The sequence below is a fragment of the Meriones unguiculatus genome, chromosome X (genome assembly GCF_030254825.1).
Source record: "Meriones unguiculatus strain TT.TT164.6M chromosome X, Bangor_MerUng_6.1, whole genome shotgun sequence".
NCBI classification, from domain to species: Eukaryota; Metazoa; Chordata; class Mammalia; order Rodentia; family Muridae; genus Meriones; species Meriones unguiculatus.
In genome coordinates, this window is record NC_083369.1 from 136,245,002 (window position 1) to 136,317,090 (window position 72,089).

A 72,089-nucleotide genomic window follows, 5' to 3' on the forward strand; every position below is an offset into this window, starting at 1 on the left:
TAAAAGGGTATCAATGAAATGAGAATGTAAATGAGGGAGAAATGCAATTCTTGGTTGCCCCAGAAGCAAGATAGTAAGGCAGATGATGATATGGAAGCTTGATCAGAAGGGCTTGGCTCTCATGCAAAAGGCACTATTTCTTTGCTACCTTTGTATTATATAAATGCAAAAATATTAAATAGCTTCAAATAACTTAGCCTGATTTTTATAAATGGTGACCCAGCTTTACCATGATACTATCAACTCTATTAAGTACAAACTCACTCTAACATTATACTGGTCTCCATATAATATGTTGAACGTGTGAACTTATTTAATATAGTTTTAATCAGTCTTCGGGTATATGGTACTGTTATATCCAATAATGATATGCTTTTGCTTCCTAACCTGTCAGTGTATACAATCTGAGCACAAATCTTTTGAAATGATTTTATAATTCCTTGGTCCAAGATGACAACTTTGTTGATTGAAAGAAAGCCAGAAATAATAGACACCAAAGCACACAGAACACCAGAGGAGAGTACAAATCTAATAAGTATTTATTGAGGTCTGCTTTGTGTTCACCATTGCTCAGACCCTGTGAGAGAATACAAACAATTTCAGAGACTGGGCACCCATTTCACAGGGTCCACATTCAACTGGAATTTTCCTTCTTTCCACAGTTAGAGAATAATGGAAGCAAGTTTCTATCAGGCATGTTCTGGGTTCATCGAGTTTCCTGTGCTAGTTGTATATTATTAGGAATTTTGACCAAGCAGTTTGAGAGAGAAAAGTTGGTGTTCTCTACATGACGCTTCTTTACCCTTTGAAGCTGTAATGCTAAAGAAGGGACAGTCCATTTCAAGTATTACTGTGAACAAAATACTTGAAATTACATTTCAAGTATTACTATGAAGTGGGTTAATGCAGAAGTCACAGAACATGATGCAGGCCATCTGTCACACATGGAATAAATTGAACAGCGAGCACCATTCTCAGCCTCAGCAGTTCTATCAGCTGACACCACAGATGTCATACCAAATCCAACCCTTGCTTCCAAGATACATCGTTTCATCTTCCAGCTACCCAACGCTTTCTCCATTTACATTATCTCTGGACAGACTGTGAGGCCAAAGGCACATTTCCCTCTTTGACTCTAAGATGAACATCTCTATTAATAAACAAAAGAGATATCAAGTACCAAGGCAGAAATAAATACTGAAAGCAATGTCAGTGAAGATGCCCACTCAAGTCAGATGCTCTTTGGACAACTTTTACTGAATAGATCATAGTTTTGATAATCTAATGACATGTATATAATCTTATATTTTGAGTAGTATAAAGTTAACATTTGCATAAAGTAAAATGACAAGTGTTTTTCTAAAACGATGTCTGAATATCATCACTGTTTTGGAATCCTGCATTACTTTCTCCTTTACCAATGTCCACGGAGTCATAAGGATTCTCTTCTCTTTTTGTTTCATTTTTCCTGTTAAGTAAAGCAAAGTTACCTTAATAAAGTGATGTTAGAAAGACACTCACACTAACCCAATAGATGACTATCAAAAAGTTTGATGGCATCCTGTGTGAAGGATGCTGAGCTGAGAAAAAAAATGGGAACCTTCAAAAATGAGTGCTATGTGTATACGTTCATTTTGTCCCAATGAGAACAATTTAGAAGTGTCGATTAAAATTAGAAGTCATGTGGATTTTGACCTAGCCTTTCACTGTTTGGCATTTATCTTGCATCTATATTAGCATGCACAGGAAATTGCCTGGATGAAATCATTGTTATTTTTTTTTTTTAAATAGACACAAGCATTTGTTAACCATGGAGAACATTGCTACTAAATGGAAAACTACATTACCAGGAAAAAAGGAAGTGCTTTGTGCAGCCAATCAGGAAGGATCTCTAAAACATATTGAGTGGGAAGCAAAAAAGTCTGGAAATACCTCCAAAACATACTAGGCAGGAAATAAAAGTATGTAGTATATAGTTCATAAACATTAAAAACTGATAACTTTGGATGAAAGGAAACTCAAAAACAAAGAATGGCAAAGGAATCCTATGACTCCTTTATATTTTGAAAATTTTAACCATGTGACTGCACCACCTAGAAAATGTTTCCTGTGCATCTGCATATGTGTGTATATGTTCATGTATGTAAGTGTGGGTGCATGTGTGCTACTGTGCACATGTGGAGATCAGACAACAATCTCTAGTGTTGACTCTCAACCCCAACTGTGATTGAGATGGGGTCTCTGTTGTTTCTCTGCTGTGTACGCCAGGCTAACCGGCCTGCCAACTTCTAGGGCTTTTTCTGCCTCTGCCTTGAATCAACCTTGAGGAATGCTGCAATTACAGATACTAGCATTCCTGCCCCTGGTTTTCATATTTGCTATGCGGATTCAAACTCAGGTCCTCATGCTTGTGTGGTGGGTGATTTTACCTATCCTCACGGCCTTACTTTTTAAAAGTAAGTTATTTGGTAGAATTGAAAAAAAATCTCTATGCTAAAAAAATTAAATAAAATCGACTAATTCATGTAAAGATTCATCTGAGAGTATTTTAGTATGAACTAAAATGATAAGGATTTTTAGTCACCCAAAAAGGAAGCCCATCTTAGGACTCATTCTTAGGTGACAATAGAGTTCAAACTCCTCATCAGCTCTTCCTCTGTGTTTGGAGCAAGGCTCATCAGTGAGGACAATCCCTCACAGAGTTTGCAGTCCCAATGTGACACTGTGGATACAATGCAGGCTGCACATCTAGTATGTGAGCTTAGGAGGGTTAAGAACTGATAAAATTTGGCTTGTTACGAAGAGATACATTAGAATACTTAGGCAGATAATTGTCCACATAAGTAATTGGCCTATGTATATACAGTGCTATTTGTTGCCACCTTTTCCAATTCATGCTTTCTAAAAGACAGATACATCAAGGAAAGGACACTTACTTCTTTCGATCTTTGATCCCAGAGATGATCAGGATAAAAATGCCAACCACTATAATTCCCATCACAACGCCAAAAACAATCAGCCATATGGTGACAGGAGGCTGGTAAGGTGGTTCAAGTGTTGGGTGAATCCCCAGAAACTCCAAGCTGTTATCATCCAGCCTGAAAATATCATTGATGCGGCCCCGAGACATTCTATTTGCAAAAGAAAAATGTATTAAAGAGGATGCTTAGACCAAATAAAATTCTGCTTAGTTATTTCCTCCTTAATACCAGGGTTCCCAAAAAGATTTAATAACACTTATCATAAGAATGTACAGCTAGAACTTTGTGCAGTGGTCCATGTCTGTAAAGCCAGTACTCTCGGGGCAAAGGAGAAAGGATTACACAAATCTGAGGTTAACTAGCTCTGCATAGCAAGCTCTAGGACAGCCAGGGGAACATATCAATACAGTGTCTTTTAAAAAAAAAGCCACAAAAATATACATCTAAAATAACAATAAAATTGATGTAGATAGGGCCAATGGAAAGATGCATTTTTAACAGTTATGACCCTTTCATACCTGGTAATCTGAATTAGGTCTATCAACAACCTTATTCGAAGTTTGAGTTAGAAATTTAGAAATGGGGTGGGGTGGAGAAATGGCTCAATGGTTAAGAGATTGGTATTGCTCTTCCAAAAGACCTAGGTTTGGTCCCTAATATCCACATTGGGCAGCTCACGAGTGCCTATAACTCCAGTTCCAAGGGATCTGACACCCTGTTCTTGCCTCCACAGGCACTGCATACATGTAATACACATGCAAACATGCAGGCACATACACTGAAATGTTCAGAAAATAAAGTTATACAAATTAATAGGCTTCATTGTAAAAAGAAAGAATTTTAGAATGAACAAATGGCTAGTATTTATCATGTATGAGTATTGCATTTTAAAGGAACAGTTAAGATATTTGGCAAGAATTTCTAAGTTTTCAGTGTGTATCTAAAATGACCTTACAGATAGCCAGGTGGCAGCAGTGGCACACACCTTTATTCCCAGCACTCAGGAGGCTGAGGTAGGTGGATCTCTATGAGTTTGAGGCCAACCTGATCGACAGAGCAAGTTCCAGGTCAGGTAAGGCTACAGAGAGAGACTCTGTCTTTAAAAGCCAATTAATTAAAATTAATTTACAGAAAAGCATAACTGAATTCCCTTTTTTTTCCTGTCCATAGACTACAGTGTCTGGCACCACAGCCTCCTTTCTATGGGTGTAGCTCAGGTGAGAAGGTCAAATGCCATCGGAAAACAACCGGCCTACTTAGACTTAGTCATAGCCCCTGTCAACCTGAAGAGTTTCTTTCATGACGATCCCAGCGTTTTGTCTAAGGCTGAGTCTAGCCTGTTTGGAGGAGGACAATGAATCTCTGGGCATGATTTCATACACCTAAAACCGGCCACACGCTTTCGAAGCACACCCAGCAGGTCTGAGATCTGGTCTCAAGGATAAATGGGGTTTCTGGTGTAGCTCAATAGTGCCACCTAGTGAGATGCCAGGTAGCCAGGTTTCTCTCTCTCTCTCTCTCTCTCTCTCTCTCTCTCTCTCTCTCTCTCTCTCTCTCTCTCTCTCTCTCTCTCTCTCTCTCTCTCTCTCTCTCCTCTATTCCTCCCCCTCTCTCTCCCTCTCCATCTCCCTCCCAGTCTCTGTCTCTGTCTCTCTTCCTCTCCCTTCCTCCCTTCCCCTTCCCTCCTCCCTCCCTTCCTTTCCAATGACAAAGAGAAACAATCTTTGTTTGGAACAATCTTGGAATGGAAGAAACCATCTTCCATTCCTGCTATCTTGTGTAAAACAGCAGAGGCAAACTGGACAAGGCATTTCTTGTGACTAATCCCTACTCCATAGTAAATTCTTCTCTTAGTGTGGGAGACAACCAATGTGAAAGGAACCTGATGTTTGCCTGCCTTATTTCCTGCTTTGGGCAGTTCAATAACATGCCTGTAACAAATGGCGGCAGTGTGTGCCCATTTCCCTTCTGCACTTTCCAAACATGCTAGCCAAGCTTTCTTTCATGAGAAATTTCTTCCCTTTGCCTGAGACCATTGTCAAGCTAGAGAGACCAGGGGATGAGTGTGACCTGGAAACAGCTCTCAGACAATGACCAGTGAGAAGTAGTGACTATCCCAGCTCCCCCGGCCCTCAGCTGAGACAACTCAGGTGCACATTTGCCCATTTACAAGAGTTGCAAGGCAGGATTGGGTTCTAGTTTTTGACAATGGTGACTTGCTTTTAGCTTGGAATCCGTCACCTCTCCCCACTTCTTGATAAGTGCCTTTTGGCACTGCCTCCCAAATAAACGGCTTAGGTCTAAATCTCTGTCTAAGAGCCTGCAATCCTGGGACAGTCCCCAATCCAAACATGTCTCCTGCTATTTGAGTCTCATAAAATTAAAACCCAATCTCTTCCTTTCTTTGTGTGGCCAAAGAGATGGTTCAGCCAGCAAAATGGCCGCTGCGTAAGCATGAAGAGCTGAGTGTTGATCCCCATCACCTACATAAAAAGCTAGGCAGTAGCCAGTATACGTCCACTCCAATGCTGAGGGATGGGGGAGATGGGGGAGAGGCTCATTTGCCAGTCTAGCTGAGTTGATTGATACTGGGTTTAGCAAGACGCTGTGTTTCAAAGAACAAGGTGGTGACAGGTCAGAAAAGACATCTAATGGCAACCTCTGGCTTTCACATGTGCAACCGTGTCACATGTACACACCCATACACAAATTCATCCATATACCACAGAACAACGGTAATAACCACAACCCATGTTTCGAGACGAAGTAAAACATGTAAAAGACTTTGAATGATGTTCGGCAACACAAAAACATTGCACCAAATGTCAACTATTGCTGCGTTAGCTAACCCCTTCTCCTTTAAATGGTTTATTTGAAAGTAAAACATCACCTGATGGCGTCTTCAACTTCACTTCTAGGAATGATGTTAGACACATTTTGGGGTGAAGTGACAAAGAACTTGAAGGAGACTCTTGGTTTCAGATCACTCACCCATACATTTTCCTCCCTTTGGAAACAAAACAAAACAAAACAAAAGAAACATGTTTTCTTCTTTTCTAATGCAAGAATGCATTAAAGAAAGGAAGTCTTCCCCCTTATGATAAAAAAAAAGGAGATTAGAGGAAGGCTCCTGTATGAGGAGGTACAGGGTAGGCCAAATTGTGGAAAGAAAGAATTGACCAAAGTGTTTTACACTATCCAAAGCACATGAAATCAATTGCATAAAAGTTGTAATGCCCCACAATCTAAATTGGTGGTGCAAGACTCCAGTCCAAGCACTTAGGAAGCAAAGGCAAGCAGGTATCTGTGAGTTCAAGACCAGCCTGATCTACAAATCAAGTTCCAGGACAGCCAAGGCCGTTAAACAAAGAAACTCTGTCTTGAAAACACACACCCACAGAGAGAGAAACAGACAAGACAGACAGAGACGAAGAGAGACAGAGAGAATAGAGACAGAGAGAGACAAAGAGACAGACACACACAGAGAGAGACAAAGAGAACGAGAGAGAGATCACAAATCATTGGTGACCTAAGAGTATGAGAAGCAACATGGTAGACAGTGTTGTCTTAGTGTCACAGACAGAGACACAGTGTTAACATTCTCTAGCTTGGCCTCATCCAGCAAAGCATTGTGTAGAGTCTATGGAGGAAGGTGAAATTAGGGATTACTACACAATGTGACAAGGCCATGCTCGCATAGCTACCAGTGTGGTCCCAGTAAACAGTAAAATCATTGAGGATGTCTATAGTCCTTGAATGACTACTTGACATTTCCAAATGCCAAAGTCCATGGAATGGCCTTGAGGCCCAAATGAACTTACTTGGATCATTTTCACCCCCCTACCCTGCCCCAACACTACCCTTAGCATAATACCTATTTGCCCTAGAGTAGATGCTTCCCCACCTACAACAGCCTTCTTGTTTTTCCTCTGGCAGTCAATGGGTATTACTTCATTGAACTTTGCGCCTGTTGTTCTCTTGGCTGAACACTTTCTCCCATTGTCTGCACTGATGGCCTTTCTGCTTCTCTCCCTGCTTCTTAATATTAGTGATGGCCTTTCCAACCAACTCAGTTAAAACAGAACATTCCCTGGCTATATCTTACTGTATTTTTCTCCATAGCACACATTTACCTATCTCTCTCTCTCTCTCTCTCTCTCTCTCTCCCCTCCCTCCCTCCTTCTATCTCTATCCTGATAAAACACAAGGCAGGAATTTCTGGGTTTTTTTCTTATTTTTAATACTAAGGGTGGGGTGAGTGTGTGTGGAACACACACACACACACACTCAGAGAGAGAGAGAGAGAAACAGAGAGAGAGAGAGATTTAATAACAGCAATGTTTGTGGAATCTACAAGTTAAACCAAAAGCATCCTAAAAGGAAGTGACACAAATTCCAGAATGCCAAATAAAATTTTAGACTATGCTTATGCAAGCAACCCTAGTTAAGTTCAGTGTACCCTAAATAAACAAAACAACAATTTAAAAAAAGGTACAAGGGTAGGAGGAAGAAGAAAGGACTCAGTGGGAGTCAGATGAGAGAAATACAAAATACAGTATTTACATATATTAAATTGCCAAAGAATTCAAAAATGTAAAGAATAAAGTCCACTTGGATATTCTCCTTGATTTCACTTGAAGAAAGTTTAAGTATGACTTCTCAGGCTCTAGAGTAGTGGAGAGGGGTTATCTATAGAACCTAGCAAATCAACTCACCCAAAAGGAACTGTCTGGTTTTTGACCTCTGAGAAGTACTTTCTCATGGCATATGCAACAGATGATTGGAACAGGTACATTTCATTGTCAGTCCATTCATACTGAAAATTCAGAAGAAAGACATCAATCACTTGGTGGGTGGGGGGGGGGCATAGAACAGAGGAAAACGAGAGCGTCCTTGTCACTATTCCAAGGATTCGGCCATCAAGTCTGTGCCCTCCAATGAGAGCATGAATCAGCATTCGGCATTGGAATAGTTTAACCTCACTAGTGATTCTACCTGAAGAGTTTCTGATTTAGAAAGTCTGGAATAAGACCCAAGGATTTGCATATCTACCCCAGTGCTAATATTGCTGGTCAGGCAACCATTCCTGCTTCAGGGACAATGGGGCCCACCAGTTCTTTCACTTTGGTTTAATATGGATTAAAACAAGATATGAATTAAAACTCTAAAAATAGGTTTTAAAGATGGGAGACAGCCCAAAACTTTGTATTCACTGTCTGTATTTTGTAGGCAATTAAAGCTAGCTTTTACTGTTTTGATAGAAACTTCTCGGCTATTTGAGCCATTCGTGGTAGTGCACACTTTAATGGCAGCTTTAGAGAGGTAGGGGCAAGATAATCAAGACATCAAGGGAAGCCTTGGCTACATGACAACTTCAAGGCCAGGTTGAGATATAAGGAATCTTAAAACAAACAAACAAAAACCCAGCTTGTTTGTGTGTTTGCAGTCTGGTAGAAGGTTAGAAAGTAGAAAGTTTGAATTCACTATTTCCTCCACTAGCTGGCAGTAGAGAGCAATAAATGGCACCGGAGTTTACTTTGTCCTTTCCCTTTCAGAGAAAAAGCAACACAGAAACTTACAAAAGAATGTTCGCTTAAGCCTGGTTTTACCCAGAAATGCGAAGCATGAGTTTTTAAATAATGATATATCAGTGCTATCTCTAGTCATTTTCTGGCTAGTACTTCTATAATTTAAAACATTTAAAAGCTAAATTCGTAACATGATGCCATAATTCCAGTTGATGTCCATCATGAACTGACTTGAAATGGGCAGATACTTCAGCCCTGCTGCACATGGATACTGAAAATACATCTCACTCAGTGATCAGCTTCTGAACGTCACACCATCAAATGTGCATGGAGACCGAACATGGGAGCAAATAGCCAGACATGATATTTGAGAAGTTTCCTGATCTGCCAGGAGTAATTTCAATTTATTAGGCCAATGAAGAACTAATAAAGATAAATACCCTCTTGAGCCCACAATGCACATTAAGAAATAGCGATGCAGCCAGGTGTGGTGGTGCGTGCCTGTAATCCCAGCACTCTGGCAGAGGCAGGCGGTTCTCTGTGAGTTCTGGGCCAGCCCGGTCTATAAGGCAAATCCAGGACAGCCAAGGCTACACAGAGAAACCCTGTCTAGAAAAACATAGAGAGAGAAAGAAAGAAAGAAAGAAAGAAAGAAAGAAAGAAAGAAAGAAAGGAAAAAAGAAAGAGAGAGAAAGAAAAAGAAAGAGAAAGAGAAAGAGAGAGAGAAAGAAAAAAGAAAGAGAGAAACTAACAATGCAAAATCAGAGTTGAGAAGGAATGGACTTGAGTTTCTACAATTTCTTTCTGATAGCCTGCTCTTTTCTAATAAGAGCCAGAAAGGGAGTGGGTCCTGATGGGAGAAACTGAGAGGAGTAGAGGGAGGGGAAACTGCACTGAGAATGTAGTATATGAGAACAACCTATTTTCAATAAAAAAGAAAATTGCTTTCTTCTGTTTCCATTTGTTAACGATTGTATTATTTATATTTTGGTGTCTTATTTATAAAATTATAGCAAAACTCTGTTTCAAGTCTTGGGAAATCTTTCACTTATCAGGAAATGGGGATGTAGAAATGGAATCTTTGGCTCTATACAATGACACAATAATTTTCTGCTGCACATTGGACTGTTTTATCTCATTGTACCAGGTTGACTTCTAAACCTGCAAAGCTTTCAAGTTTCCAGGACACACCTAAGCTGCTGATCTCATCGACCTGAGACAGCATGTCCTCTCCTCTTTCTTAATCAACGCTATTACTGAAAATGAGACTATTGGGAAATAGGAAGGGGAAGAGTAGAGGTGTGGTTGGGGAAGATAGGGAGTGAATGAAGGGGTGAATTATCGTCAAAGTAAATTATGTAAATATATGTAAATCTCACAATGAAATTCATTTTGTACAACTACTACATACTAATAAAATTGTCTTTTCTTTTTAAAGCTTGTATTTCCCAGGGCTAGTTCTTAGGGACGAGTAATAACTAAAGGTATAAGATTTTCTATAAAATATTTTGTTATCTTAAAGTGCATCTCTAAGTCAGTAATTCTCAAACATGGCTGTACTTAAAACTTCTGAGAGATTTAAAAAGCCTTTAAAATTTTTAAATGTACTTATTTTCTGTGTGTTAGTGTTCTGCCTGTACCATGTTTGTGCCTGTTACCTATGGAGATTAAAATAGGACACACGAACCCCTGGAGTTGGGGTTATGAATAGTTGTAAGCTACCATAGGACTGCAGGGAACCAAACCTGGATTCTCGGCAAAAAGCATAAGTGTTTTTAACTGCCAAGCTAACACCCAAACTCCAGGTTTAAAATGAGGCTGGGCATGGTGGTGCATGCCTTTAATCTAAGTATACAGGAGGCTCCCTGTGAGTTCAAGGCCAGCCATAAACCTTGGTGTCACACTCGAGAGCAATTAAACCAGCGTCTTTCCAGGGGCAGCTCATGTACTCATATTTTGAAGACTTCCCGTGCAGTTCTATTGTTGAGCCAAGTTTCAGAATCAGAGTTTCCCAGTCGTTGCGATGTATACAAGCCATACAGATGGCTTACAAAAATGAGAGTCATGATTAAGTAGGTTAAGGGCTGGGTCCTGAGATGCTACACTTTTAACAAGCTTCCAGATTTGACTATTTTCTTTTTGGTTGTTGTTTTTCTTTGTTTGTTTGTTTTGCCCACAAACCATACTGTTAATAAAACTAGGATGTAAATAATTAAGAAAGCAAAACCAACCAAAAACCTAAGAAAAGAAACAACCCCTCATCATATAACCATACGACCACGACCTTCAGTATAAGTCATAGTGGTAAGTCAATTGGCAAAGTGGGTGTTTGATACAGCAGTTTCTGCACAATCTTCATAACACATTCAAGGTCACAAATGAAAAGCAGACATTACCTATCCAATAGGAGATGGATTACAAGGAAAAAGGAAAAAAGGAAGGGAGGGGATGGGAAAAGGAGTCAGTTGAAGGCAAGAGATGGGGTTTTTAATTTCAGAGACCCATGTGGTCTCCCCTTATTTAAACCATGCTGAAATGAGATTTCAAGGGAAGAGAATGTACTAAAGAAAAATAGAATTACCATTTAGAATATACTCACTGCATTGTTTCCAAGAGCTGACTTTAGGCTTATCCTCACTTTAATGCTCTGGTCGGCATCTGATTAAAGAGAAATTTCACGCACTTGGTTTAGGTAACAGTGTAACAGACTAACCGAACATTTTTTTTTTCCCATTCCAAGACTGCATCACGGTGACAGTAAGAGGATTTCTTTCAAAGGTAAAGATACAGCTTTTACAGAATGATAAATGATGAGAAACTTGTAACTGCTCTCTAGGAGGACTCTAAATCATTGCTTGATGTGGACACAGAAAAGATTACAGGCCAAAGGAGAGAGAATGCTAGAGAAAGCTTAGAATTTGGATACAGCTAAGGTGGGAAGAAAGTAGGAAATGATACTGAGCTTGTGGCTAAGCCACTTTGGAAAGGGCAGGGTTTTACAGACTGTTATCACTCAGACAGCCAATTGGAACTTGTTCTCCACCAGAACAAGAAGCAAACCTGGAAGGAAAATATGGAACCCAGCATATGGGATTCAACCCAGAAGAACCAGGAGATGATTATGAAGGACAATTATGGTCCATGTGAAGATGGAGTATGTAAGACTCCGAGGGGAAGTTCCTAGGCAGGAAAATGGAGGCGGTAAAGAGTAGATGTTTTCTACTAGTTGGTAATAAAGAACTGCTCTGTTTGATGGTGAACTGTGTATGCCAAAAACTGAAGTGAGTAGAAACTGATACAGACAAGCCACTTAAAAAAGGATATGGCATAATGTGCTATGTGGCTGTGCAGGTGGCCAGATATAAATTTTAACAACAGCTTTACTAAAAAAAGAATACGTTAGGGGAGCAGCCTTACCAGGCCACAGAAGATGACAATGCAGCCACTCCTGATGAGATCTGATAGACTAAGATCAGAAGGAAGGAGAGGAAGACCTCCCCTATCAGTGGACTTGGGGAGGGGCATGCATGCAGAAAGGTAAGGGAGGTTGGGATCGGGAGGAGAGGGGGGCTTATGGGGGGATACAAAGTGAATAAAGTGTAATTAATAAAAGTTAAAAAAAACTTTACTGAGATAGTGAACAATGGAAGTGTAAGAGTAGGTAGGAGAGGAGTTCTAAGATTGACTGATAATAAGATAGCAAAGGAAACAGGGTTCCAGAGAGATGAATGTGTCTGTCAAAAACACACGGTCTAGCTGATGACAGTGTTTTCCTTAGGAGAATGTCCTGGTTAGGACATTTTTGTTTTGTTTTGTTTCTTTGTTCATTCAACTTGACACAGCTAGTGTCATCTGGGAAGATGAACTTTAATTAAAAAAAGTCTCCATCTGATTGGCTAACGATTGGCATGTGAAGTCCCAGCACACTGTGGGCAATGCCACTCCTGAGCAGGGAGTCCTGAAAAAAAAATCAAGCTGAGCAAACCATGGAGAACAAACCAGTAAAGAGTTTTCCTCTATAGCCCTTCTTCAGCTCCAACCTCCAGATTACTGCTTTGAGTTTCTCACTATGGACTTGAAGCTGTAAGCTGAAAAAACCCTTTCCTCTCCAGTTTACTTTTGGTCAAGGTTCTTATCACAGCAACAGGGAGCAAATGAGGTCAAGGGCAGTAGGAAAGTGCTATACTGAGGACTTGAGACTAATAAGAACATTTAACAGCTTGTGACATAGTCTAAAAGAGAGTGAACACAGAGTCAGCTGTGCTACAGTCCCTTCAAGGCTGTAGCTAAAGGACACTAAGAGAAGCAAACAAGGAACAATGTACAATGTGGGTACAGTCAGTGAACTCACATGGACTCCAGTCAGTGCTCCACCCCACAAAAGAATTTCTGTTCTGCTCTTTCAGCCAGTTAAGCAAGGGGTGAAAGTAATTCAGCAGAGGTCTTACATCCATATTCCTTGCTCCTACCACATTTTCCAATGCTAGGGTCCAGGGTTCTGATTTTCCAAGAGACAGCATATTGCTACACGAAAAATGACAGAATGCGGGTCAGTTTTGAAGGGTTTCAGATGAGCATACCTTTGCACCTACACTCTGTATACTTCTTTTCTTAGAACTGGCTAAATTATCTTCTGGCAGTTTGAAAAATGAGGCATGTTTTCAGATGGAAAGGAAATTTCATATTAAAGCCTCAATCTCTCCATCCTTTCAGTTGCTTAAAAGAGAGCCCTATCGTTGTCACATAGAGACAGGAGGTAGCCCATGCAGGCATCTCATGACCTAGATTCCTGTCTCATCCCAAACAACATTTATTTCATGGATGTTTGGAGATATTCTGAAGTCCTAATTTTTGGCGGGGAAGGGTAGACAAAACAAATTAAATTAAATCATAGGCATGGGAATTAATAATATGGGGTGCTAAAAAAGATTCAGTATTTTGAGCATTTCTTACAGCAACTTCTGCCCAGCTTCAGTGGAATTGGAGATGTCACATTTGTGCAGTGGGCCATCATGTTTAGCTGCTTGACAAAGGGCTTCTTGAAACTGGAATTGATAAATGGTCCTTGTGTAATATCTGTACAAATAACAAAGGAACAAACAAAAGAAAGCTCATGTTTTACTGTTATAGTAGAGTAGAGATCCAAGTGAATATTTACATCCCTGGCCCAAGTAATCCCAGAGGTATTGGCTTAAAAGTCTTCCTGTAACAGTATTCTGCCATGAACTCTTGAGATGCACACCACACTGTTTGCAGTGCATACATTTGATGATAGAGCTGTGTTGCTACTCTGTCACAGGTTAGTTCACATTTGCATTGCTAACAGACTTATAGCCCTTTCCTAGAAAATGGTGTCAAGCTGGTCCATATGCCTTATAAGTAATATTCCCATTCTTACAAATACACAAAGTAAGGCCTGCACATGCCTGCATCCCAGCATTCAGTTGGTCAAGGCCAGCCTGGAACACAATAAGTCTCTGTCTCAAACAAAAGACAAAATAACAATAGTAGAATACTCTTTTGATGTATAGTAAACTCTGCTAGTGATAAGAAAATGAACTAAAAGTATTTTTTTCTGCTTCACTAACTGGTCCTGATGTGCTGGTTGGTTGTTTTGTTTTGTTTGTCAACTTGACCTGAACTGGAGTCATCTAGGAAGATGGAACCTCAACTGAGAAAACACTTCATTTAGATTGGCCTCTCAGCATGTCTAGGGAGTATTTTCTGGATCCATAATTGGTGTGGAGGGGGTACTACCCATGGGCAGGTGGTCTTGTGAGGTACAAGAAGGCAAGCTAAGCCAGCCATGGAGAGCAAGCCAGTAAGCAGTGTTCCTCCACAGCCTCTGCTTCAGTTCCTGCCTCCAGGTTCTCCAGCATTGCTTGAGTTTGTGCCTTGTCCTCCCTCAGTGATAGATTGGGACTGGGACAAAACCAACACTTTCCTCTCCAGGTTGCTTTCGATCACAGCGTTTACTAAAGCAATACAAAGCAAAGTGGGACAATCCTTAACAATGGGCCAAAGATCTCTTAACAGTTTCTTTAACCTGATAAAACATGTCCCATTAAATTGAATTGAAACTGATCACCTACATTAAGCTTAGGGTAGGAGATAGATGGAAAGGCCTTGTAACTATCACCTCTTTAAGACCCTGTTTATGTTTTTCGTCAAGAGCCACTGCTATCCTTTTCAACCCTAGACAGTAAACAGAGAGGAAAAAGCTGCCATTTACCGGATGAATGAGAAATCATTAGAGACATGGAATAAGGATGCAGGGTCACAGTATGTTTCATCATGAGGCAGAGGCTCTACCACACCAACAATCTCTCGCCTTGGGAAGAAAAAGGAAGAATACGTTAGTTGGGGGTGGACAATCACAAGAAGTGAGATCAGAGCTCAACTAGAGCAGTTTCACCCGGCAGTCCTATTTATACTGGAACTGACTTTCAATTGAAATAAAAAGCACTGTAAGAATCAGAAAGCAAAGTCTCTTGTGTGCTTTTCTCATATTGCCTTCCTTCAACCAAAATACACCATTGAAAAAAGACCTATCTCTTCAAAAGTCCATAAATTACATTTCATAGCTGTAAATATTCTGTGAAAACCCTATAAATTCCTACCAGAAGTCACACATTATGTGCTCCCGTTGGACACAATTGTGTGAAATTGAAATCTTACTCTTCAAAGCTAATTCAAATGCTTCTTTTATTCTGTGAATCCTGTCAGCTCCTTCCAATGCAGTTAATCTCTTAAGCCCCCCCCTCAAGAGTCTGGGTCCTCTTTTAGGAATGCTTTAGTGGTAGTTGTTAATTATATCAACTAATGGTTCTCATACCTGTATGGAATATACTCTTACCTTCAACCCCTTATTATCATAGTCTGACACCCCTTTTCACTGCTCTCCTTCCTCTGCCTCTCAACTCTCCTACTTGCATGCATTATCTCTATTGCTTTCTTTAATTCTTTGCCATTTCTCTCCCTGTGCTGTGGTTTTTCACATGAAAACTCCCCCTTGCCACTGAGATGTGAGCTCTGAGAGGATGAAGCTGTGTCTTAGCTACCTTTCTAGTTCTAGTGCTAAATACTGTGCAGGAACACTAAGGAGAAACTTCACTTCCAATTGACAAATGACCAAGTGAGCAGTCAATACATTGATTGATTACTTTAAAGGTCTCATTCCATGTTCATTTAAAATAAATTAGCAAGAATTCAAAAGTTAGCCCAGTCAAAAAAAAAAAAGTAGGAAAGCCATGTAGCCTTTATTTTGGGACATTATTTAAAAAGAAAATAGTTTTGTCCTTTATTATTGAGATTTTCTTTTTTTTAGGCAATTTGGATCTTTGTGGACAGCTTCACTTATACACAACTATTAGAAAGACCCCTAATTAATTACACATTTCTTGTTTTACCTGTTGGAAAAAGACTCTTGAAACAATATCCTGAGAAATGGTTTCAGGAAAAATGACCAAAGGGGTGAGAATGACAACAGGACTCCTCCCAAACGGATGTGTTATCAAGCATATCAGTAATATAAGTAATGTGAGCTGGTTCCCCCCTAAGGAAGTCTGGGACTCTGTGGACAGTACTCATCACAAAAGCTAGTCCACAGGAAAGCAGAGGAGCTAAGGTAGTTATCCAACCAGCCCATCTGACATTGGTTGAGGACTGATGGGGACGAACTTAGTCTTTCAGAACCTCTTGCCATTTGTGGGTTCAGGTGACCTCATAAACCCTCTCCTTGGGTGATGAAATAAAGATACATGTGTGTGTGCGCGTGCGTTTGTGTATGTGTGTGTGTGCGTTTGTGTATGTGTGTGTGTGGTGTGTTGTGTCTGTTCATGTGTCTGTTTGTGTTTAGGTAGAGGCTAGCAAATGCTTTTAATTAAACAGTAAACCCATGAGAAAACATTTTGCTGATTGTGAATTCGTTAACTTACTTCATCTCCCACCACTTTTTCATCCACTGCTCTTTGGGAATTTCACCCTTAAAGACCATCCACCTCCACTTCTCTAACATGTAAGTGAATGGTAGCGTTCCAACAATTGTCAGTGCTTGTTTGAGTAGAAAGTTTATTTCTGTTTCTGGAAGTAAAATGGAAAAGACCAAACATTAAGAAAGAAATGAAAGCAGAAGTTTTGTAAGAGAACTTTCCTAATCTCAAGTTATTATTCCTCCTCAAAATGGACTTACTATAAGATAATTACATAAGAAATATTGGCAGTGGACATTAACAGTGTGTATTACGTATGTATTGTCCCAGGTGATGGATTTGGAGTAGGATAAAGCCCTGAAATAGAACAGGAAAGTAAAAATCCACAAGCTAACTAACCCTTACTTTTTGCTAGTTTCAATTGCCTTCTTTAAATATCCCCTTATCAGAGTTAATTAGGGCAATTACACATATTTTCCCAGTCATACTGTTTATTCTTGTGAGCTCCATGCAGGCAGTGACTGTTAATGTCTCATTCAAGACTATATGCCCAGTTCAGTGTCTGCTTTGTAATGCCCTCTGTGAGTCCTTAGTAAATAAGCAAACATTAGATAGATGTGGGGAAACCTTGTAAACTAGGGTGGGGAAAATTCTTTAAATATTGTTCTTTTGCACAATAGGCTGGCTACATAAGTGACAATAATGTCTTGTACATTTTAGAAAGAGGTCTATCAGTGACAGAGTGTTTGCCTAACATGTTTAAGACCCGCAGTTTCATTTCCAGCACTAAAAAAGAAAAAAGAAAAAGAAACTAGAGAGGAGGAACCTCAAAAATGTCAAGATTGGACAATGATGTCTGTAGATATAGATATGTTTGCTATAATGTAAACATCACATGATATATACATATATCATAACATCATGTTACTCCATTAACATATACAATACTTATGTTTTTATATATTTGCTAAAAATAAATGTAAACCAAAAAATAGACATAACTAGAGAGTATCATCCACTGGATAATCAAAAGTACAGTGTTCTTTAAATGGACTGATTTCTTCCTTTGCAAGAATAATAAATCTTTATAAGTTATTAAGAATATTAAATCATTACAAGTTCATTAGTCTAAAAAGGAAGGAGAGCTGACCTCCAGAACAGCACAGAAGATTGCTCAAATGTAAATACAAGGGTTATTATCTACTCTGTGCATCACTATATTTCTAGGGGAAAATGTCTCACATATTGTAAGTGCTAAATATATTTGTTTAGAAAAATAAAGAAGCAGGCACAGGGGTTCATGCCTAGAATCCTAAAACTTGAGAGGCTGGGGTAGAAAGTCTGCTGTGAATTCCAGAACATTCCTAAGTACAGAGTAAGACCCTGTCTTCAAATTACAAAACATACACACTACACACTCCAAAAATGAAAAAAAAAAAAAAAGAAAAAAGAAGGTCAAGATGAAGGGAGGGAGGAAAAGAAAGAAGGAAACTATTGGTTTAACATAATTTACAAATCAAGGCCAGAGCCAAGCTAGTGCTTTTACTGTGTAACATACATCAGAAGAAACATGATTTAACAATCTTTGCCTATTCTCAAGGCACATGTGAAAAAACCCACAACACAAATCATTGTTCATTGGCATGAATGAATCATATTTTAAAATTAGGAAGCAGGTATGGTTACCATAAACTGCCTTTCCCATGTTGCTTTCTTCATCAGAAAGCACCACTACCGGTTTATAAACTGGTTTATACGGGTTAATACTGACTATTTCAGACATGATGATGGCCCTCCACTAGCCTACTCCCAGGCCGCAAGACAACATGAATTGTGCACACAATGATGTAACCCATGACCTTGACTTCATTGACTAGCTGTTTCATACCTGAGAGCCAAGGCTTAGATCAAATGGTAACTAAGTGCAGTGGGCTACAAAGAAACAAAAAGACATGAAAATAGGAAGGAGATTTGTTAGAAAGCATGGGTTTGGAGAGAGGGGAAGGGAATAAGAAAGGAAATGATAGAGAAGAGGATTGAAGTACACTTTCATAGATGCATGTATATATAAGATGAAAAAATAAGTCAAATAAAATGAATTAATTACAGAACTTAAAAAATTATTGAAAAGATGGATGAGTGACCCATTAAAGAAGTGAGGGTATTAGACTGTTTTTTCCTTTTGCAAAAGTCATGGCAACCTCACTGGAAAATCAGGCTCCCTGAAAAGTTGCAGTGTTTCATCAAGTGCAATTCCCTCCAAAAAGTGGGTTGCCTCAGGCATTGATGTGGAGGGACAGCATGGGTCTTTTACTCACACTCCTTCTTTGAAAAATAGTTTGAGAATGACCTGTTCCCACTCTAACATTCTAGGGAGGTTGTTTATTTGTTTGTTTGTTTTGAACTTAAAATGACAGCCAACTAATTAAAAATCCAGACACTGATTACCTTCAAGACCTGGGACAACCATTTAGTTCTGAGGGTTATTTCAGCATCTTCAGAAAGTCCACCAAGCTTCTATTAGATCATTCTTAGATCATTTATTCAGTTATCCCAATTTCTTGTTTAAATATACAACTAAAAATTGGCATAATCTAATCCATACTTAAAATAATTTTTTAACAGTAGCAATCCCATAAGCAGTTTTTAACCTAGGTGGCATAAAGCAAAACAAGTATTTTCCCATAGATGATAATAAATACATTTCCACATATCAAATTACCCCAGAAACAAACGAATGAAAAATGTACCACTGTCTTCCTGAAAACTGGATGGCAGAAGACCAATGGATTTCAGATGCTCAGGGGTAGCTGCAGAAAGTGACATGATTTCCCCAACAGCTTCATGGAACCCTTCATTGGCTCCATTTCTTAGCAGGAAAGGTTGTATGGCATACGCCATGTCGTATTGGATATGTCCCATCTCATGATGGGCTGTCAGGAAGTTGTCCATTGTGACCTTTGTACACATCTTGATTCTGCATAAAAATGGACAAGGTTAACACGAATCTTACTTCGTTTACTTTAATCACTATAGCAGAATTTTGTAGGGGATTGGGCAACATGAAGATTTATTCACCACTGACTTTTTACAATTTGCTTCTTATGAGCCAGTTACAATATAAAGTGAGGGATAGGGCTAAATCCTATTCTTGCGCTCATACACTAATAGAATGATAAACAGCTCTCTGCTACATAATTCTGAGGCGAGTCGTGTGTAAGTGATTGATAAAGGTGACCTACTGCACAACAGTAAGTGAATACAGGCACTGTCTTCTAGAAGCACCATGTATTGCCAGGACAGAGTAGGGGCTAGGCATTTAGAGTTGGGTATAAAGTATAAGTCGTGAAGGTAGACATGATGACCCAAGAAGCAGGAGCAGGGTAGCAAGAAAGAGGGCCAAAGACAAAGCTGTAGGAGGTCCAAGTACCCAAGATTTTGGAAAATATAGACTTGGGATACATAGAGGAAGTGCCATCAGAGACATCATGGAAGTCTGGAAGACCATCACCACATAAAAGTCAATGAGAAATGGTGTTTAAAGACAAGAGGTAAATTGTCTAACTGTGCTGTGATCCAGTGAGAACAGAACTACATTTGGTAAACATGGGGTAGTCCTTCTCCAGTTAATATGCTTATGCCCATTCAGATATGTGAGTGCTATATTTCAAAAGATTTCCAAATGGATTTTCTTATCATTCTGCTGTGTGACCCTTGCACCCTGATAAACAATTATTAAGAACTCACCACTGTTTAAAATGAGGTCAACTTCCTTTATCCATCCTAATACGACCACAAGTTGCTTTCCTAACTTATTTCTCTATATTCTTTTTTTCCAACAATTATAATAACTGTTATGAATTTACTATCTACTGTGTAGATAAGTCTAGACTAGGAAACTTATGAATATGTTCTTATTTTTAAGCCTTAATGGAGGATTTTGACTGATCACCTACGGCCTGCTGCCTATAAAGCTTAACTGGCACATAGCCCCACTCATTTGTTTATAGGTTGCCTGTGGCTGTTTTCATGCTACAACTGTATGAAATTTTGATGGCTCTTTCCTTTTGCTTATACACAGTCATACTCAATGTAATTCTTTGACATAATTTTGGATAATTTTCTAGGCTAATTCCCTAGAGGCAGTGCTGTGGAGACAGATGATAAATATTCAAAAGCCCACAAAAAAGCAATTTTGCAGTTGCTTAATTGCAACAGAGGCTTTCAAAGCCTGTGTCTTTACTATCTTTACAGGAAAAGACTACTGGTCTCTATTCTAATGGGAGTTTGCAGGATCAGTCCTCATTCCCCAAGTAGGTCTACTATCTCTCAGATGCCTGAGTGATATCTATTAAAAATAAAAGCTCAAATGGGAGGTGCCTCAAGGAGGGGTTTTCTTTCCTTTTTAAAAATAGTTTATTTGTTTTTATTTTATGTACATTCATGTTTTGCCTGCATGTATGTCTGTATGAGGGTGTTGGATCTCCTTGAACAGGAGTTACAGACAGTTGTGAGCTGCCATGGGAGTGCTGGGAATTGAACCTGAGTCCTCTGAAAGAGGCTGGAGCCAAATCTCTCTCACAGATTGAATTCTAATCTGCTTTGCCTGTCCCAACCTAGTCCTTCACTTGCCTTTGTCTGAGAGGTCTTCACTTACATAAAATGACCAGTTCAAGCCAAGGAATGAACTCAAGACACAAACTTGCAACCTGTGCATTAGAGTTCTGCTTTATAGATAATGAAACTTTGCTCAAGGTTATCTGCTCATTAGGTGACACACCTAGGATTCCAAAGCCTATGCTCATTCTACCACATCATAAACTCCCACTCTCCTGCATGTTTTTGTTGTTGTTGTTGTTTGTTTGTTCCAGTCTAAACTTGCTGACATAAACTTGCTGACTTCAGCACCCACACCAGGTCCTGCCTCTCTGAACCTGATCCCTCTGTTCTTCCAACCTGATGACAGCCCTGGAGTCCATCCAACTTCTTGTATTTCACGCTCAATTCCTAAGCCACTGTCTACCCTATCTCCAAGTTCAGGAGTGGCCCATTCCTCTTTCTCAACTCCCAATAAATTTCCTGTGTCTCTCTTATGGCAATACTATTGTCTCCCTTTTATTGCAATTTTCTATTCACTTGTCCTGACTCAGAAGAGTGAGAGACAGAGGGGAAAACCAATGTATGAGTCATATGTTCATCTGTCATAGTTCTCATCATGAAACCTTTCCTAACATGGGTGCAACCAACTCTGTGACCATGGGACTCTAATGAACATCCAAATTTTCCAGTGAGGTCTGTTCTCTAAAAGTGCAGTTTGGGACTTGGGGAGGGGCATGCATGAAGAAGAGGGAGGGGAGGAGGAAGGGGCTTATGGGGAGATACAAAATGAATAAAGTGTAATTAATAAAAAATTAAAAAAGTGCAGTTTGGATGCTAGGGATCGTCTTTTCCCAGGTAAAACAAATTTAGTCCTATGGACTCCCAGCCTTCGTTTGCAGATCCTTAGATGATATGCTTCAAGAAGCATAATGAATCCTGCATTCGTTTTCTCCTTGAGTATCTTCACAGTAAGTATCAGCCCAGCTACCTGAAGTCTCCTTGCCCCAGATCCCAAGCTGTGGGGTGACAGACCACCTTCCGGTCATCTCCTGGCTCAGTCAGCATGGACTTTGCCCAGAATCCTTTTGTCATATGAGGAAGACCAACAGAAACAAAGAACTTCTCTGCTTCTTTAAATATCCTGTCAGCATCCCAGCCCTGGGGGAGAAAAAAAAATAAAGAACAATGTTGAATTCCTGTACTATAACAGAAATTCTTTCTGTTGAACACAGATATTGACAGAACTTTCCCAACAGACAGATGGGCTTTTTGAATGTTTATCATATGTCTCCAAAGCACTGCCTCTAGGCAATCAACCTAGAAAATTGTCTGAAATTATGTCAAATAATTACAATGAGTATGTTTTTATATGAGCAAAAAGGAAAAGGCCATCAAAATGATTAGCCAATGAGACTTTTGTAGAATGGAAAATTTGGAGACACCTAAATTATTTTCATATTATAAAAGATAATATTATAAAAAACAATAAAATAATAAGTGAAAAAATAAAATATACAAACCACTTAGTTGGTATTGACCAGTCTTAATGAAGAAAAGGTAACACAAAAAAATGTTAACAACAGACTGAATTATATGTGGGTTTTTGTTTGTTTTTTTTTTTTGTCCTTATTGAGTTTTTGGTGTTACAGACTTTTCCCCATAGCACTTTGAAGAAATGAAAGGGTCTTAAATACATTAGACAAACACGCTGCCTCCAAGCTACATCCTTGATAGTCTTTCTTTATATTCCAAACACAAACAAACAAACAAAAAATGACCCATTTGCTGAAGACTGTTTAACTCAAGCCAGCAGTCATTCATTGAATTTCTTTAGGGGTCAAAACTCCATGTTCAGCTCAGTGGAAAAAAGAAACAATATAGTAGACATGAAGGCATAGGCCTTTGAAACCAAAAAGCCCAGTTGTGACCTAGAAGCCAAGGAGTATCTGATCTTCACCATAGCATCTGAACTCTCAGAATGTTTTGAAACTATATGGAGGCAATCATGGGCATGTGCCACCTGGCAAATTCCTTTAGACCAATCTCTTAGGAGACAACCAAGCCTGCCGAGGCAATGAAGCCTGTCAGGCAAACAATGTTTTTGAGTATTTAATACATGGCACCATGAACCAGTTTTAGATCTAGCAATAAGAAACAGAAGATGAGGGTAAATACCATTATCATCATTATTAATATTATTGAATTTTAAAGGCTTAATATAAAAATATTGGTACCAATTAGCATGACAGTCTTAATTTGAATTCATAGTTTACTGATACACAAGAACATAGAAGTAACATGTTTGGGGGCTATAATATGTTCTCATATACATATACATTATATAATGTTCCAAGTAGGATATGTGTATCTGTTTTCTCATTTACCATTTATTTATGGAAAAAACATTTGATTTCTTGCCTTAGCCTTATCAAAAATACGCAATATATCACCATTATTCGCAGTCACTATTCTGTACAATAGCACACACACAAAAAAATGATAAGCTAGTCTTCCTCCTCCACTCCTTCTTACATTTTTCAGCCTCAGCTAACATCTTTTCTAGTCTCATCTTCTATAAGATGAGCGTTTGCACTCCCATATATAAGTGAGATCATAATATTTGTCTTTGTATGTCTGGCTTACTTCACTTAATATAATACCCTCCAGGTCTATCCATGCTCTTATGAATGACAGGAATTCATTCTTTTATAGTTGAGAAGCATTCCATTGTGTACAGGTGTCACATTCTTGATCTATTTATCCCTACACGGACATTTAATTTGTTTTCATTTCTTGGCTATAATGAACAGCATTCCAACAAATGTAGGAGTATTGCTGGCACTTCAACATACTGACTTCATTTCCTTGAGATATACACTCAGAAATGGGGTTGCTGGATTGCATGGTAGTTGCATTTTTAATTTCTTGAGGAAGTAGCTCTCTGTTTTCTCTAATGACTGTACTAAGTTGCATTTCCAAGTTAATGTGGAAGGATTCTCTTTACATCCTTACCAATACTCCGTGGGTTTATTTATTTTCTCTCTCTCTCTTTTTTAAAATGGCCTTTTAAACTAGAGTGAGGTCATCTTACATTTTGGTTTTGAACTGCATTTTCATGATCATTGATAGCACTGAGCACTTTTATAGAACACTTGACTATTTATGTGCCTTCTTTCAAGAAATATCTGTTGAGGAACACTGCTCATGTTTTAATCTTGATGTATGGAGTTTGGCTGTTGTGTTCCTTATACATTCTAGACCTTACCTCTCATTACATACACTTGTTTTAAATATTTTCTTGTTTTCTCTATGTTGTTTCTCTTCTTGTTTCCTTTGCTGTGCAGAAGCCTTTTATTTTCATGTAATTCTGTCTATTTTAGCTTTTGATTCCTGTGTTTTGGGGGTCTTGCCCCAAAAATTCTTTACCCATTCCAATGTCTGGAATCATTTCCCCTATTTCATTGTCTCAAGTCTCACAACTAAATCTTTTACCTGTGTTGAATTGATTTTTGTAACTGTTAAGAGGCAAAGGTCCTATTGAATTCTTCTATATGTACATCTAATTTTCCCAGGATTGATAGTTACTGAATAGGCTGTCCCTGCTCTAATGTATGATCTTATCACTTTTGTTGAAAATTGGTTGGCTATCAATGTGTGGGTTTGCTTCCAGGCTTTCTATTTTGTTCTAGTGGTCTGTGTGCCCATTTTTGTTTTGTTTTGTTTTTTGAAACAGGGTTTCTCTGTGTTACTCTGGCTGTCCTGGACTTGCTTTGTAGACCAAATTGGCCTGGAACTCCCAGAGGTCTGTCTGTCTCTGTGTCCCAAGTGCTGGGATTGAAGGCATGCACTACCACACCTGGCCCGGTGTGTCTATTTTGAATGTTTCTGCTTTGTAGCATGTTTTGAAGTCAGAGACTGTAACGTCTCTTCCTCTGTTCTTTGTGTTCAGGATTGCTTTGGTTATTAGGGGAGGGTTCTTTTGATGCCATATTATTCTTTACCATCATATTCTTAACTCAAATGAACGAAACAGCGTAGACTGGTAAGCACAGTCTTGAAGAGTAAACAAATAGAAAAACAGAAGTAGAGAGGAAACATTAAAGTTTTGAGTTGAATAGTTAGTTGCCTCTGACTGCCTTTATGACTTCAGGTGAATTATACATCTAAGCCTGTTTTGTATCTGATAGCATGGATCATGGTTTCTCGCCTGACACTTTCAGAGTTAATCTTAGGAAAGCAGAAACTATGTAGTCAGTTTGAAAGGCAGCTAAGCTTACCACTGTACAATATACATGAAGCCACTTCAAAAAGAATAAGGTTTGACATCATGCTGGCCATTTGTTGCTACTCAATAACAAAATGGAATTAGAAGAGCTACAAGGGTTGAGGTTTTGCAACTTTGAGCTTTTAGTCTACTGTAAGTTTTCCCCAGAAGTATGTTACATATGTGAAGATCATCATTGCATTAACAGATGTAACAAGATTAATGAGAAAAATATATTCAGCAAGCATACATAATTAATTATTGTGTGGCAACCTGAGGACACTTTTAGAGGCAAAAGGAAGTTTTAATTCATTCATTCTAATGAGAAACATAGAACTTAATTAAAATTTCAAAACATCTACAATTCTAATATAATTTCATTGATGGAATAGATCACAATACATTATACCAAGATAGTAGAAAATGGGTGATTAAGAGCATTATAATAATATTTCAACAGCAATGATTTTTAATATTTAAAATAAGATGTTCCTGCTCATCATTACTCATAGAGATTACAGACTGATTACTTAGCAACATTGTCTTTGAAAAGTGTGATGCCAATCAGTTGATAAAACCAGGTCATCTCAATTTGTTGTTTGTTTGTTTGTTTGTTTGTTTCAAGACAAGGTTTCTCTGTGTAGCCTTGGCTGTCCTGGACTCACTTTGTAGACCAGGCTGGCCTCAAATGTCATCTCAGTTTTGGATGCTTCACAACAAGATAAATAGAGTTTCTGTTATTGAAGGTACTTAAGATCATTGACATTAGAAACTACTTTTCATAATAATATATAAGAAATAAATTTAACTTAGCTTGGATTTTTATGAACATGATTTCACACACAAGATCAGAACATAAAGATGCATAAATGAAAAATGCAGTTGAAACTTCTTAATGTTTTATGGTTTCTTTTTCTTACCTGCTTCACCATTTCATCAGTAACATCTATGTTTGGTTTCTGTCCATAGGGAACTGTTAAAGGGTACAGATTTGTCCAAAATCTACCCCACATATCACCTGTTTACATAAATAATACATTAATATTTGACAAAAACAACCAAAATACATATCTAATCTTTCATAGTATGTAAGGTTGTCTGGGCAAAACAACCACTCAGTTTTTGTAAACAGTCTAGATTCCGCATTCCCTTTTCACTACTCCTGTTTCTCCTTTTAGTCCTTCACTTATATTAACTTTGTAACATTTCCTTCTCTATCACCTGTAAAATACTAAGTGTACAAGAGATTATGTAGTTAGGCAAAGCTTGCTAGAGAATCTTCAGAGCTTCTTTTATTATGAATTATTATTGGAAGGCACAGTTAAAACTAGACATGGTGGTGCAGCCATCAAGCTTGTGACTTGGGAGGCAGGGAGAGAAGGACTACATGGTGAGAACCTTTCTCAAACAAAGCAGAGCAAAATGAAACATGGAATATTATAGCTACTAAACCTAAGGTTTATAAAAGGCCATCAGGCACACAACAAAATGCTGCAAATGCAAATAAAACTATTAGTAATGACTAGGGCAGGTTCATAAAGGATCATGTAAATTCTTCAGTCAAAAGTTTCTCTTAACTGGTAGGTAAGTTTTACTTTTAAAACCATAATATAAAAAAAAACCCATAATATCACACTAAACTAGATAACTAAGCATCTACAGTGTGAACTTGGATTCAAGGCCAGAAATCCTAAAAGGGAAAATGGATCAAACAAACAATCAAAACTGAAATAGCAAAAGATCAGAACCATGGCACTAAAAATATGGGGCAATACAATTATATGGAGAACACTCCATTGAATTCATTTATTAATAAACAACAAAAATAATTGTGTGTGCATCCATGAGTGCTTGAGCATGGTTGTACATGTGCCACAGCCTACCTGTATAGGGCATGTTGACAATTGTCACAGGACAATTGTCAATTGTTGATTCTTTTTTTCCATCTGCAGATCAAACTGAGATCACCAGATTTGCATGGTAAGCACTTTTATCCACCATCTTTCCAGCCTTATTTTTCAAAACATTCAGTTTAATAGAGATAAATTCCTATACTTATAACTACCTACCACAAAAGTCAAGTATAGTTTAGAGTTAAAGATCAAAAGTGGTCCAAGAAGAAGTATGATAGGACATGTAAAATAAGACTTTCAGCTGAATTAATAAAATGATAGTGTCTAGGGGAAAGCCATGCATGGTACTTATTTTTACCTCTATGTTAGATAAAACCTCATCTGGAATCACGGTTCAGTCCTGAGCATGGCAATTGAAGAGGGTCACAAATAAAGCATAACCAAACGAAAAGAACTAGGATACTAGTATCTTAAGGAGTAGTTAAATATCTATGTAACATATTGAACTTGAAGAAAGAAAAACAGCACATACACGATAATAACCATAATAGTCATTAAACTGTGGTGGAGATAAAATTGTGTGCCAGGTTGTACTGTGTACTATATGATAGTTGTTCGTAGATGTCTGGAAAGTCGCCTTGTTAAATAGGAATTGACTTTTTTTGAGAAATGCCATAGCATGGAAATAAGAGTAATGAAAAGAAGGTACTAAAGAAATGCTGGTTTGGTTTCACATAAAACAGAACTTTTTGATAACTGGTACCAAGCAACATCTGTAGGAAGAGCGAGCCTACCTTAGGAGGAAGAAAGAGTTCACCACAATAGATAGGTTTGATCAAACAGAAAATTACTGAATAATGCCTGCCAGGACATCACAGAGACAATTACTATGTTGTGGTAAGGCTAAAGATCCCCAAAGTTCTTTTATGTGTGTTCTTTCCTGCTGATAGATATGAGGTTTGTCTATAGAAGATGCTAAGTATGCATGGCTAGTTTCAGCAAGATTTATTTACACAGTTTAGCAAAAACTCATAAGGCTTTCCTCTAGGCGGTATCTTTATCTTAGAAACATATCTCTGTTCCCCTCCAGCCCATTGAGTGCTTGTAAATTTGACCATATAGTACTGAAATCCCAGGCTTAGTCAATCAACTTGAATAAACACATTTTAACCTAGAATTCTTTCTCCAGTCCTCTTAAACAGAGAATAGACTTTAGAGACTACATTCATCTTAAATAGATTAGATAATGATTTTAAACAGACCTTCTGCTGAAAAATGTGCTTTTACAAATGTTTCTGTAATGATAGTAATGTTATTTACACATCTTCTCAAATGCTTTAGACTGAGCCTCACTCCAAAAGACAGCTTTAGTCATGGAAATAATCAAAAGGACAAAGAGCACAAAGGACCCCTGTAGTTCCTTACCAAGCAAATGAGCAGGGAGACATCCAGTCGGACTGATGTAGGAAGGGTAGGCATTCATCAGCTTGGTTCTCACATAGGCATGAAGATGTTCATATAATGGTTTAATCTGAAAATCCCAGGAAGAAAGTTTGAGACTAACAATACCCAACTTCAGTTTCCAATACCCAACTCTAGAAATAGGAGCTTCTTCATGCAGGACAGTTTCTTCTCCTCTCAAATATTCTAAAGAGTTTGAGAGCATTCCTTCTTCACAGATATTGACTCTGACTAGCCCCGCTACATAAATCAATACTAGCACTTGGAGGAATGCAAAGCCCCAGAGGAAAGCTGATGCCAGAAAAAAAAAGTTACTGTCTTCTTTTGCCATTAGGACACTTTCTAAAAAGAAAGAGAGATAGAAAGAGAGAGAGGAAGGAAGGAAGGAAGGAAGGAAGGAAGGAAGGAAGGAAGGAAGGAAGGAAGGAAGGAAGGAAGGAAGAAAGAAAGGAAGAAAGGAAGAAAGGAAGAAAGGAAGAAAGGAAATGAGAAAAAGAAAGAAGAAAGAAAGGAGAGAAACAAACATCCTTAGTCAAAGACTGATGAAACAATATTACCAATAGTTGTGAGAAAGGAAGCAAAACGATGATCATTCTACTAAAAAAGGAAGACTAGGCTAAGTCTTCAAGATCTGAAAGACCATTCCTTCTTATAGTCTTTCTATTGATAATTACGGGTCATTGAGGAAAAGAGAGAAGTAGAGCAGTTCTGATTGTTGCCCAGAGTTTTCTCAAAAATATTTTCTAAGAGATGAGGATGTAGATCAGTTAATAAAGTGTTTGCCTAGCATGCACCAAAGCCGAGTTTAATCTCCAGGCCTGTAAAAATCAGGCATGGTGTTGTACACCTGTAATCCCAACAAAGGAGGTGAAGGCAGAAGGGATCAGGAATTCAAGGTCATGCTTACCTTCATAACAAGTTAGAGGCCATACTGGAATGCTTGAAACCCCGTCTCAAAAAAAGCTTTACAAACTCTAATATACTATAATTCTGTGAGAACTAGGAATGGCCATTTTGCATGTTTAAAACAAGAGCCCTTGCTGGGAGTGATAAAACAATCCTTTAATCCTGGCATTTGGGAGGCAGAAATAGTTGGATCTCTGTGAGTTCAAGGACAGCCTGGTCTATAGAGTGAGTTCAAGGACAGGAGGGCTATGTAGAAAAAAAAAAAAGCTACTTTTTAATACAGTATTTTGTTGATGTCCCTGGGAAGCCTGCTTTTTGGAAGAGAGGAATCTGGGGAAGAGAAGAGATGGGGGATGTGGAGAACGGAACTGGGAGAGAGGAGGGAGAAGAAATTGCAGTCAGGATCTAATATATGATAGAAGAATTTAAAAAAGAAAAAATATAGCTCTTGACTATTGGCTATCATGGTCCCTTTCTGTTTATCACCCTGCAGTTTCTTTATTACCTCTGCAAAGGTACGTTCCACATCTTCAATCAACTGGTTTCGGTCATAGTTGTAGCCATCTGCTCCCTCTGCTTCATAATCCCCTCTCCAATAATCCCCATAGTCTTCATAATCTGTTTTGTTTTATTTTTTTAAGAGAAAGAGGGAAGCACAATGGAAATTAAAAAGAGGGAAGTACCGGTTACATGGATGAGTCTTTATGGGAGAATTTTTTTAAAAGATCTTAAGGATTATCTCAATTTTGTTGCCAGTCTAGATGTCAACTCAAAAGTTGCAAATGAAAAACAAGATTTTCTAATTCTGTTAAGTAGCTGTTTTTCATCATTTTCATCATCTTCATTAGGAGTTTAGATCATCTCGTTTAATGAGCACAAAAACACATGTGATATTGTCACCAGCCCATCGTGCTGATTGACTACCTGTGTTTTTAAAATATATTCTATTAATTCCTTGAAATTTTCACATAATGTATTTTATCATATCCATCCCTAACTCCTCTGAGATCAGAGGGTGGGAAGAAATAGATTTTAAGAGCCAGGGGGGAGGGAGGAGCAAAGTGAAGCCAGGATTTGTGGACATGTCAAGACTGCTGTAATCATGGGCTTATAGCAACTGTGGAGTGTGCACTAAGACTTAAACACCCCACTGACTATCATGTAAGCTATGTTTCTTTCTTTGCCATTTTGCTTTCTTCTCTCTATCCTACTCCCAGAGATGGCCTTGGCAGTTTGATCCCCAATAAATCTTTTTCTACCCATTGAGTGGTCTAGTTTGGTAGTTTCTCTATGCCATCACTTAAACTATGTGCAACTTAGAATCGTTTGGCCTATATTTTCCCATTTTCTCCCCTCACCATTGGTAATGGCAATTTTATTATTTTTCTGAATAGTTAGTTGAGCCTTTCACCCTTTAGTTTATATTGAAGTTAGATCAGGTGCTATTTTTCATTCTGTTGCACTAATCGCAATTAGCATACTGCCATCCAGGTCTATCCACACTGTGGCAAATGGCAACTATTTTTAAAGCTAAATACTATTCTATTACATAGTATATCTATCTCTATATAAATATATATCTACACACACACACACACACACACACACACACACACACACGCTTTCTTTATCCATTTGTCTGTTAGTGGACACCTGATTGTTTCCCCATTGTGGCTGCTGTGATGAATGCAGTTATCTGAGTACATGCCCAGAAGAGGAGTTACTAGATTATACAGTAGTTCTATCTGAAATTTCTCTGGAAACCACCAGACCATTTCCATAATGGCTGCACCAATTTACATTCCCACCAAAAGCCAGGTGCTTAGAGTAGTAAAATCACTTGTCCAAAGTTGTACAGCTGGCAAGAGCAAGAAATTTAGTCCTAATTTATAAACTCTTGGTCTCTACTCTCTGCATCCTTATTTTTAAAATGTGCAATTGGTCCATAAGTTTTTATACTTACTTTTTTTGGGGGCCTTAAGTTTTCAGATGCCACCCACTTTATGTCAGACACTATTAGAGTAGTCCTATGTTCCTTTGCAAATTATATGTATAAAAACATACCTCCATTTTTATTAACTATCTAGCCATCAAGAAACATGAGCTTATATTAAAGTATTAGCTAATAAGGTTTGCAAATGTTTCTAGTGATTTTTGTTTTTATATATACATTTTAACATACATACATTGTTAATATATGACCAACAAGATGAGAAAAATAAATATTTAGATGGAAAGATATGTGGAGATTATTAAAATGGATAATAAGCTACTGTCTGAAACTTGCTTAAGGCTTGAGAATATGGGTTTAAGTGACAATGGAAGAAATTAGAATTAACAAATGGGGAAAAATGTTTTCCTTATTTGACCCCAGGGCACAGTGAACTACCAGTCTATGAAGATATTCATAATGATTATTGTTTCAATAGAAGTTAAAAGACATGAAAGTTCCTTCCTATGTTAAGATTCTTAGACTTTCAATGTCAGAAAGTTGAATTTCCACCTGAACTAATTAGATGATGGTGGGTTTTTTCCTGAGCTAGCACCCTGTGGTAGACACACAAATGAACTTTGAGAATGAACTGTGACCAAATGAGGGTTTTTGGTAAGCAGATATTGCCTTTGTCTCTCATTTGATATGTATAATATGATCCCTACTCAGTGCCAACATTCTCTTGGGTACTGTTTGGGGCCTTAGACCCTCCACACATGAATAATTAGTAAATCATAACTCCTAGGTAATTCATTTAAGATTCCATAGTTGAATCCTATCCATAAGCTCTTTAAACAATAGAGTTCCAGTGTACCTGTTTTTTTGTGTGGTTTTTGTTTGTTTGTTTGTTTTAATGTCCCTGTAGTATCTTCAGACAGGTAACCTGATTCTTTAAGCAAATGATTGTTAATTTAAGGTCATCCAAGTCTTACAGGGCAAACTTGGTCATAAGTCAGAAATAGTTTTATAACCACCCCCATGGAGAGCACCAGAACCTACAGAACAGCAGACTTACTGTTGGCTCTTGCCATCTCATTTTTCAGGGCCACATAGTCTTCATATAATGGCCTCAGCTGCTTGCCGACCTCAGCCCTCCAGCCTTCCCAGGCCCAGAGCCTCTCGTTGTAGTCTGTGCTTTTTGCCATTATATCATCCAAACCTGTTGTTCCAAAGGAATATAAATTCGAATGTGAAATATTTGTATTTATAATACAAATAATTTGTTTTTACAATTATGTGAACTTTAAGGAATTAAAAGTTTGGCAGACATCCAAGTCATTAAACAAGATGTCATGGTTAGTATCCTTGTACTTATTATTAGATCCAAACGTATCTGCAGAGGGGAAAAAAAGTACTAAAATAATTCTATTACTAGCTTAATTACTTGAATGTAATAAAATTTATAAGGTATGGGATTTTTTAAGTTAAAAGGATATGTATGATAGGTTATAGATATGACTCAGGGAATAAAAGGCTTGCTCACAAACATGACGACCTGAGTCTAAATCCCCAGAACCCATGAAGAAGAACTAGATATCAAAGGAGAGTAGAGATGGCATATGGGAATGTTTAAAGAGAGGGGAAAAAAGCAAGACATGCAACCAAATTAAAATCTCAAAACCAAATAAACAAAGCTAGGAATGTCCGTGCATGCAACAGTAAGCCCAGTGCTGTGAGGAACAGAAACAGTTCTAGGTTCAGTGAGAGAGCTTGTCTCAAGGGAATAAGGCAGGGAGTGATAGAGCAGGACACCCACCATCTTCTTCTGACCTCCAAAAGTACACGGGCATACATAACTACACATGCACATATACTGCACACACACAAACAAACACACATACACACTCATTCACAGGTATACACAACGAAAGATAAATACAATTTTTTTTTTAAGGAGAATGTGAGCTAGAACATTTTGGAATGGTACTATTTTTAGGTTATCAATTTGCAAAACATTGTGTTGTTGCTAAAGATCTCTGTCTCAGGGTGGGGAAATGGCTCAGTCTGGAAAGTCCTTCTACAATTCCTAGAACTTACATTAAAAGTCAGGTGTGAAGCATTGGTGGCACATGCCTTTAATCCCAGCACTCAGAGAAGCAGAGGCAAGATGGTCTACAAAGTGAGTTCCAGGACAACAAAGGCTATACAGAAAAACTGGCAGCTCATTCTCCATGTTGGTTCCCTAGTAAGGGGAGCAGGGTCTGTCTCTGACATGAACTCAGTGGCCTGCTCTTTGATCATCTCTCTCTGAGGAGGGAGCAGTTTTGCAGGCCACAGAGGAAGACAAGGCAGCCAGTCCTGATGAGAGCTGATAGACTGGGGTCAGAAGGAAAGGGAGGAGGACCTCCACTATCAGTGGACTTGGAAAGGAGCATGGAAGGAGATGAGGGAGGGAAGGTGGGATAGAGAGGGAATGAGGGAGGGGGCTACAGTTGGGATACAAAGTGAATAAATTGTAATAAATAATAATAATAATTAGAAAAAGAAAAACCAAAACAATAGATAGATAGATAGATAGATAGATAGATAGATAGATAGATAGAAAGAAAGAAAGAAAGAAAGAAAGAAAGAAAGAAAGAAAGATAGAAATTAAAAAAAAAATACAAGTGTGCTGGTATACACTTCTAATTCCAGTCCTGAGGAAATGGAGACCTGAAAATCCCCTGGGGTCGCTGACAAACAGTAATATCTACTTGGTGAGTTCCCATCCAGGGAGAGACACTGCCCCCAAAGAAAACTAGTAATGGTTCCTGAGGAATGACAATTGAAGTTGTACACTGACCTCTATGCCCGCGTGTGCTTGCACAAATCTGTATACCTGCATATACATGAGCATGCACACAGATACACATAAACACGCACGTATACCACACATTTGAAAAGTCTATCTCATTTTTAAAGTTTGGAATACAAATTTCATAAGGACTACTAAAAACAAATAACCTACCTGGTTCAAGCAATGAACATTCCTGTGGATTCTTTGGGTTGCAAACTTTTCCAGTACTGTAAATGGTGCTCATAGCATTCAGAATTGTGTTCAACTGCAAATTAAACATAATAAATAGTGGCAGGCATGTATAATGTACTATAATGGGTGGTAGCACAAAGATAACCTCTTTTTGGTCATGGGATTTTTTTAATTCTTTTTTTTCCCTTTTACTTAAAACAGATTCATTTCTCATACACTATATCCTGATTATAGTTTCTTCTTCTACTTCTTTCAGTTTCTCCCTACATCTCCTCCCCTCTAGAATCACTCCTTTTATGTCCCTCATTAAAAAGGGGGGGGGGCTTCTAAAAGATAACAACCAAAGAACTCAAAATAAAATATAATATGAAGCAAAAACTATCATATTGAACTTGGACACAGCAACCCATCAGGAGGAAAAGACCCCCAGCAGCAGGCACAAGAATCAGAGAACCACTTGTTCTCACAGTCAGGAGTCCCATAAAAACACTAAGCTAAAAGCTGTAATACATACAAAGAGGACCCAGCGTAGACCCATGTAGGCCCTTGCTTGCTGCTTCAGTCTCTTTGAACTTATATGGTCATGGGATACCTTCTTTGCCAAGTATACTTGTATTTACAGAGACCAGATAGCTTGCATAAATGTCTCTGCTGTCAAGTTGCACAGAATCTTGAAAGCTTGTGATCAATACATATGGATGAACTAAAATAAGTATGTCTATTCAGACTCCCAGGAACATTTCTCATATAGACACAGAGATATCACTTCCTTTTCATTTAGCATTTACTAAACCTCTACTATGTTCTACTTTTTGATAACTCTGAAATAAACAAGCTTCTGACCTTCAAAGATGCCAAAGTCATAGAATAATAAGGCAGTCATGAAAGAGATCACAATATAAAGGAGTGACAGGTACTGTTAACTGTCACCAAAAAGTGCTTTAGCAGTACTGGCTTAGAGTAGGAGAGGGTAAAATAAGGGAGATTAGTAACCTGGAGATTTAAAAATGGCTTCAGAGAGAAAACACTTTTAGAGCTCCATGTTCCAGAAGTAGAAATTGGTCATGTAAAGGAAAGGAAACGGTGGATCTTAAAAATGGACAAAGGTGTGAAAGGTAAGCCATTTTTAACAAGAAGTTAAATGACTAAAACTCCAGTGACAGCACTCACTGAAGGAATGGAGGCCACAAGAATGGAGAGATAAGTGGCATCTAGATTACAAGGAGCAATCAATGCCACAATAAAGAATTTAAACTTTACCCTGTAGGCAAAGGGGAGTGAAGATAACCAGGTAAAGCCAGGCTGTTCAAGGGCATCAGTAGGTGCAGGTCAGTAAAAGGTTTATTTCTACTCTCAGATAAATACAAGAATGAAGAGAATAAATGTCAAAATACGTTTTGGGAAACTCAGTAGATCCATGATATCTAAGCACGAAACCAATGAACTTACCCACATGCTGATGTGTGGTGGGTTGGAAACATAGGAAGAAAAGAGGAAGAAATGAAAGAAAAGGAGGGAGAAAAGAAAAAAAAGACCGATTTCTCTCATACAAATCATTTAAATGCTAGATTTCTCCTAACACCCTTGTGTATTATTATTTCACTCTGTTGCACATTCATTGTATTGAAAACATGAGATAAATTCCATGCTTAAAACTTCCACAAGAAGCCGGGCATAGTGGCACACACCTGTGATCCCAACACGCTGAGAGGCAGAGGCAGTTGGATCTCTGAGTTCAAAGCCAGCCTGGTCTTCAAAGTGAGTTCCAGGACAGCCAAGGCTACACAGAGAAACCCTGTCTCAGGGGAAGAAAAAAAAAAATCCTTCCACAAGATCCAATAGTCTAATACAATACATCCACCTTCACATAAAATACCTCATGGTGTCTTTCTCTACCTGCTATTTCAATCTCTCCTCCATCCTTTCCATGCATCCTAAACTCCCTTCTGTTCTCAAGCTATTACTTGCACTTAAGTGGTTTTCAATCCTAGCAGCACATTATAATTATTTGGGGATTTTTTAAAACTAGAATGTCTAAGGGTCTCATAGACTACAGCAGGCTGTCCACATTCAAATGGGCAAGAGTTCTCATGGAGCCCTTGTTAAAAAAATAGCAGATGAAGAAACATAGACAAGACAAGATAAGGTAGATGAATAACTTAGTGGAATTATTAAACCCAAGGAATGTAGAATAATAAATATCAACTTGTAGAAACAAATACCATATGGCTTTATCTCTGTTCTTATCATGTACTTTTATTTTTATAAATGCAGATTAAGACATACAGAGTTCCAAAGGACAAGCAACTAAAAAAGAAAACTTTGATGTGAAAGACTGAATGTTTTAGATAAAAATATTTCAGTAGGCTATATCAGGGGTCTGTTGTGTGTTTTTGTAAAGCTTTGTTGGAAGACAGCCACATCCATTCATCTATGTATTATCTATGGCTGACTTCCTGCTCTGATGGCAGAGCTTACTTGTTGTGACACAAACAATATGGCCTGCAAAGCCCAAGATATTTATTTTATGATCCTTTACAGCTTGCTTTCAAGTTTGCTGGCCCCTGGACTGGGGGCATGGGATGAGAGATGGTATTTCAACAGGATAAATATAAGAATTCTTGAAATCATCTCAGCATAGGATGATTTTAAAGTGCCCTTTGACTGCTGTGTTGGCACACAAAAAAATGGGGAACTTCACTAACAGTGAGGTTGATGTGAGCTAACCATAGCATTTAGCAATAAGAACAAAGGAAAAAGAAATTTGCTCTAGGATTCTCCTAGCCTGCCTCAGTCAATGTTGACCATGGTGTAGAAAATGTCATATTCCTGATCATTTCTGTGTAGATCAGAACCCAAGTGTCATATTTCACTCTCAGAAAGATTTTAATTTGAATCATGAACTTTATAGTCACCCTACCTGGTCACAGAGCAGGTGTTATTATCTTTGCAGATAACAGAATCATGCCTGTGGAATATGAATGTGTATTATTTCTCAAACATTTCAACTCTTGAGGTCTGGACTAAAATATTTACAAACGCACCTTTTGGTTCTTGTCTGCTGAGAGTGCTGAAGATCCACTCTTCTGAAGGGCCTGCAGCTGACGCTTGATGATGAGGGTCTGAATTTCTTGTAGTGAGAAATTGTGGGCAATCTTAGACTGTTCTTCATAAAAGGCAGACCATTTGGCATCAGCCTCATTCTGAAAAATAAATAAAATAAATTGAACTTGGACAGAAGTTATATTTCAAAGAACATCTGGTGAAACATCTACTACTTCCTGCATGGCTTAGTCCTTTACTTTGCTGAGGGTCAAGGTTTAGGTTAAAAGTAATCAGGCCACTCTTGGGCCACTTTCTTTCTGGCCCAATGCCTAGTTTTCCCAAGGGCCCTGTCCCAAGAACTGGAAGTAAATTCTCACAGATACTCACACTGTGAGGCCCTGGAACTTATGGCCTTGGTGCTGTGACGTGGGTAAGTTGGCTAAAGATTCAGGGATGAATGGGCTAAAAGGAGAACCTTGCAAATCTCAGAGCAGACAGACACAATGGGAATACAGTCCCTTGTGACCACCAGAACCATGAGAAATGAGAACCAGATCAAAGAAAGCTCCTGGGTGCCATGGTTCAGTGCAGGAAATTTGACCTTAAATTGTGATCTCAGAGGAAGGCTTCCCGGAGCAGGGCCACTTGGTAGGGTGATAATTTTCCGACAACAACAAACGTCAACAAACAGGTGATGATGTTGGAATACACCTGCCTCTCTGCAGCCCCATCTTGGCAAAAAGTAGAAGAATGGGCTTCTCCAGGTTTCTCGAGTACAGACTCTTCTCTCAATGCACAACTTCACTTCCACTTCTCAAAGGATCAAAGGAACAACTGCTTTGTACATGCTATTTTGGGGAACCATGCAAGAGAGGTGGCATGTGAGTTCCACTTCTGGGTGTGTGCATTTGGACAAATAATCTCTCCTGGTTGCAGTTCTCTTATGTGGTTAAACAATAGTGTCCTAAAAGTGTGACTAAAGAATTCTTGCAAGGATTAGAACAATTAACAAATAACAAAGTGCTCACAAACAGGCCTGACACCTCCTCAGCATTCAATAAATGCCATTTGATTGTGTAGGGAGAAAAAAAAAATCCTCGTTATTAAGTTGCTTAGAGTTGTATCAGAGGAATTGGATACATATCTGGAATGCTTTCTCAGTGCAACACAAGTATATAATAACATACACCACAAATGAGACAATAAGTTTTCATACTAAGAAATCAAAGATTAAAGAGGGGTCCAAATTGTTCAAGTGTTCATAAAGGAGATGATACTTAAGTAATCTTGAAATAGGTAGGAGGTGGGATGGATGTAGAAAGCTTTAAAAAACAGTTTGCCTCCTTTTGGACTTTAAACAACCTCATGTGACAGAAAATCATTGTGCCAACATTTTTCTGTACTAACCAAGGGGCTTAGCAAGGTAGTGGAGCTGGCAGTCAACCCAACATTCTAGACTCTGTGATGGCTCTCAGAATGCCTACCTGCTAATGACCACACCCATGAGTGAAATCCTCTTCGGTGAAAATAGACTTACGATTTGCTTCTAAGCAAACACATGGAACAAAGGTAGCAAATAGTATATATTTGCATTATTTAAAACTGTCATTTTTATCTTGTTAGCAGGCCCTCCTTTTTGTAGACTCTCTTGCAGCAAGCTAGCATGTTATGATCGATTCTATGGAAAGGTATATGGCAAGAAACTGAGTTTAGCCATTAACTGACATCCGGCCATAAACCAAGAACCTCAGTTCAGCAGTATGCAAAGATCTCAGTGTTGACTCTGGCCATATCTAGCTTAGCAGTGAGATTGGATCCCACTACTAGTTAGGCCTCAGGATAGTAGCACAATCAATGCATCTTGATGAGAACTAGAAACAGAAGCATGCCTGGACCCATGGCTCACAAAAACTGCGGAATAAATGTGCATGCGTGCATGTGTGAGCTAGAAAGGGTAGAAAGGGGACTGTGTCAGAGAACAAGCCATGTTAAGGGAGGAGAGAAGAGGAAAAAGAAAAAGAGGCTATGACGTGAAAGCAGAAACAGGCCCCCTAGGGACTAAGACGGAGACCAACAAGAGAGGAGCAGGAAAATTGGGTGAGTGGAAGCTGAATATGAACAAAGTATACATGAAAATGCTACAACGAATCCTCTTACTTTGCAGGTTATCACTTAAAAACTAATTTAAAAGATAGAGAATTAAAAAAAAACCCACCATACTCTGTAGAGAGGAAAAACAAATCTAGCTATCCATGTCATTAATATAATTATATAGAATTAGTGCTATATAAACTTATTATTTCCTAGACAAGTCTTTATGACCTATATTTATTTATTTTCAAAATTGTAAATCATGGCTTCATCCTTTAATCAGGGCTGATAAATTACAGCCCTTGGGCAAAGCTCAGATATCACCTCTTCTTTCTTAAATGAAGTTTTATAGGTAAGCCACACACCCGTTTATGCCATACTGTTTATGACTGCTTCTGCCTCCCAACTGCAGGGCTCAGTGGTTTTGAAGAAACCATAAGGCCTTCAAAGCCAAGAAGATCCACTTCTCAACACCTAACTAAAAAGATTGTTGATCCCTGCTTTTGGTGAAGAACTATCATCATTTTTAAGTATTTAAATTCACAGTATTTAAGTATTGTAGAAGTATTTATATGCTCAAATATACAATTATTCTATTGAAGAACTGTGTGTGGCACAGAGATAAATACATTTTCTTTTTGTGATAAGTTGCTTGATGTGTAAAAGTACTGCCATTTTATTTCCTCCTTTTTTTTTTTCTGCAGCTCATCATCATCTAAATGAAGCTAAACCACTGGAAACTTCTTAACCCTAAACCTGTGGCAGTTCTCTGAAGACAAAAAATGAAAAGCTATGGAGAACCTTAGCATCCATCTGAGACCTCCCAATCCAACAACCTCTGATGCAAAGTTCTACCCTCAAGTCCCTGATTTCTAGAAACAGCCCTCAACGCAGCATGAGGCTCAGAGGACAAAGCTGCTTTGGTCACTTTTTCAACATACCTAGAGACTTGCAAATGGAAAAAAAAAATGTATTCTATTCAATGGATTATGTAACACAAGTTATATGAATACTGTCACTCCATCATAGAACTCCAAAACCTTTCTGTAAAATGCATTTTAAGTTTATAAACATTTAGAAGCATTTTTACTTATTCCTGACTTATCTTCTGAGGGCACACACCCATAATCTCAGCACTCAGGGAGGCAGAGGCAGGCAGATCTCTGAGTTCGAAGCCAGCCTGGTCTACAAAGTGAGTCCAGGACAGCCAAGGATACGCAGAGAAATCCTATACATATAAAAACAAACAAACAAAAACAACAAAATCAAAACTGTAAACTACAAAGAAAGCATAATGCCTGAAAAGGAAGTAGTGCCACTTTTACTTTAGTTGGATTAATGACTGATGCAGAGGGGCCCATCTTACTGTGGGTGCTGCTGTTCTATCCCTGGGTTAAGTGGTCCTTGGTGTATAAGAAAGTAACCTTAGCAAGTCACCAGCAGCAAACCAGTAAGCAGTGTTCTTCCAGGGCTTCTGCTTCAGTTCCTGCCCCCAGGTTTTTGCCTTGAGTTCTCCTGCTCTGGCTTCCTTCAGTGATGGACTATTACCCAGACAAGTAAGATAAAACAAACTCTTTCCTCCCCAAGTTGATTTTGGTCAGTGTTTTATCACATCAAGAGAAACCTAACTAAGACACTTAGAGACCAACCTTAGTCATTCTCTAATGACTCCTTTTGGACTTATACATGATTTTCTTACCAATTTTCATCGAAATCCATTGGGGAATAAGGTTATTTTTGCTTTTATTTCTTGGCCAGAAATAACATCTTACAAGTCTCATAAGAAGACAAGATTATAGGTGGAATTAAGCATACACACCACAATGGCATAGAAAAGTAGGGAGCTTTAGAAACCCATTTTGAGCCAAGCTTTTTCCTTATCCCTGCTTTCTGGTTTCCACCCCCCTATAGGTAAGTACCTTTTAGGACACTATATGGATAAAATCTGTAGCTTTCTTTTATTTACAGGTGCACTCTCACAACTCTAAGTAACACCACACTATGCCAGATCTGTAGGCTAACAACCCAAACATCCTGACTCCTGAAAGTTACCTCAGGAGATGATACGAAACCAGCTGGTTGCCCTCAATAATGTCACCATTACAAGCCATGAACACACAAATGTCATACAGTCTAATTTCCTGTTCTGTATCCATTATCTATTATGATAATAACACTGTCTAAGAAACAGCAAAAAGCCTCAACAGCATGAGTATTTGTTGTTCATGTGTCTAAAATCACTGGGAGTTGGCAGACCTCGACTGATCTTGGCTGGATTTGCGTGCAACTCTGGAAGCTGCCTTCTGCTTAGGCAATTACTCCATGTGTCTCATTTATAGTTGGCTAGTCTAAACAGGTTCTCTTGACAAAGACGAAGGTGTGAAGGATGAGCCCCATTCTTCAAGCCCATTAAGCCTTGTTTAATACAAATCAAGACGAATGATGAAGGACACACTTGCAGTGTGAACCTGCCGTGGGATGGCACTGCAAAATGACATGACCGTAGACGTTATTATAGAAAAGAATGAAGACATGAGTCCACCAATGCAATGGACCGTACTTCCTTAACCCAAGGTGGAGCTGTAACCCATGTGTTTGCTTAAATGCTTTGAAAGCCTATTTAGAGTTTTCAATGTCTCACGCTTTTTAGATTAAAGTTTTACAGGTCTTATCAGCTTTACCACCTGTGGTGTAAATAGTTGCTCCCTCTGTTTACTCTGAATTTCTCTCTGTTGTGCTTTCATCTGTATTGCTTTTCAGGTGAAAAAGATTGATCCAATACAACTGTCAACATCCTGTCACTTCTTGCTCCAAGTCACACTTTCCTTTAGTGAAGTTTTCTACAGCCCCCCACTGCCCCCAGCCCTCTCTGCTCCCCTTAACTAATTCTAACTATTCTTTGGAGGAAGGGCAAAGATTCCTTTATCTTTCTTTCTTTTTCTTTTTCTTTTTCTTTTTTCCTTCCTTCCTTCCTTCCTTCCTTCCTTCCTTTCTTCCTTCCTTCCTTTCTTTTTTCTTTCTTTCTTTCTTTCCTTCTTTCTTTTTTACATCTTTACTCCAGCATTACATTTTTAAAGGCTTAGGATAATGTTCTCTCTGTACCCTCTAGAACCATCTGAACGATGCTAATCATTGTAGTCATGGGAATATATTTAGTTAATCTCTTCAGGAGACTATCTGAAATGACTTCTAGGTTCTTTTCTGATCAGAAACTATTTCTTATGGCTCATCATCTCTCTTGATGAGCCAACTTACACACAATTTGGATTTCCAAGACCAGTTATATATGACATATTATATGACATTTGGCAGTAAGTGTTTTTGTTATAGTTAGGATTAGTCTTATCAAATACTTGCATCTTCTAAAAACCTTTGACATTTTATAAATATTTACTTTATGAGAGAACTTTTTTGAAAACTTGCATAACCTCCCTGAAGCAATAAATACATCGCACAACTAAGATCAGAAAAACCAAATGACCTCAGATATCAGTGGTAATTGCAAGTCTTTTACTTGTTTTCAGTACAGAGCCAGTTACTGCTAAGCACATATTAAACCCTGGGAATTTCAAAACTATTTCTTTTCTCTGTCCAAGAAGTTTATTTGACATTAACCCATGAAAAGATAAACTATATCATTAGATTAGTCTCATTCAAGCAAACTCAGTTTCTAATTCTGCAAGTCAGATTATATCTAAGGATAAGTGTTGATCTATAATAAAACAGAGCAAAGTCAGTAGTATGCAAATTTATGGGAACACATTCTCCCCTTTGCCCAGGAAAGGCTTGCTGTGAAAATACACAGACAAAGGTTGATATTTCCTAATTCCTGACCCTGAATTCTCTACTGACAAGGCCAAGAAGCAGGCAAAGGAAGGAACATGATGGCTTTTTCCCAGAAACCTATTTCCCAGCAGCTGTTCTATGAATCTCAGAAGCGCTTCAGAGCTTCCTTCAAATCTGACCTTCCCAGGGCAATCTTTATGCAAAACCACCTGGCCTTCACAAGGCTCTGACTTACATGCCCATACCACACACCAAAAGATGTAATAAACAAAAACTGCAAACTCGAGACACGAGTGAGAAAGTGAGCTTTTCAAATTGCAAACCCAATGAATAATATGTTTGACAAAGGTCACACTAAAAGCCAGGAACAGCATCCAATTACACACACACATACACACACATACACACACATACAAACACTGTGTATTTTCTAAATTTAGCATTCCCTTATAATATAGACTCTATTATTACTATAATACAGTAATTATATTACTGTGATCATAATTTTAATCAGTTTACATCTGAGTTAAATGGGTCTGAAGGAAGTTAAGCAAGTTTCCACCTGCTCAAGCAAATGGGAACAAATACAGAGACCCACAGACAGATATTATGCACAGAGTGAGAGACCTTGGAACACTCAGTCCTAAATGGGATATCTCCAACAAATGTCTCCCCTTACAGCTCAGGGAACCCTGAGGAAGGAAGAGGAGGTAAACAGAATGTATGAGCCAGAGAGGATGGAGCACTTCAAGGAAACAAAGCCCCACTAAATCAACAGGATTGGCATACATATAAATTCACAAAGACAGAGGCAGCATGAACAGGGCCTGCACGGGGGGTCTGCACCAGATGGGGTTCTAGAGCTGCAGTGGACACACACCCGCATCCCTAACACAGAAGCTATCTCCAATTAATAACCACTTGTAAATAAAAACTGAATTTTTTTCCAAGGGAGTCTCACTGGTGAAACAAACTAGTTTTTAAAATAGTATTATTATTATTGCTGTTGTTGTTATTATTATAATTTATTACAATTTATTCAATTTGTATCCAGGCTGTGGCCCCCTCCCTCATCTCCTCCCATTCCCATGCTTCCTCCCTCTTCTTCCCCTATGTCCCTCTCCTAGTCCACTGATAGAGGTTATCCTCATCCCCTTCTATCTGACCCTAACCAATCAGGTCTCATTAGGACTGGTTCCTCTGTGGCCTGGCAAGGCTGCACACACCAGGGGGAGGTGATCAAAGAGCCTGCCACTGAGTTCATGTCAGAGACAGCCCCTGCTCCCTTCCTAGGGAACCCACTTGGAGACTGAGCTGCTTATGGGCTACATCTGAGCAGGGGGTCTAGGCAATCTCTATGCATGGCCTTTGGTTGGAGGATATGTCTCTGCAGGACCCCTGGGCCCAGATTTTTTTTTTTTTAATATGTTGGTCTCCTTGTGGAGCTCCTGTCTCCTTCAGGTCTTTCTGTCTTCCCTTTCTTTCATAAAATTCCCTGCACTCTGCCCAAAGTTTGGCTATGAGTCTCAGCTTCTGCACTGATACCTCGATCAGTAGAGTCTTTCAGAGGCCCTCTGTGGTAGGCTCCTGTCCTGTTTCCTGTCTTCTGCTTCAGACGTCTATCGCATTTGTCCTTCTGGAAGAGGATTGAGCATCTTCTCTAGGGTCTTGTTTAGCTTCTTTAGGAGTATAGATTCTAGTATGTTTCTCCTATATTATATGTCTAATAACCACTAATGAGTGAGTATATACCATGTGTGTCTTTCTGCTTCTGGGTTACCGCACTCAAGATGATTTTTTCTAGCTCCCACCATCTGCCTGCACATTTCATGATTTCCTTGTTTTTAATAGCTGAATAGTATTCCATTGTATAAATATAGCACAATTTCTGTATCCATTCCTCAGTTGAGGGACATCTAAGTTGTTTCCAGATTCTGACTATTATGGATAGAGCTGCTACAAAAATGGTTAAGCAAATGTCCTTCTTGTATAGTTGAGCATATTTTGGTTATATGCATAGGTGTGGTATAGCTGGATCTCGAGGTAGCACTATTCCTAATTTTCTAAGAAAGCACCAGATTTATTCTCAAAGTGGTTGTACAAGTTTACATTCCCACCAGCAATGGAGCAAGGTTCCCCTTTCTCCACAACCTCTCCAGCATGTGTTGTCACTTGAGTTTTTTATCTTAGCCATTCTGATGGGTGTAAGGTGAAATCTAAGGGGTGTTTTGATTTGCATCTCCCTGATGACTAAAGGATGTTGAGCATTTCTTTAAGTGTTTCTCTGTCATTCGATATTTCGCTGTTGAGAATTCTCAAAACAAACTACTTTTAAGGACCTTTTGGACATGTAACAAACTAAATACCCAGCAGTAGATGGCCAACAGAAAATGAACTCAAAGGCATTTTTGCAGGTTCCTTGTCTCCTAATACTGTGTCAGAGCTTTTTCCTTTTTTTTTGTTTTGTTTTGTTTGTTTTTCATTTTATCTTATTTTTATTATATATTCTTTCTCTGTCTCTCTCTGTCTCTGTCTCTCTCTGTCTCCCTCTCTCTTTTGCATATATATATTATGGCTTACAGTTTAGTGATTTAATGGAATTTCTGAGTATGTGAATGAGTGAGTCTCTGTGGCTATATCTAGTTTTTGTGCCTTTTCTTGAGTGCTTCTGTTTGTTTATTTGTTCTGTCCTAATCCCATGTGTTAGTTTTTGTTCTATTTTATTATATTATTATCTCTTAGAAGTATGTTGGATCTGGATAGGAGGGGAATCGGGGAGGAACTGGGAGAAGTAAAGGAAGAGAAAATTATAATTGGAATATAGTACGTGAGGAAAACCTCTAGCTTCAACAGGACACTTAATTAAGACTTATAGCTTCTAAGATTCAAAGGAGGATATAAACTCAGGGCGTTTGGCTCAGCTTCGTACTTACTATGTTATGGTCACACTCCTGTGTTCATTCATTGCCGCTACAGCACAGTGTCTCTCAGCAATACCCTGTCATTCCTGTCCGCTGCCTAATATCATAAGAGAATCTCAACACGTGAAACTAGGAGAGAACAAGAAGATGAACACCCACCCCCAACTTGACTCCCCCTTCAGGCAAACCCATAGTGGTTCACCTGAGTGCTTTGATGCACCTTCCTCCATGCTCTGGCAAAGGGGATATGGAGTCCCTTGTCATTTTTCTTTCATTTAAATACTGTTTTTGTTTTGTTTTGTTTTGTTTTTCCTTTAAAAACTGCACGCTTTTCTCCAGTTTAAAACACCTGATGATTTATAGTCTTCCATTTCTAGTTTGGGCTATACTCAAAATCAAAATGTTATCATTTTTAATTATACATTTTTTTTTTGTGCACTGAGCCAAACACCAATACCCTAATAATATCTCACTGATGGTTTCAACAAACACCATTACATCTTACTCTATAATAGGACTTCTGCATATGTAGGTCCTCAAAAGAATTATTATGTACCTCTTCAAAAACTCTCCCTCCTACACTAATAACAAGGATGTCTTCCTGCTCCCCTGAGCCTACAAGCGTTAAAAATTATTCTGGAATTGTTTGACCCTAATGAAGCATATATGAGTACTATTTAGTTTTTTCCTAAGTGACTAAGCTAACGCTGGGGCTGGGAAGATGGATCATTGGTTAAGATACATACTTCCCTTATAGAGGATGCAAGTTTGTTTCTCAACATCTTTGTTGGGTGGTACACAACAGCCTGTAACTCCAGCTTGTGGGGGATCCAATATCTCTGACCTGTGAACACCTGCACTCACATGAGCACATGTGCTCACGCGCATGTACGCGCGCGCACACACACACACACACACAAACACAGACACACACACACACAAACACACACACACAAACACACACACACACACACAAACACACACACACAAACACAGACACACACACACACAATTTTAAAATAATAAAAATAAATCTTAACATGAAAAAGTAACTAAGACCCAGATTGTGAGACTAACAAAATAAAGTTTACTCAGCTAAAACGTGGTGGGGTCAGGATTTGGATGTCAGAAGTTTAGCTACCTAACCACATAGGCCACCTAACTCTCCAGCATTAAATTAGTCTCACCTGAGAACATCTACAGAATACATAGACCACAAACAGAAATCAAATAAAAACTTATAAAAATGGTTACACTAAAGATAACCTGGATAAGACCAAAATGAGACATCAGATAAAAGCAACTTCTTTGGCAACATTAGATTTTCAAAGATATTTTATCTTTGGTTTTCTTAAACTTTAGAAAAATTAAAAAAAATATCTTAATATTTCAAAGGAAACAGCCATTCTCAGATTCACTCTCTTCTATGAATGGCAGTAATTTAAACAGACAGCATCCTGATCATTTGAAAGAAATGAAGTTTCTAAACTACAATTTTGAAGGAAACACTGCTGGAAGAAAAATGATATGAAAAGTCTCTTCTTAAATACTTGCTCAATTTTCCACCACTTAAATATACTTAAAAGGCACTTCAAGTTCTGTGAGAAAAAATATTCTAAGTCCTTGCACTTGTCAAACAAAATAAGCTGCTTTCCGAGAGTAGGCTGAGATTTTTCAGGACTAGTTTAATTATAGCTTCTCTTCTGTGACCTTTGGAAATTCCTCAGAGCTCTGTGACAATGAAAGAAAGAATTCCCGAGTCCAGTTTCACCTAAGCCATGGTTACCTTAATTACTAAGCTGCTGCTTTCAGTAAACCTCCACTTGCATTTTTCAGTTAATATGTCATCTGTAATCTTCAGAGAGTCCTGTTGGCATTGTTGGCTAAAGAAAATCATTGACTCAATAACTTTACATTTCCATGAATGCTTTGCACTCTCAGTATAATGAGGATAGTAATGGCAGCTTTATCAAACAGTTTCACTTGTCCCTGTATTCTGGACAGAGAATTCATTCATAACAATTTCCCAAATGAACTCTAAGGTCAGTTGAATTTAATCATCTGGGACACTAGGATCAGAGCTACAGATGCAATCATTCATCCTCACACTTCAGAAATTTCTATGATTTCTTTATCCAGTTTTTTTAGGCAATAATTCTAATCTTTAAGAAGCCATCAATACCCCCTAGATAGCCTCAAGAACTCACCATCTTTTGGGCATTCTCTTCAGTAATATTGGTGTTATAATTCCAAGAAGCAAGTGAACTTTGATAATACAGGTCTTCAGCTTTCTGGTTAAACTCGTCTAAAAATGTCTTGGCCTGTTTCTCGATGATGGACTGAGCAGCAATAGCAGCAACAAGGCTGAGAAGGAGCCAGGAGGAGCTTGACATCTTTCCCCGTGCACCAAGATCCCATCCACTCCACTGAGCAACTTTCCCTAGAGTGAAATCTGCTCATGAGTTTTTCTCTCTCATCAGCCTTTGAACTTGGGTTGGGCACTGAGAAGGGAAGACAAAAAAAAAAAAAAAAGCAGAAGAGAACAGTAAACAAGCTGCTGAACCAATATGAATTTAATCCTGGAGAGGACAGATATGTAAACAGATTTTTTAGAATGATTTTTTTAAGTAAACTAAATAAAGGCATGTTATTCATTAATCCTAGAAAACTTTAGCTCTGCTAACATTTTATGGCCAAATGAAAACTTGGACATTTCATTAATATGTTCCTTAAAAGCTCCTAGAGATACACTGAGAAGTCCTGTGATTTTACAGTAACAAAAGGTTAGAATCAGAAATAGTGGGATACGTATTAGAACGTGTAACCTTTTCTGACAATTCTATCAATGAGTTATCCTCTCTCTCTCTCTCTCTCTCTCTCTCTCTCTCTCTCTTCCTCCCTCTCTCTTTCTCTCTCTCTCTCTCTTTTTCTAAAGAGAGAGTTTCACTGTGTAGCCCTGGCTGTCCTGGAACTCACGCTGTAGACCAGAATTGTCTTGAACTCACAGAGATCTGCCTGCCTCTGCCTCTGCCTCCAGAGTACTGGAATTAAAAGTGTGCAGCACCACTGCCCAGTTCCATTTTCTCTATTAATTTAAAGTCAATGCTCACAAAAATTCACTTCCTTGGTTAACAGTTTGTTTGCAAATAAACAACTTTACCTTTGTCTTTATGGGATTCTTTAAAAAAAAAAAAGCAAACAAAAAACAATTTTCAGCCAGGAGGCATCAGCACATGCCTTTAATCCCAGTACTTAGGAACTCTCTGAGTTCAAGTCCAGTCTGATCTACAGAGCTAGGACAGCCAGGGCTGCACAAATAAATCTTGTTTCTAAAAACAATATGTGTGGTGTGTGTGTGTGTGTGTGTGTGTGTGTGTGTGTGTGTGAGATTTCTCTGTCCATTTAAGAAATAATAAGAATATTCTCCACTGTACAGGTTTAATCCTCCCAATATGGATTTGACAAAGTTTCAAGCTGTCGTTTTCTCAGTCTCAGGAGACATTAATCTCCAGTTCTATAGATGACTTCATCATGTATCTCTTTCCCTTTCACTTACCTGCTTAAAACTTAGCTGAGATCTCAAGGAAGTAACAATGATTCCCATTATGAAGTCCAAGGAATATCCATGGCAAGTCCTGTGCATCCATAGGCATGAGATTGTGACAATGTGTACTCCAAAGAGATTTTACTGGTTATCCTGTTGAAGTTAAGCAGCTGGCTCTATGTCCTCATTCCCAGGGTGTAAGCAGGCACAGATAAAAGAGAGCAGCCACTTTAAATGGCAGGGCTCATGGGCCTGCTTGATTGTGATTATGAAACCTTCACACAGAGAAAACATTTCTCCATCCAGAAAAACAAGTCTTCCAGGTTTAGAAGAAATGGTAATAACGAAGCCTGAAAAAGAATTCCACTACTTCACTTCGTTCCAACCTTGGGCAGATGATTGTAGAATAGGAAAAAGCTGTAATTGCTCAAAGTGCTTTGTGTTGTTGTAACATTTTATTTAGGCATCACAACATACCTGTGGGCAAATATTTACATCACCATTTTATGGACTGTGAAATTGAGCTTAAGTAGCTAAACCTCACTAGGCTAATAATGGGTGGAACGAGGCCATGAATCCAGGCTGGCTGGCTCTGGAGTACAGACTCCAAGCTAAACTGTATGCTACAGTCTAAGAGCAAGAATGGAGCCATACATAGCTTAAGGAGGACTTGTGTCTTCAGTAAAGATGATGGAGGCATTCTCTGGTTCCACCATATCAAATGAGAATCAAGACAAAGCAGGTTGCAACTTTGAACAATAATTTAAAAAAATCAAAGAAAATGACAGGAGAGAAAAACTGCTACAGACATGGCAGTAAGGCTCTTTCATACACAAGGAATCTGAAATCTCCTTGCTTCTCACAGGCTTAAGGAGAAAAACAGAAAATACAAAAGGGGAGCAGCATATGAATCTCAGAACAAGAATGTTACATGAGAAATAGCTGTAAGAAACCTCTAGTCAGATGACCTCCTGAATGAAATGCTTGAGGTTAGGGTGGAAAACAGAATCATCCAAATTAATTTTACTGAGACAGAAAAGAAAATTCATGCAATCACAATGAAACGTAGAAAGCAAGATAAGAAATCTAAGCTAAAAGTAGATGGACAGGAAGACTGAGATAGAGATGAAGCAGGAAAATGGCAGAAGCCAAGAAACTCTGAACATCAAGGGAAACAGAGGAATTGTACTTAGTGATGCTTTACAAAAACAAAACAAAACAACAACAACAACAACAAAACTAGCTTACACTGGCCAACAGCAAGTACTCATTGAACTCGTTCACTTTTCATTGAGAAGTTCACGATGCTCTGTTACCTAGAAGTAGCAGATCTTATCTCCTAGAAGCTCTTATCTCTGAGCCCATTCTGAAAATAGAAAGAATCATCTGTAGATGGAGGACGTGTGCCCCAGGGGAAAAAAGAAAAAGACAACTGGCCTCCAAGAACATATTATCTTTAAGGAAAGAGAACTAGAAAAAGGATGAGATGACCAGACACTCAAGAAAGCTATTCTAACGTTAAAAAAAAATGTTGGAGTTGTGGGTGTGTTTGATAAAAAGTAGAGAGAAGAAGTAGAGAGACCTTGACGCTTAACAAAATTGTAAAACATAATTTTTATTTTGTGACTAATAAGCACTTACATTAATCAGGAAATGGGAGAAAGGAAGGAAGAGAATGATGAAGGAAGGAGAGATTTTATTTTTTTTTTAAAGGCGGGGGTGTCTCTGAAAAGGTGTCTTCTGAGCAGAAGTCTAAAAGGATGTGTAAAGCCAGCTGGGGCTTTCCCAGATCTCTATTTGGAAAAGTAGGCATGCACAAAGGGTGTAGGCAGATCTTGAAAACATTAGAGGCCTGTGTAACTACATATGAAGCTGAAAACATAGCTTAGTCTCACACCTGGAAGGCCTTGAAGAAATGTCATCTTCGGATTTTACCCTTAGGCATGCAGGAGGACAATAAAAACCTTCAAGTGGGGAAGTTATATGACACAAATCTTTATGACTGCTGCTTTGTGAACACTCTAAGGAGGATGAGCTGTGTTACTTTAGGCCTTTACTATGATATATGTATCTTGTACACATTTCTTTGCTGCAAAATTAGTGGTCTCGTGGAGATGTTGCATTTAGTGAATTCATACCTGAGTAGTAATGAAAGCTACTGATGAAGAAAGCAGCAGTGTAATAATTGGTAAACTTCCATACTGAAATATTTAAGCAACTTGCCTGTCAGACAACTTTCAGGGACATTCACTGTATCTGTGGTTGGCTGAGATCTTTATTCCAGGGTGCATTTGGACCCTGATCCTGATTTGTTGGTTTTTACTGGCCTAGGCCAAAAATGGGAGGAAAAACCCATCTTCAGAAGAAGCAGGCTCATTTGTGAAAGAAAACAATTCAGAAAGAGAAAGTCTGATTGAGCCTATCCAAGAAAAACATGCCAGGTTCTCTGATAGCCTAATTATCAGGGCCAGGTATAAAGTTTCCACCATACAGAAAGAACAATACTGCTTTCTTGAGGGAGAAGAGAAAAATCATAAATATAAATGGCTCCCTCATGATATTTCCAGATACTGTCCTTGTGGTTACTGTTCCTTTGCACCAGGCTTTGAACGTAAACTCTTTGACATAACATTTATGAATGGGATTTTCTTGTTACAATTAAAGAAACAACTTCCAAGTGATCTCATAACTGATCTAAATTTACCCAACCTACAGCATTTGATTCCAGCTGTTAAGCAACAGATGCCTTCTCTCTGTTGATTCGTAGCTTCAGTGACCTACTAACTTGCAGTGTCTAGTAAGTCCTCATCAGTCTGGCATGTTCTTGGAATAAGCAAGCCCACACAAACAAAACAGCAATTCAATGTTTTGACTGCTCTAGTTTTATGCTTTAAACCTGTTTAAAGTGGAAAGCTTTCTAAGGCATATTCCATACTGACTCTGATTTGCCTTGGTATTGCTTTGTGTTGTATTATTTTGTAGAGGTTTTTTTTTTTTTCTTTAATAGATATTATTTACTGGCTAGTCTATACTGTGGATCTTTGGGCTGTACATTAAATGACTCCAAGTAGTTTTATTGCTAATAATTCTGCTGTCTGAGTTCACATGGCTTCTTAGAGTATCAGCTCTTAGTAGCCCCACCCACCTCAAATCTTCCTGTTTTTGGTTTGCTGTCTGCTAAGACATCAATGGAAACTTAATAATCATAAGCTTCTGTCAGGAAGCTCACTTTGCATAGGTTTATACCTGAGGGTGGGTCTTTAATTTTCTAGAACAAAGTACATAGACTTTGAGATACAGATTTCCCTTCCTGCTCAACTTTTTTTATAATAACTTTTCCTTTATAAAGTTACAATGAATCTTAAAAGGTGTCATATACATCTTTTATTCACAATTTATGCATTATATAACCCAATTGAAGCTCCCTGCCTCAATTCCCCCAGTCCCACCCTCCCTCTCTCTTCCCCTTAATCCCTTCCCCTAGTCCATTGAAAGGGAGAGTTCTCCAGTGTTGCCATCTTCCCATAGCTTGTTAACTCTCATCAGGAATGCCTGGATGATCTTCCTCCATGACCTGGCAAGCCTGCATCATCAGGAGCAAGGGATCAAAGAGCAGTCAACTGAGTTCATGATAGAGGCATCCCCTGATCCCCTCACTCAGAGACCGACATGAAAACTGAGCTGCCAGTTGGCCACATCTGAGCAGAGGGTCTAGGTACTTTCCATGCATAGTCCTCCCTTGGTGCATCAGTCTCTGCAGGACCCCCAGGGCTCAGATCCTTTAGCTTTTTTGTCTCCTTGTGGGGCTCCTGTCCCGTTCTATTCCCATCCTGCTCTTTCTCCATAAGACTCCCTTCCCACTGCCCAAAGTTTGGCCCTGAGTCTCAGCATCTGCTTTGATTCCCCTATTGGGTGAATTATTTCAGAGGACCCACTATATTAGACTCCCATCCTTTTTCCTCTTTTCCATCACTTCTGGTGTCTATCCTGTTTCCCATTCTGAATGAATTTAAGCAAACTCCCTAGGGTCCTCCTTAATGTTTAAATTCTGTAGTATTTAAGTCTGTAGATGGCTGTCCTATATTATATGGCTAATATCCACTTATTAGTGAATGTATACCATCCCTGCCTTTCTGTTTCTGGGTTAACTCACTCAGGATGATCTCTTCTAGTTCCATCCATTCCAGTGCAAATTTCATGATTTCCTTGTTTTTAATTGCTGAGTAGTATCCATTGTGTAGATGTACCACAATTTCTGCATGCATTCTTCAGATGTGGGACATCTAGGTTGTTTCCAGAGTCTGGCTATTATGAATAAAGCTTCTACGAACATAGTTGAGCAAATGTCCTTATTTAATGGTGGGATAACTTTTGGGTATATGCCCAGGAGTGGGATAGCTGGATCCTGAGGTAGTGATTACCAATTTTCTGAGAAAGTGCAAGATTGATTCCCAAAGTTGTTGTACAAGTTTACATTCCCACCAGCAATGGAGAGAGGATTCCCCTTTCTCCACATCCTCTCCAGCATGTGTTGTCACTTGAGTTTTTGATCTTAGACATTCTGATGGGTGTAAAGTGAAATCTCAGGGTTGTTTTGATTTGCATCTCCCTGATGACTGATGTTGAGCATTTATTTAAGTGATTCTCTGCCATTCTATATTCCTCTATTGAGAACTTCCTGCTTAGCTCTGTACCTCATTTTAATTGTTTTATTTGTTTTGTTGGTGTCTAATTTCTTCAGTTCTTTATATATTCTGGATATTAGTCCTCTATCAGATGTAGGGTTGGTAAGGATCTTTTCCTAGCCTGTAGGTTGTCATTTTGTTTTGTTAACAGTGTTCTTTGCTTTACAGAAGCTTTTCAGTTTCATGAGGTCCCATTTATTTATTGTAGGTCTTAGAGCCTGAGCTGTTAGTGCTCTGTTCAGGAAATTGTCTCCTGTGCCAATGAGTTCAAGGCTCTTCCCCACTTTTTCTTCCAACAGATTTAGTGTGTCTGGTTTTATGTTGAAAGCATTGATCCACTTGGACTTTAATTTTGTGCAGGGTTATAGATATGAGACTATTTGAATTTTTCTACATGTGGGCTTCCAGTTAGACCAGCACCATTTGTTGAAGATGCTATCCATTGTATGGTTTTGGCATCTTTGTCAAAAATCTGGTGTCCATAGGAGTGTGGGTTTATTTCTGGGTCTTCTATTTGATTCCATTGATCCACCAGTCTGTTTCTATGCCAATGCAATGGTTTTTGTTTGTTTGTTTGTTTTACTACTGTTACTCAAAGTACAGCTTGAGATCAGGGAAGGAGATAACTCCAGAAGATCTTTTATTGTAAGGGTTGTTTTAGCTCTTCTGGGTTTCTTTTTCTTTCAAGGTCTGTAAAGAATTGTGTTGGTAATTTGATGGGAATTACATTGAATCGGTAGATTGCTTTTGTTAAGATGGCTATTTTTACTATCTTAATCCTACCGACCCATGAGCATGGGAAAACTTTGCATCTTCTGATATCTTCTTCTATTTCTTTGTTCAGAGACTTAAAGTTTTGTTTTTTTTTCAAAAAAGTATTTGACTTGCTTGGTTAGAGATACACAGATATACTTTATGTCTTTTGTGACTATTGTAAAGGGTGTTGTTTCTCTAATTTCAGGATCAGCCAATTTGTCTTTTGTTTACAGGAGGGCTACTGATTTTTTTTTTATATCCAGCCACTTTGCTGAAGGTGTTTAGCAGCTGAAGGAGTTCTCTGGTTGAATTTTGGGGTCACTCATGTATAGTGATGCTATGACTTCTTCCTTTCCAATTTGAATCTCCTTGATTTCCATTAATTATCTTATTGCTCTAGCAAGGACTTCAAGAACTATGTTGAAGAGATATGGGGAAAGTGGGCAGCCTTGTCTTGTCCCTGATTTCAGTGAGATTGATTTAAATTTCTCTCCATTTTGTTTGATGTTGACTATATCCTTGCTGTATATTGCCTTTACCATCTTTAGGTAAGTGCCTTGTATCCCTTATCTCTCCAGGACTTTAAATATAAACGAGTGTTGGATTTTTTTTTTGAGAAATAGATGTTATTTATTATTCAGTTCTTAAAGCAATCGACATATATGCCATAAATATAATATATAATATATATATATATATATATCAGTACATGTATATATACATGAACATTTCAAATTAAAACAATATATGTAATTATATACATGAAAACTTTTTTTTTCCAATGCAGTTTATTCAGGAACCTTGAACAATCCTCGGACCCTGGGGAAAGCCAGCCCACAGCTTAAATAGCCTCTGGGTAGCCAACCCAGGTGTGCCACGTGGGCAATGCAGATAGGTCCACATACATGGAAGCAAGCCAGATCTTCGGCCTTAGCCAAATGTGGAATTGTTCGTGACAGAGAGCACTCACCATCGGGAAGGTGGAAGGCGGAAACCAGCTCCATCTTTAAGGCGCAGCATTCCGCAGCTCTCTACAGTTCCCCCTTTTTGTTTTAGACGCATCAGGCAAGAGTAGAGGTCTGATCTCTGATATTAGAAATAAATTGGGACTTTGTACTGATGTTCATTTAGGTGTCATCCACCCAAAGAGCATCAGACCCGTCCGATACCTTTTTCTCAGAGGCGGGACCTGGGGCATCAACCCGCATGCAATCAGACATGCTCTTCTCTGGGTCCACAGCAGCTGACCCTGAGTGCAGTGCTTAGCCTCGCATCCTGAGTGTAAAACAACCCAGATGCCCCTCAACTGAAGAATGGATGCAGAAATTGTGGTACATCTACACAATGGAATATTACTCAGCAATGAAAAATAAGGAAATCATGAAATTTGCAGGTAAATGGTGGGATCTAGAAAGGATCATCCTGAGTGAGTTGTCCCAGAAGCAAAAAGACACACATGGTATATACTCACTCATATAGACATACAACATAGGACAAACCCACTAAAACCTGTGCATCTAAAGAAACTAAGCAAGAGAGAGGGCCCTAACTAAAATGTCCAATCCCCATCCGGAAAGGCAAAGAGGATGGACATCAGAAGAAGAAGAAAACAGGAAACAACCTAGGAACCTACCACAGAGGGCCTCTGAAAGCCTCTGCCCTTCAGACTATCAAAGCAGATGCTGAGTGTTGGATTTTATCAAATGCTTTTCAGCATTTAAGGAGATTACCATGTGAGTTTTTTTCTTTCAGTTTGTTTATATGGTGGATTATATTGATGGATTTCCATATATTGAACCAACCTTACATGCCTGGGATGAAGCCAACTTGGTCATAGTGGGTGATTTCTTTTATGTGTTCTTGGATTTGGTTTGCGAGTGTTTCAGCATCTAAGGAGATAATCATGTGTGTGTGTGTGTGTGTGTGTGTGTTTCTTTCAGTTTGTTTATATGGTGGATTACATTGATGGATGTCTGTATATTGAACCACCCCTGCATATCTGGGATGAAACCCACTTGGTCATAGAGGATGATATCTTTGATGTGTTCTTGGATTTGATTTCTGAGTATTTTGTTGAGTATGTTTGCATCAATGTTCATAAGGGAGATTGATTGGCCTGAAATTCTCTTTCTTTGTTGGGTCTTTGTGAGGTTTTAGGAATCAAGTGACTGTAGCTTTATAGAATGAGTTTGGTAATGTTCCTTCTGTTTCTATTTTGTGGAAGAGTTTGAAGAGTATTGGTGTTAGCTGGTCTTTCAAAGTATGGTAGAATTCTGTGCTGAAACCATCTAGCCCTGGGTTTTTGTTTGTTTGTTTTATTTTTGTTTTCGATGGGAGACTTTTGTTGACAGCTTTTATTTCCTTGGGAGATAAAAGACTATTTAATTTATTTACCTAGTTTGGATTCAGACTTGGTAAGTGGAATCAATCAAGAAAACTGTCCATTTCATTTAGATTTTCAAATTTTGTGGCACATAGGCTTTGTCATAAGACCTAATGATTGTGTGGATTTCCTCAGTGTCTGTTGTTATGTAGCCCATTCATTTCTGATTTTGTTGATTTAAGTAGTGTCTCTCTGCCTTTTAGTTAGTTTGGCTAAGGGTTTGTCTATCTTGTTGATTTTCTCAAAGAAATAGTCTTGGTCTCATTGATTCTTTGTGTTGTTTTCTTTGTTTCTAATTTATTGATTTTAGCCCTGTGCTTGATTATTTCCAGCCATCTACTCCTCTTGGGTATGTCTGCTTCTTTTTTTTTCCCTAGGGCTTTCAGGTAAGCCTTTAAGTTGCTTGTATGAAGTGTTTTGATTTTCTTTATGAAGTCACTTATTGCTATGAAGTTTCCTCTTAGCACTGCTTTCATTGTGTCCCATAAGTTTAGATATATCTCTTTTATTTTCATTGAATTCTAAGTAGTCTTTAACTTCTTTCTTTATTTCTTCCCTGACCCAGCTGTCAAGGAGTAGAGAGTTGTTCAGTTTCAAAGTGTGTGTAGGCTTTTTGCTATTGCTGCTGTTGTTGAGGTCTAGTCCATGGTGGTCTGATAGGATACAAGGGATTATTTTAATCTTCTTCTATCTGATGAGGCTTCCTTTGTGACCAACTATATGGTCTATTTTGGAGAAGGTTCCACGAGGTGCTGAGAAGAAGGTAAATTCTTTTGTGTTTGTGAAAATTTCTGTAGGTATGTTTTAGGTCCATTTGATTCATGAAATCTGTTAGTGTCATTGTTTCTTTGTTTAATTTCTGTTTTGTTGACCTGTCCTTTGTTGAGAGTGGGGTATTGAAGCTTCCCACTATTAACATATGGGGATCTATGTGGGTTTAAGTTTTATTAATTTTTTTTTTTTTACAAATGTGGGTGCTCTTGTATTTGGGGCATAGATGTTCAGAATTGGGATGTCTTCTTGATGGATTTTTCCTTTGATGAGAATGAAGTGTCCCTCTCCATCTCTTTTGATTAATTTTGGTTAATCAAAAAGCCTATTTTATTAGATATTAGAATGACTATTCCTGTTTGCTTCTTGGGTTTGCTTGGAAAACTGTCTTCCAGCCCTTTACTCTCAGGTAATGTCTATCTTTGTGTCTTAGGTGTGTTTCTTGTGTGCAACAGACTGTTGGGTCTTGTTTACACATCCATTCTGTTAGTCTGTGTATTTTTATTGGATAGTTGAGTCCATTGATGTTGAGAGATATTAATGACCAGTAGCTGTTAGACCCTTTTATTTTGGTGTCGGTTGTGGTAGTGTGTTTGTGTGCTTGGCTACTTTTAGTTTTGCTAAAAATAGTGAGGTTATTTATTTCCTGTGTTTTCCTGAATGTAGTTAGCTTTCTTACATTTTTCCCCCTAGTATTTTCTGTAAGGTTGGATTTGTCAGTAGGTATTGTTTAAATTTGGTTTTGTTGTTGAATATCTTGTTTTCTCCATCTATGATGATTGAGAGTTTTATGGGGTATAGTAGCCTGGGCTAACATCTGTGTTCTTTTAGGGTCTGTATCATATCTGTCCAGTCCCTTCTGGCTTTCATAGTCTTTCTCTGTTTAAAAGTCAGGTGTGATTAGATGGGTTTGTCTTTATATATTACTTGGCCTTTTTCTCTTGCAGCTTTGAGTATTTTTTTCTTATTGTGTATACTTGCTGTTTTGATTATTATGTGGCAGAAGGATTTTCTTTTCTAGTCTAATCTATTGGGTGTTCTGTAGGCCTCTTGTATGCTTATAGGCCTCTCCTTTAAATTGGGGAAATTTTCTTCTACGATTTTGTTGAAAATATTTTCTGGGCCTTGGACATGGGAATCTTCTTTTTCCTCTATTCCTATTATTTTTTTATCTTCATCTTTTTAAAATTTTTTTTATATTAATCACAGGTCATTCACTTTGTATCCCAGCCATAGCCCCCTCCCTCTTTCCCACCTGATCCCACCCTCTCTCCCTCATCTCCTCCCTACCCCCTTCCAAGTCCACTGATAGAGGAGATTCTTCTCCCCTTCTATCTGACCCTAGCTTATCAGGTATCTTCAGGACTGGCTGCAATGTCCTAACCTATTATTCTTAGGTTTTGTCTTTTCATATTGTTTGGGATTTCTTTGATGGTTAGTGTCAATAAGTTTTTAGATTTAACATTTTCTTTGGTGGATACATTGTTTTTTTTTTTTTTTCCCATTGTATCTTCTACACCTGAGATTCTTTCTTCCATCTCTTGTAGTCTGTTGGTTATGCTTACCTCTGTAGTTCCTGTTTTCTTTCCTAGGTTCTCCTTCTCCATGATTTCCTCTGTTTGTGTTTTCTTTAATTTTTCCAATTCTATCTTCAGATCTTGTACCGTTTTGTTGATTTTCTCCACCTATCTGACTATATTTTCCTGCTTTTCCTTCAATTCCTTCACCTGTTTGTTTGAACTTTCCTCTATTTCTTTTAGTGTTTTAATTATTTCCTCTCTAAAGGCCACAAACTATTTGGCTGCATCTTCCTGTATGTCTTTACAGATGGTCATAATCTGTTTGACTTTATCTTCCTCTATTTCTTTATGCATTTTATTGTTTCCTCCATTATCCTCTTTGTAAACATAGATATAAGGTCATCTTCTTGAATTTCACTTATGTTAGGGTGTTCAGGTCTACTTTCCCCTGGATAACTGGTTTCTGTAGATGGCATATTGCTTTGGCTTTTGTTGGTTGTGCTTTTACACAGGCCTCTACCCATCTGGCTGTCTCAGGTGTTGGCTGTTAGTTTCTGGTGCCTGCTGGAATCCTGGGGTGAGGAGAATCCCCTTGACAGGAATTTGGTTGTTCCTGAAGGTTGTTCTCCTCAGCCTTTTGGGTATGGTCACCAAATGGTTGGTGATTCTCAGGGAATTGCCACAGCTCACCTCAGGTGTATGATGCTGTGAGGTAACTGGGGTTGTTGTTAGTCAAGGGGCTCTCCTCTCACCTGGAGAAGTACTAAAGACAGCTGCCCTGCCACTGGGTTTCTTATTCAGAATTTAGTGAGCTGCTGTTGCTGCTCTTACACTGTGTTTGCCTGGCAGCCCTTTTGAAGAACTAGGGAACTCCCAAGGTTTGGTCAGTTTAGCTAGGGAGACAGGTTGTGCTCAAGAGCAGCATCTGGGGACTGATCCTATGGGTCCCAGGTATCTGTAGGTCTGAAGTTCTAGCTCTGTGGCCCCAGTATCCAGGCAGTATTCAGTAGCAGGTGAGTGCAACACTCCTAGGTGTGGCCGGAGGCCATAGCCTGGAGCCTGTAGGAACCCAGCGACTTTTCTGGGGATTAGCTCTATGTCCTGAGGTGGGACCCAATGTTTCCCTCACCATAAGATTTCCTACCGACTGGGAGACCCAGTCTGTAATGTTTTGGGGTCCACAGTTCAGTCTGGGATGGTGAGTAGAGCATACAAGTGCAAGTGCAGGTGAATGCCTCGGCTCTATTGCCTGGGTACCTGCAGGAACCTGGGAACTTTTACTGGGAACTTTTTGGGGCTGGGGGGGTCATCTGGATGCCTTGAGGTCAGACCTGATATTTCCTTCACCTTGGGGTTTGGGAAAAAGCAGTCTCTGGTGTTGTGGGACCTAAAGTTTACTCTGGGATGGTGTTCAGAGCAGGCAGGCATGTGGCTCTGGAATGGCAACCAAGTGCCCATTGGGACCCAGGAACTCTTCCAGGGTTTAGGTGGGTGACCTGAAAATGAAACCGATTGCTTCCCACACTGTGGGGTTTCCTCTCACCTGGGAAACAATATCGCTGGTGTTTTAGGGCCCACAGTTTGGTCTGTTGGTTGCTGTGCAGTCACTCCTGTCCTGCTCATCAGGCATAGTATCCTCTAAGGGTAGCCATCTTGGATTCCCCCAGTGCTCAACCTTTATGTACTTCCAACTGAGTCACAAGCAGTAAGGGAGCCAAACACCTAGAGCCAAACCCTCTTCTACTGCCTGATCCTGGAAACTAAAGAAAAGAGAATGTTTCCAATAACACTTTATCTTAAAATTGATTGAGAAATATTTCTGACAGGAACTAAAAGGGCGAGTTTAGTAATGCAAAACAGAGAGATAGAGAGATTGAAAGTTTATATAGCCAGGAATGATTCACACTTAGTGCAATTGGTTTTGGCTACACATTGATCACATTCAGTAAGTTTATAAATTCTTCTGAAAAAGAAGTTTGATTCCTGGCCAATCAATCTCTCCTTTTTCCATATTCAGTTTCATAGTAGACCCTTCTTCCTACAGATAGTCTCCATTGACTAACTTGACAAATCTTTTCAACAGAAGTCAATTTGTAAGAATATGCTGTGTTCCTGGGAAGTTGTACTGATTATGAGTTCCTGAAATTTATGATTCTGTCTTACTTGCGACAGTAACATTGATTTATTTTCACATTCAGACCACAAAACAGAGGAGTCACTAATATCAATTTATGTCTAGGAGCTTAAAATCCCTAACTTTCTAAAATTTAGAGCTTCCAAATTTGAGGTTTTATCCTACATGAAACGGGATTCATGACAAAGTTAAAATAGAATAGTGACACAATCTCATTTACAGTGGCTGCTATTCCAAGAATGCACTCTATATATGGCAAGACTATATGTACAAATCATCAAGGAATGCATTTATTCAAGTAAAGTATAGTAGGGCCTTGATGGTGATGATATTGGTAAGGCATGGTTAGATTCTGAATGCATTTTGTAATTTAAAAAAGAGTAGTCTCATAAGCTGAAGAATTATTCCAGCCTTTGGAGACTAAACAAGTAAAAAGAAAACTGAAATCAATTTAGAAGTAGACGATTGTTAGTAAGCAGGTTTTCAGGAAAAATTAAGAGTCTCGTGGAGTTTGTGAGATCAGCAGGAAACCCAAGTGAAGATGCTGAGAAGACAAATATTAAGTTTGGCAGAAAAGTCAGGAATGGAAATTTAAATGTGATAATTGCCAGATAAAGATGGTTAATTAAATGTATCTTGTCAATTAAGACCAAGAAGTCCCGGTGTACTAAAAAATTATTACTTAGTCCAGACTTAAGAGAAATAAGATACACAAATAACAGCCAGGTGTGGGTGTGCTCACCTTTTGTCCCAGCCCTGAAGAGGCAGAGACAAGTGGATCTCTGAGGTCAATGCCAGCCTGGTCTACAGAGTAAATTCCAGGGCAGCCAAAACTACATAGAGAAACCCTGTCTTTAAAAAAAAAAAAAAAAAAAGGAAAAAGAGCTACTGAAACAACTCTCCATAGAAGCATTGTCTGTGAAGTAAGCATAGTGATGACACATGGAAATTTTAGGAATTTGACCAAAACAGCACTGTTTTCACTAGTTTTCAGTCACATTAAGACTGTCTTAGGAGCATGGATATATTGAGTTGACATAAGATACATATCCAGGAAAGGCAACTAACATAAAATACAATCAAAGTTAAGTACTTTAGAGAAGGCTTCGACCATGGTGGGCATTGACAACACAGTAAAAGACTCATTTAGATACATATTGTGTCTCTCAATTAAAGTTTAAAGGTAACTAAAGAATTTTCCATGTTGGTCGATGTTTCCTAATTGTCCCTAAATATCTTAGAAAAACCTTCACTTTTGTTGACTTCTATCTCAGTCTAAGAGTCATGCTCTTTACTCAAGCTGGAAATGTGCAATGGTAGTTGTCTTCTTGACAGACTATGCCTGGAGACCTCATTGTACTCCTCCCCATTCATCTAAGGGAACTGTCTGTTTTAAATCATAGTGGGTCTTAGTCAAAACCAGTTACTAACATTCTGCCCCATCTCCATTCATTTGGAATCCCTCTTATTAATCTGGAAGATGAAATCTTCTACAGTACTTAGTAATACCCAAAATCTCCCATTCAAGTACTAACCAGGTCTGACCCTGCTTAGCTTCTGAGATCATATGAAATCAGGTGTGAAATTCAGAGCAGTCTGACCATAGACCAGATTGGAAGCCTTAAAAGCTAACGAAACTATATGCAGTATGGTGATTTAAAATTTACTCTCAACTTGACTAAGTTTGAAATTGCCTAAGAGACATATGGTTTGACTGCAGAGGGAAGACCTCCAATGACTGTAAGCAGCACCAGTCACATGGACAGGTACCTCAAACTTAATGAAGAGAGGAAGTGAGTTTGCTGCCCTCATTCATCTCTCTCTACTTCTGTACTTATTGAAATGTGACCAGTGGTCTGATGCTCCCATACCTTGCCTTATCCACCATGATGCATCACATTCCCCAAAACAGTGGGACAAAATAAACCCTTCCTCCTTAAATTTTGTCACAGTTGTGACAAGAGTAACTAATATACCTAGATTATCCCATCTGTACTAACTTCAAAGATTGCCTAGAAGAAATGCTGATAAAGGCTATAATGAATTGATTTTATTTTTTCTGCAATTGGCCAGTCTGACAATTCAAAATTTTTAAATGCCACAATTTTCTTTCTTAACGAGTCAAAGATAAGAACTCAACCTACACAAGCAAATTATTAAAACTGATTTTCACCATCACCACATAAACATAAATCAACACGATCTAGACAATTTCTAACCTCCAACAATATCACCATCTACCACCACATGTTGAGAACTGCATTCTACTAACTTCTCTTTAATATAGCCTGCCCTACTAAATTAGCAACTAGAAGAGGTCGAAGAGTGTTCTGTTTTGTTCACTGTTTGTTATCTTCAGCTGTTTAGAAAAGTGGGTGTCACATAGTAGGCACACAATAAATATTAGTTGGATGAAGGCACCACCTATAACCTCAATAATAAGGGAAGGAAGGTAATCCAGTTGTCTATTCTGGGGTACTTATTTTGTGTTCAGAGTCCAGTCACAGAATATGGTAGAAATTGGTAACAGCAGAAGAAAAAAACTGGAAATTCTTTTCATACAAGATGAAATTTGGAGCTACAGTTTGAATTAATATCCTGGATAACATGACAGAGAAAAATATCACAATTGTTCTAAGCCAGATATTGAGCTATATGCCTTATATGTGTTAGTCACTGAAGAGATTAAGTAAGTGATTCTGTAAAAAAGAAATTGGTTCCACGTTTTGTAAATGGAGAGCTACGTCTATCAAACTACTCCTTCCAAGATAACACTACTAATTCAGGAAGTTGCAATTATAAGTGCTGAATACATATCATTTCTTAAGCAGATGTCTCAGTCTACAATCAGTGAATTATGAAGCAAAAAGAGTGAGAACACTAAAAGGTATCGGACGGGTCTGATGCTCTTTGGGTGGATGACACCTAAATGAACATCGGTACAAAGTCCCAATTTATTTCTAATATCAGAGATCAGACCTCTACTCTTGCCTGATGCGTCTAAAACAATAAGGGGGAACTGTAGAGAGCTGCGTAATGCCGCGCCTTAAAGATGGAGCTGGTTTCCGCCTTCCACCTTCCCGATGGTGAGCGCTCTCTGTCACGAACAACTCCACATTTGGCTAAGGCTGAGGATCTGGCTTGCTTCCATGTATGTGGACCTATCTGCATTGCCCATGTGGCACGCTGGGGTTGGCTACCCAGAGGCTATTTAAGCTGTGGGCTGGCTTTCCCCAGGGTCAGATGATTGTTCAAGGTTCCTGAATAAACTGCATTGAGGAAAAAAAAAAAGAGTGAGAACACTCTGGCATTGTATGAGACAAGATGAAATATCTTTAAGTCACAATTACCATGATACCAAACTCATTGCTGACTATGAAACTGGGATGTCAAGGGGTGGTGTAACACATATGAAAATCTTTATAGATGATTTCATTAATAAATTTTATTTTGAAAGCGTTATTAAATTTACTTATTAATTTTAAATTTTCAGTATTTCATTGATTCTTCATTCCTATTTAATATTGTCCCATCTGTAGCCATTAACTAACATTCATGTTCCCAACTGCATTTATCAGAATCATTAGATGAGATAGAAGGTACTTTTCCAATAGTGATAGCAAAATAGAACAGTCCCTGAAATAACAGAATTCTAGAGTATAAATATATAAAATAGTCTAATAACCTACAAAATAAGTATTCTAGAAAAATCATCAGCAGGTAAACTCAGACAACAATACAGAGGGGTGGTGATTATGACAGTGCTAATTTATTTATTCCATAATGTGGGGGTGCTATGAACTCAAAATGTAAGAATTCCTTCAAGAATCCATACAATGGGAGGATGGAATGGTGGCTCAGCAGTTAAGAGTACTTGATGCTCTTCCAGAGGACTCAAATTTGGTTTCCTAAACTCATGTTAGAAAACTCACAACCACCTGTAGCTCCAACTCCAAGGGACTGACACCCTCTTCTGGACCCTGAGGGTACCCACACATATAAGGCATACACTCACAGACACATAAATAAAAACAAATCTTTGAAGTGTTTTTTGAACACAGACAACAACAACAAAAATTAGACCATTCCAGGGAGGTCATTATATTAAAGGAAGTAATGCAGAAGAAAAAGAAAGAAAGAAAGAAAGAAAGAAAGAAAGAAAGAAAGAAAGAAAGAAAGAAAGAAAGAAAGGGGCCATGCTTTCGGTCATTTGCAGTAACCAATAAATCAACTCAATCTTGCAGAAGAACAGCATGGACTACTTTTCCCAAGAGTCTTGGGGCCCAGAGATGGAGGGACAATAGACTCAGTGAAGACAACTGAAACACAGAATGGGGAAATTACTTCTAGTTCTTTAGTATGGTAGGATACTTATTAGTTAAAGCAATCTATGGTATCTTTTTAAATGACTGGCAGAGGAAGAATTTCCCCCAAATATAAAGATGATTAATATTTGAGTAGAAAAAATGCTTCTCACCATGATTTGATTATTATATGTATATATGTATTGGATTATCATAATTACTCTGTAAAGATATCCAAATATTCTGACTCCATAAAGATAAGGAGTCTCCATCATTTTTGAGGTCCTCCATTAGGTCAGAAAAGATTCTATAGCTAAATAACTATAACAAAAATAAGCTAGAATACTGACTAAACTAAAAAGCTTCTCTAGCAGCCATGTTGAATATACTCATTCCTACAGTCACAATTTGTGAGAACAAGGATGTGATAGTTATAACCTGCAGCTTTGAGTGGTGCCACACCTGCTAACAACAATTGTGTTATTGGAATAGGTGTGTTTGTTTCATAGTAAATAGCTGACATCAGTTATAGAAGCATAGGCAGCCCTATGAATCAGAAGGTCTTTTGGTTTCTCTGATTCATATGACCCAGAATTCAGCTCATCTTTTGAAGTCCCATTTTTGTACTTCCTGGGGTAATTATGTCACTAGAGCTTTTTTTATATTATGTGGTTGATTAGTTGATTAGAAGTAAAGTATGTTATTAATATGGTGAAAATCCCCGATTAATGTCAACATGCTCCGTGACTTCATAGTTTAGTACATCATGAAAATGATACTCCTAAAGTTCTGAAAGAGAAGGAAATGGTTGTTGAGAAGATACAGTAAGTGAAAATGACTCTACAATGTATAGAATTCACTCCACTTGTGTCCTCATACACAATGTCTCAGACAAGAACATCAGTGGTGCTATAAGAATTATGTTTCAAAGACATGAGGCTTCTGAAGAGCTAACACAACCAGGGCGAGGTTCTGGGTGAAACTCGCTGGTCTTGTCTATGATGCCAAAGAAGCTTAATCAGAGCTCCAAATTTTGATCCTGTAAAACTAGTACTGTGCAAAGGATGCTAATGATTATTCACCTGCAGGCTTCCCCTATCCTTGGCAAATGTGAGAGATGTGAAAAAAAAAAAATGTGGGTCGTTATGAAACCACTCCTTTCCAAAATCTTTGAGATGGAAAATGGGTATGTCATGTTGTAACTCTTCAGTCATAGTATCCTAACTTCATAAAGGACTGCTCTAAAAGGCATAGGTTAAATACACGAACTTGAAATTCTAAGAAGTTGGAGATGCCTCAGAATCGTATGCTTTAAGCCAATGTCTTTTAGCTTCTGCAGCACTGGAGATGTGATGTTGCCATGAGTATATATACTAAAAGCTGGAAGTTAAGTTGGGGAGCTTTAGCATTCAATTTAATACCCAAAACTCTCCATTCAAAGTTATGCTAGCTTATCTTCAATCTTATCAAGATTCCTTGCTAGTTACAAAAAATAGTTAACATGTACATGCAAAATTCCATGTGAAGCATTTTACAATCGTGTTTTTTTTTCTTCTTTAAATACATTTTAAAACACATCATTTTCTCCTTTCCTTTTCCTTCCTTCATCGCCTCTCTTGTTTCTCAATTTAGGCTCCCCCATATTCTCCCAGACCCCAATCTCCTCAAGTTGATGGTTTCTTTTTCTTTCAATATTGTGCTTTGAGAGCACAGAGTCACTCCACGAGTAAGGAGTGGTGGTTTCCATGCTGTGGGAATATAAATGAAACTTAAAGAGGTTAGCTAAAGAGCCCAAATCCAACTAACAAGTGGGAGGGCATGAGTTTTTACTTTGTTTATTTATCATGAAGTTCAACTAATTAGACAGAGAGCTTTGTAAATAAGTACTATAAAATATTTCTGTCACATTGAAAAACTCTTTCTTTACTTCTTCCAGTTACTAATGCCCCATACTGCATGATTTTTGAGGTCTCCCCAAGCATCATTAGGCATGGTTGACTTCTATAGAAATAGTTGATAGAAATAGTAGTATTTCTTTGGAAATGCACTTTAATTCCTCTCTCTCTCTCCCTCTCTTCCCCTTGCTCTCTCCCTCTCCCTCCCCCTTTCTCCCAGCTAGTTCCTGCCTAGCCACCAAATCTAAGCTGGACTCCAAGAATGCGATGGACTGCTATAGCAGAGAGAAAATAACCAAGCTAGTATCTTCCTAGGCCAGCTAGCCCCTAGTCTTCTTACACACTGAGCACAGCAGCATGGAAGAATCCAGATAATCCAGATGAACTTCTCAGTTTACTCCAGACCACGTCATCAACCCACAGAATCATGAACTAGATTTACAACTGTTGTTTCAAACCCTAGACTTTAGGGATGACTAGCTATGGAGCAAAAGCTAGCTGATGAAATATTAATAGCTTTATTAAGCTCTCGTTTATTTGCTTGTTTGTGTTTGAAGTAGAATCTCACTATGTAGCCTTGGCTGACCTGGAATTCACTATGTAGACCAGGTTTGCCTCGAATTCAGACATCTACTTGCCTCTGTCTCTTGAGTGCTAGGATTAAAGGCATGGGCCACCACACCTGGCTCACCAACCACTTTTTATCAAAGATATTCAGTTGGAATTCTTTTGAGCTACAACTAAAGAAAAGGCATACTTGACTTAATTAAGCTATATAAATAGCTATCCATTTATGGAAAAAAGATACTAGTGATACACTAAATAGAAAGTTAATATAATAGCTGTATGTTGTCAAACATTGTTTTCTTCCATCTTTCTGTTCTGCCACCCTCAACATGTTGACTTCAGTTCCAATGAAAGATCCCATTGTTGTCACAAGATGGCTGCACTGGTTTCACATGTTACATGCATAAATGGAAGTACAAAAGAAGAGGAACATTTTCTTCCACACAGATCTTCCTGTCCTTTAATTAATTTTTGGAGAGTACAACAAGCATTTTCAGGGAACTAAAATAATTGGGGGAGAATGTCCAAGGTTGTTATTCAATCCATGATGAAGTGTGGTAGACATCTAATTAGAGTTTTTTCTTTTTTATATTATTTTATTGAAATTTTTCATACAGTATATTCTGATCACACTTTACCCTCCTCCAACCCTTCCCAGATCTTCCCCATCTTCCCACCTACCCTTTCTTTCTCTATCTCCTTAGAAAATAAACAAGCAAGGAAATACACAAACAAGCCAGAATTTTTAAAAAGCACACAAGAAACACAGAAGCACACAAAAAGAAAACCCATGAAACCACAAAATCAGAAACCATAATACACAAACAAACAAAAAAAACCAGTAAAATAAAAAATGTCTAAACAGCAATATGAGACAACATGTCTATTAAAGTACCATTGAGTTCATTTTGTGTTGACCATCTACTACTGGACATGTGGTCTACACTCATGTGTGGTTAGTATAACCAGTGAGACGCCACTGGAGAAAACAACTAATTTTTCCTTCCAGGCAGATATCAACTGAAGAGAGTATGTTGTTTAGGGATGGGAGCAGTTCTATCTTTTTAAAGATTTTCTTTTTAAATGTATGTTTGTGTGCCTGGGTGAATTTATGTGCACCATATATGTGAAGGTTTTCGTGGAAGCCAGGAAAAAGGTATCAGATCCCCTGGAGCTGGAGTTACAGGCAGTTGTGAGGTGGGTGCCAGGAACTGAACTCACATCCTCTTTAAGAGCAGTAAGTGCTCTTGACCACTACTGAGCCATCTCTCTAGCCTTGGTTCTGTCTTAAGGAAATAGGGAAGGATGTCTTTCACACAGGACATTGTAAATAAACCTACTTATTCTACCCCCTGTATGAACATTCTGAGGAATAGTTTCTATGGGGTTCTTGAAAACTTCAGACACCTTACACAGAGCTTGCAAAATCATGCCTGTGGCTTTCACCTCTGTGTCAACATCACTTCTACCTTAAGGTCGACCTCATGCTGAAGCTTCTGTACCCTAACTGAATCTGGTATAATCACATAAGACAAGACAAAGCTCTGGTTAGAGAGGAGCAATAGCTCCTCAAAGCACTGTTACATTCTTCTCCATGGGTACAAACACCTCCCCCCTAAGGTGTTAACAGACACTAATAACTAATGCCTAACAGACGCTAATACACTAATACTAAGTAGATGAGAGAATAAACATCACACAGAAATACTGATTCTGTTGTTGGAAAATTGTTTTCAGACTATGTAGATAAACTATGGTGTGGGAGACCTCCAACCTGAACAGTTGCAAGACCTTCCCTGATGGGATGGCATTAGAGGTTGAGTAGGTTCTGAGGGAGACAAAGAGCTGCATCAAACAAACTGTTACTGCTGCTGCTGAGAAAGGTAAAATCCAAAAGCAACTGAGTGGTTTCTGGGTGCCAGACCCCTTTTCTGCTTTATTAGCATATGTCAATCAATGTTACCTTCCCGAGTGCTCCAAACCATATTTGAGTGTTTGGCGATTTGTTTGGTGCCTACTCAGTGTCACCCACTATAAGAAATGAAATTTCTCCTGTAAGTGTGTTTTACAATACGACCCCCACCTCTTTCTCCGGAAGGTGGGAAGAGACTCAGAGAAATGAATATGATTTTTGAAAAGGAAAATAGTTATCATTTTTAAAAATAGATGGAAATAGCAGAGTACTTTTGCGTTGGAGCTTGTTGACGTCAATACATAACAGACATTGACCAGATCCCAAAGCATCTCTTGAGACAGGAACAAGAGGAAATGACTGAAAGGACACTGCACAAGCTCATGTTTAGCTCTAAGGGGAGAATCGCTTTACAGTTGCAAACACGAATACATGTTATTGATGGAGGTTATATAAGCTGCATCCCTGGAAGGTTCCACTGGATCCTTCTTTGACTCAGAGGGGTTTGAGCGTTGCCCTAACTGGAGTGAGGGAGCGTGGAGGGGCCAGAGTCCAGATAAATAATGCTCTAATATAAACCCTGCGTACAACCAGCTGTGGCCTTCTTGCTGCCCCTGTGCCACTTCTATTGCTGATAGAAGGATAACCGTTCCCTAGGCAACCAAACCCACACACATTTTATCTATAATATGAAAAGAACGAAACCCTCTGTCCCTGGCTCACTGCCCTTCCAGAATGCAGCCTTCCCTTAATCCTTTACTAGGAGTAAAGACACTAGACGGTCAAGACTAGTAGTAAAGACGCTACAACGTGTCTGTTGTACTGATTCGGTACCTTTGCTTCATATGTGACCACGCTTTATGATACAGAGAGATGAAGGATTTATAGGGGCTGAGGACAGAATGCGTGGGGCCTTCTCATACCTGAGACACTTGGGCTTTTTCCCTAGCAGAAATAAGTAGGCGAGGTTTGGGAAAGGGGAATGACATGTTCTAAACTTTTGTCTTGGTAGGAAACTCTTGAGGTTTCTTTCTCTAAACTTGTCTTGGTTCCCGGATAAGGACAGTTACAGTTCTGACTACAGTTTTTCTAGATCCTCGGAAACACGATTTACAGCATGAACAAGAGAAGCACAAGGAAAACACTACCCCACCCAGCTCATGGCACAGGAATTTGCAGCAGGCAGTCATCCACACAGCTATCTAAATTGGAAAGCAAAACAACAAACCTCCTTTTCAGCCTCTCCATTTGTGAAACACACCCCAACTGCCCAAGATTCTGCGTTTGCTCT

The 72,089-nt window shown here is 38.6% G+C and overlaps 1 protein-coding gene across 1 annotated transcript; it reads right to left on the bottom strand.

Moving 5' to 3' along the window:
- Positions 1 to 516: 516 nt before the first annotated feature.
- Positions 517 to 50,125, bottom strand: Ace2 (angiotensin converting enzyme 2). The gene is made up of 19 exons (XM_060374524.1): positions 49,884 to 50,125; positions 48,535 to 48,828; positions 37,529 to 37,687; positions 34,464 to 34,557; positions 32,532 to 32,675; positions 30,029 to 30,141; positions 28,582 to 28,687; positions 26,224 to 26,321; positions 22,028 to 22,197; positions 19,191 to 19,417; positions 16,447 to 16,591; positions 14,742 to 14,840; positions 13,463 to 13,585; positions 12,861 to 13,033; positions 11,109 to 11,167; positions 7,697 to 7,797; positions 5,872 to 5,988; positions 2,937 to 3,131; positions 517 to 1,468 (listed from the first exon to the last, which is right to left on the bottom strand). The coding sequence occupies exons 2-19, from the start codon at positions 48,718 to 48,720 to the stop codon at positions 1,360 to 1,362; spliced, it is 2,418 nt and encodes an 805-aa protein (XP_060230507.1). The 5' UTR covers positions 48,721 to 48,828; positions 49,884 to 50,125; the 3' UTR covers positions 517 to 1,359.
- Positions 50,126 to 72,089: the final 21,964 nt, after the last annotated feature.

Bases quoted from the DNA above. Each gene is read 5' to 3' on its own strand.
- Ace2 (XM_060374524.1), bottom strand. From the start codon at position 48,720: ATGTCAAGCTCCTCCTGGCTCCTTCTCAGCCTTGTTGCTGCTATTGCT. The intron at 30,142-32,531 runs GTAAGTCTGCTG...AAAACAAAACAG, and splicing joins TGAGATGGCAAGAGCCAACA to ATTATGAAGACTATGGGGAT. The intron at 1,469-2,936 runs GTAAGTGTCCTT...TTTACTTAACAG, and splicing joins GGGATCAAAGATCGAAAGAA to GAAAAATGAAACAAAAAGAG.